Source organism: Crotalus tigris, unplaced genomic scaffold (genome assembly GCF_016545835.1).
Source record: "Crotalus tigris isolate CLP2741 ecotype Arizona unplaced genomic scaffold, ASM1654583v1 scf7180000017764.6130737, whole genome shotgun sequence".
Lineage (NCBI taxonomy): Eukaryota > Metazoa > Chordata > Lepidosauria > Squamata > Viperidae > Crotalus > Crotalus tigris.
Genome location: NW_024096618.1, coordinates 1,570,159 through 1,623,911, shown reverse-complemented (window position 1 = coordinate 1,623,911; position 53,753 = coordinate 1,570,159). Strand labels below are relative to the sequence as shown.

At 40.4% G+C, this 53,753-nt stretch overlaps 1 protein-coding gene across 2 annotated transcripts; it reads left to right on the top strand.

Annotated features, from left to right (window-relative positions):
- Window positions 1-3,108: 3,108 nt before the first annotated feature.
- Window positions 3,109-53,550, top strand: GRK2 (G protein-coupled receptor kinase 2). 2 transcript variants are annotated; one of them, XM_039341053.1, is made up of 21 exons: window positions 3,109-6,518; window positions 15,758-15,834; window positions 21,746-21,819; window positions 22,996-23,202; window positions 26,706-26,780; window positions 27,559-27,620; window positions 31,982-32,033; window positions 32,674-32,765; window positions 34,826-34,925; window positions 35,715-35,793; window positions 35,919-36,049; window positions 36,745-36,839; window positions 37,631-37,738; window positions 37,907-37,973; window positions 42,987-43,087; window positions 45,930-45,996; window positions 46,128-46,223; window positions 49,010-49,172; window positions 49,380-49,516; window positions 49,797-49,910; window positions 51,591-53,550. In XM_039341053.1, the coding sequence occupies exons 1-21, from the start codon at window positions 6,406-6,408 to the stop codon at window positions 51,759-51,761; spliced, it is 2,181 nt and encodes a 726-aa protein (XP_039196987.1). In that variant the 5' UTR covers window positions 3,109-6,405; the 3' UTR covers window positions 51,762-53,550. The 2 variants fall into 2 exon arrangements, with proteins under 2 accessions (XP_039196987.1, XP_039196988.1); XM_039341054.1 differs by having other exon boundaries at window positions 3,113-6,518; window positions 22,996-23,097.
- Window positions 53,551-53,753: the final 203 nt, after the last annotated feature.

Here is a 53,753-nt window from a genome sequence, read left to right as displayed (position 1 = left end):
GGTTTTTATACCCCCTCTAGCCTTGTTTGGAATAGTTTCCTGTTCCTGTGGCATGAACCTTGAGGCTGTTTCTGAGTGTTTGTCTAGGCCTTGATATCTGTGGTTTAATTCTATTATCATATCCTGCTTCCCAGGTGATGGGGCTGATTCCTAGAGTTTGGGTGGGGTATGCAGATCTTCTCTTCTGTCTTCTTGACTGCTCTGGCTCCAACTCTCTGATGGTTCCACATCTGCACCTGCATGGGGCCAAAGTCTTGCCTGGGGCAGAGAGATAGACTTGGAGCCAGGTCCGGTTCCAAAAAGTCCTTTTGAGGAAAAATACACCTTTCTGCCCTTTTTAATATTTCTTCTCTGGGCTAACTTTCATCACAAGTTTTTAAGGAAACCAGCAATTTTCTGAAGTTTTTATTGCCATTTTCTCCCTTGCTGTATTTTACTTGTTTTTTGTTTAAAAAAGCTTGTCTTATATAACTTTTCCTGCATATACATTTAACTTTTCCAAATGGACATTATATCCACATATTTATCTCTTCCTATAAAGTTTAAATAGCTTCCTTATTGTTCACTATATCCTTATTGCTTTTAATTACAAGGAAGTAACACATTTATCTGCCTGCCTATGAAACTCATTTCAGCCAAATGTTTGTATATAATAATATTATAATATACAGATGAGTATAACAACCCAAATAAGAACAAAAATTGAATTACCGTTAGATTAATAATCTATTTCTCGTAAATCAGTGGAAGGCATTCATTAAATAAAACCATAGTCATTGTGGGCTAAAAGCATGGCATTTCTGTTTAATTTTTAGTGCTCTTTATGAATGATAGTAAGAGATAGGGGTAAAGACATATCGTATAATTCATTTCTGAACTCATGTTTAAGGAAATATTTCACAAACAAGTCTTTATAAAATCTTGCATAAAAGACAGGATATACTCATTATTGGTAACATAATTTTTAAAAATATAAATCATAGGATAAAATTAATAGATTGTTCTTGCAATAAAAAAATTGCACTACTCACCCTGGATTAGTATTGTAAGCTAAAATGGAATAATGGCTGAGAAACAACATAGTCAGATTTATAAATTACAGCCGAGCAATGTTCAAAAATTCAAACATTTCTCAAAAATTAGAGCTAAAGCCAAAGTATGACAAATGAAATTCAATAAATGTCAGATACATTGGAGAAAAATTATAATTTCACATTGATAATGATAGGTCTTTATGGATGATAAACAAGAAGTGATCTTGAATTCATGGTAGAAAACCTAATGAAAACCTGAGTTTAACTGAATCTATAAAAATTCATTTATACCGTATATAATTTCTGTTAAAACTTTTAAACAAGAAGATTAAAAATGAACACAAAGTAATTGTAGTAAAACTACCTACTAAATCTAAGGAAGGAAAAAGAACAAAAGAACAACAAAACAAAAAGTGCAAAAGAAGAAAAAAGTTGAAGAAAAAATAGAAAAGAAAAAAGATATAAAGAAGAGGTTTCCAATATTCTTCACAGAAGTTATAAGCATAAATATATTTTAATTTCTCTCTCTAATGTCATATCATATTACTTTTTTCCTATAATCTATTTTGTCTAATTATCAAAACCATAAATCACAAATTCGCTTTTTTTATTTTTCACTTATGATGTAGTGGTTAAGACACCAGGCTAGAAAGAGGGGGACTGTGAGTTCAAGTTCTGCCTTACCCATAAAAGCCAGCTGGGTAAGTTTGGGTCAGGCACTCTCTCTCTCAGCTCAACCTACCTCTCAGGGTTGTTGTGGAGAAAATAGGAGGAGGAAGGTATGTTGGATATATTTGCCACCTTGATTTATTTGTAAAAATAATAAAAAAATAATAAAGACAGAATATAAATAAATAAATAAAAGGCTTCCAGTCACTAATCAATAATGTCTTTTCTCTATTCAAAAAAGTCAATTTATCAAAAAAATAAATAAAATTTGCAACTGCTCATTATTAAAACAAGAGGAGGACACAGAAACTTGACATTGTAATAACCTTGGATTTGGAGTACTGTGATATCAGTTGGAGATGCTACCTAATAATCTATGATAGCAAAAAGCTAGGATTAATCCACTTATATTCACTTTCGATGTAATGGTTAATCCATTTGTATACTCTTCTTATGGTAAAAGAGCCTGATCCCTGTTACTACGGATTGGTTATATCAGGGGTATCAAACTCAATTTCATTGAGGGCCGCATCAGCATTTTGGTTGCCCTTGGGGGGGCTGGGTGGGTGTGGCCAGGATGGGTGCAGCCTACTGGGTGGGTATGGATGGAGTGGATGTGGCCTACTGGGTGGGCATGGTCTGCTCTACATTGTTTGCATCAAGGGTGCCTGTGGGGGCCTGGGCAGGAGTGGGACAGTTCTGAGGGTCTCTGGCAGAAGGGGGTGGGACCAGGGCAAGCACCAAGGCATGGTCCATTTTGTCATTCCTTACAAAGGGTGACACCTCCCCAGCATGCACCCAGGGGACAGGGCCAACGCAGCAGAGGCTGGTTCCTCCCTGTTTCTAGACGGCCTTGTGGAGCTAAGACTGAATGCGTTTCAGCATAGATGGCCACCACAAAATTGTACATTGGCTCCCCGCTGGCCTGGGCCAGGGCCAAAGCAGCGGGGGCTGTTCCCTCACTGTTTCCAGGATGGCTTCATGGGCCACATGAAACCACTTCACGGGCCGCATCCGGTCCCCGGGCCTTGTGTTTGACATGTCTGGGTTATATCCTCAGAGCAAATCAGCCACCGATATGGGAAGAGAGCTTGTAAAAAAGTGGCTGTTATAATGATTATCTCTCCAGCGCTTGAAGACTGAACACTGGAAACAAAGGCATGTTTATTAAACTACAGTGAAAGGCAACTCTTGTTACTACATCTAGTGTTCCAAAATTTAAAAACAATGTAATAAATAAAGTATTATGCTACATATCAAAATCCAAAAAAACTCCACCCCTATTTCCAGATCTGTATAAGTACACTGTATTTCAGCTCACAACAGAAATTCAAACAAAAAATCAAAATTTTATACAAAGTTTATTCTTACAAGGAATAAGAATATAAATGTCATTTTATTATAATCTCTAAGAAAAGTGGAGTTGTGATTTCCTTCCATTCATGTTGACAAGAAGAGATGTCTATTAGATTGGATCTGGACTCATCCATACATAGAACAGATCTATTGCAATTCTGAGCAATAATTATTACAAGCTTACATCTCATTTATTTCACTGGATCTAAGACATAGACAATAAATTTTTGTATGTTTTACACTTTATGTTTAAAAAAAATTATTAGGGAAATTTTATGAACTACTTAGAACTATTATGCATGCCATGTAAAGGTATATTGGTACATTACCAAGAGGAAATATTGGCTGTAGGCTGGGAGTATTTTGGCCGAGGCCTTATAGAATGCAGAATTATTTTTATATTTTTTATTCTTCTGATTGATATTAATGGAAGGCAGTAAAACCAAACCTGAGCTACAATGAATGTAAAACTGGCAACTTCCTCATCAAGTTGCTCTATCCATTGTTATAGTAGTGCTCAGGCCAGATTTTATATTGTTCACATAATTTTAACATGCCATCCAGCTCAATGTGATTTACAATGCAAAAAAAGGCTTAACTTGACCCACTTTCACAGCCAGTTATAGTCAGGTGCCTAACAAGTTATATTTAGAAATGTGCAAAAAAAGAGTCTTGCTGGGTTAGATCAAAGCCCTAGCTAGACTACAGCAATTTTTCCCACTGTGGCTAACCAGATGCCTCTGGAAATATTCCTGTAGATACTATAAAAGCTATTATACAGCAAATGATTTATACTTGTTGTTTACACATACTTAGTTGTTTAATCCGAAGAAAAGGTGAACTGCTATGCTCCACGTATCCTGTTTCATATTGTAGAGCTGTTCCACGTCATCATTTACTCAACTGATGCAGAATCAATTCATCTGAAGCTCATGCAGAGTTGGTTTGCTTTTCCAAAGTCCTAAAAAAGCTTTGAAATATTTAACTAGAAAGTTGTTTAAGAAAAAAATAAACTTTATTTTTCAGATGGAAGAAAATATCAATTGCATTTTCAGTAGTAATATTCCTTGCCCCATACTAAATTTTAGGACACCTAGCCAGTCTTGTCAGCAGGTAGATTCTTGGGCAGGAGACCACCATGGAATTCCAGCCCAAAGTTTTCCAGCTTTCAGAAGGGCATATATTTTATCTCAGCTATATGTGCTGTATCTATAATAATAATGGTGGTCACTCTGGTATGCAAAATGCAAATAAAAAGTAGAGAGGCAGGATTGTTTAAGGAAATTACTTCACAACCTATGTAATAAACTCCTAAAAAAAAATATCCGGTCTGAATTTCATATTAGTCATAGTGAGGACCAGTTCATACTGAAAAACCGGATTAACAACTTTTGGGCATGACTAACTATAGGATTTAAATGACGCAAAGGATCAGTATGATCACAAGCAAAAAAGAAATATGATTGGTACAGTTGATTTGTGCAGTGGTGGGATTCAAATATGTGAACAACTGGTTCTCTGTGTGAATGCCGCTTCCGGAAGCCCATTCTGGGCCCAGGCAACAAAAAGTTAGCTACCGGTTCTGCCAAGCTGGTGTGAACTGGCTGAATCCCGCCACTGGATTTGTGTCTTTATTAGTTGATTCTGTTACACTGGATAGATGTTTCTGTACTGTATGGATTGAGAAAAAATAACTGAATTTCAGGAAACGGATGGTGTACAAAACTCTGTTTGTAACATTACATCTATGATGATACTCCATTTCTACAGGAAGATCAATACGTGCTTTTGCAGTCATTATGACATGTGTTGAAACCAGAGAAACATGCTGAAAATTTATTCTTGGATTACAATCATCCTAATTCTCCCTATCTTGATCTGAAGGCAGATTGTAGGCAGATAAATGTAATAAATTGTTCTTGGCATAATTTCAGGGAGCAGACAATATCAAACTCCTTAAGAAGTCATGAGGTTTTTCAGTTGCTTATTGAAAGAAGAAAAAGTTACTATCTGTCCCTAACCTGGTCCTTCAGATCTTCCACCAATGCACCCAATCACCACTGTAACGGAGTCCATTCAACTTTCTGTTAAGTTATCCTCTTCTTGCAATTCCTTCCCAGAATTAGTCTTCTCCAAAAACCTGGATGTTCACCTAATGTGTTCAAAGTAGGACTATTTGGGCCTGAATACTTGTTCCTCAAATAAGAGGAATGATTTGTTTAATGACTGACCCATTTGTGTCAGCCCTACTTCTCCTGCCTCCATGCGTGAATACAATATAGCTGGTTCCTTTCTTTCTCACACTTGCGTGAATATCTTTATTAATCAACAGTAGAGTGCCTATTTTTCTTGCCACATAACTTTCCCATCTAAAGGAGGATGCTAGGCAAAGGGCGTGTTGCGCATGCCTATGCAGCAACCGAGAGCAGTACGAATTGGCCCGTTAGGCCTCCGAGCGCTTCTCGATTGGAGCGTCCCCCCCCCCACCATTGCAACGAGCTGCCTTGGGCTGTGCTCGTATCGAGATGGAAATTGCTTGGGGCGGGGGGGGGGGGAGAAAGCGAGAGACTAAAAGTGGCGTAGAGCAAGCACGTTGTAAGTCCGCCCGCAGTCTCTGGAGGGCAGCATTGGGCGGTGAACTTCCTTCGGCGTCCAAAGCAACCTCTTCTTATTGCCCGCCAGCAGCGCGGGTGCTGTTGAAGTTGCCCCCAAGGGATCCGGAGCGCTGCGCCGCTGGGCCCAGAGACCTTTGCTCCCGCGGGGCTGGGGGGAGGGGGAGGGAGAAGCCCGCGGGCGAGGAGGAAGCTCGCGAGCTCCAGGTTCGCTCCTAAACTTCAATCCGCGTCCGGGCGTGAACCGATTCTTCCCTCCCTTCCGCCGGGCTGCCTTGGCGGCGCCTTTCCTCCAGGCCGGGCTTGCGCTCCGCCTCGGGAGAGAAACCCCGACCGGACCCAGCGCTCGAGTTCCAAAGCGGCGCCCCGCTCCCTTCCCCGCGTTGACAGGCGGCGAAAGCGCAGCCCTCCCCTCTTATACGTACACACAGACTGCGCGCCTAGTCCCAGAGCAGGCACGGTAGTAGCAGCCAGCAGGCGAAGGAGCCAGCGGCGTCGGTGCAGAAATAAGGTGGACGCGCGGCTTCCCGCACAGGCATCATGTGGGTCTGTTGGTAAGAGGGGTGGGGGGGACCGATCCCCGCTCCTCCGCCCTCTCCCCTCCCTCGGCACGCGTAGCGGCACCCGCTCCGACGAGGCAAGAGGAGACGAGGCAGCCCCGGAGGCCGCGGGGAATAATCGGAGAATTGATTGTGAAAAAAAGGAAAGCAGAAGAAGAAATATTTCCTGGCAAGATGGCCGACTTGGAGGCTGTGCTCGCCGATGTGAGCTACTTAATGGCAATGGAGAAAAGTAAATCTACTCCGGCGGCTCGAGCCAGCAAGAAGATCATCCTACCTGAGCCGAGGTGAGCTGGGGGCAGGTGTGGGAGCCCGGCGTGAGGCGCCGTGGAGTTGGCCCCGGTTGCCTGTCTATCTGTGCGTGTGAGTGCGCGGGCGCGTGTATGAACGTCCATCTGTCTTGAGAGCGCTCTTGAGATTAACCGTGCCAGCTTCGCTCGCCTCTTCTGTCCTCGGAGGAAAAGATGGGAGAAGGAATAGCTCCTTTAAATGTCATCTTTCCTGTTCTGTGTTTTGGGTTACTACCGTGGGCAATAGGAAGGGGTATCACGTGTCCCCATTCTTCATTCGGCCCAATTTGAAGGGCATTATTCCTTACAACAGCAGACATCCTGGTCCACATTCACAGAATAACAAGCCTCTTCCCCATACTGCCGTTTTCCTTATCTGCTTGTCACAGTCCTCTTTTGTTTCTCATGTATGTGTAACAAGCTGTTGTTAATCTCTGCAGAGAGGCAGGCTGTATAAAATATATGATTTTCTGAGCCATCCAGCATCTGCTCCTCTGTGTACTCCAGAGAGCATGCATTAAGGCTGTACCCATGTTCAAATAGCCTAGCCACTTGCATATGTTTATGCTGTATTCTGTTCAGGGAGTGGACCATTGTCACTTGTTCACAAGAATCTCTTCTAATACAAACTTAAATACAAACGCTTACGTCTATATTTCTTTAGCACTGTGGCTTGGAAATGGGATTGCACTTAGGCTTGTTCATGCCCCTTGTTACTCTAAACTTAAATGGGAATTAGAGCTGTTCAAACAACATTGCAATCCTGTGCAAATCCTTTGCAAGGTCACCAAGGTGCAGTTTTTCTCAAAACAAATAAGGAGGAACGCATTTGGTAGAAGATTTGCTTCATGTAAGGATTTTACTGTCGGGTGACACCAAAATGGTCTTGGCGCATAAAATCCAAGGGCCACAATTTAGTTTGGCCAACCCTTAACTCGCTTCCCAGCAGCTGTTACCAAGGACAACTGGGTTGGGCCTGACAGGCATTCTGCACCGACAGCACATAGGGAAGTGCAGGCTGTCTTCTATTCTCCCTCTTACCTCCCTCTTCTTTTGCCAACCTCCATGTGACATCTGGCCTATTCTGCTCTACTCCATCTCATCCAATAACCTTGGGTTTTCTCAGCTGAGGCCGATGGCTACTCAGACACAGCTTCCCTCTGCTCCCCTACCATTGAAGGGTGGATGAATGGATAGTCTCTGAAATAAAGCAAAAAGCACCCTTGGAGGGAAAAAAATGGCAGCTGCTCTTTTAGAAGATGAAGCAGATGTGTAACCATGGCAATGCTTGAAAGACCCAGGAGCCTTTGTGTTTTTCACATGCTGCTGGTTTCAATATGGAAGTAGTTGCCCACATGGGAACTTTAGGTGCTGTTCCACAGTCTTGGAAGGAAAGAATCTTAAAGCAGGGAGAATAAACCAGCAGCCTTTACCCTTCATCCCCAACTTGGATAGTAAAACTTCTCTCGCAACTCTCTTGGCTAAGTCACAGCCATGCAGAATATTTCTTTATTAATCCAATTTATATAGCCACCCATGTCACTGGAAGTGACTCTGGGCGACGTACAATAATTTAACAGGAATTGCAGAATTAAATTATATTTATCATTTAAGTATCAATTCTCCTCGAACTTTGCACTAACGGTATTACTGGTGGCATGTTCCCATTTACCTCTCTCTTCTAAACTCATTAGAAAAGTCTTCAGTTTTGTCAGTCTTGCAATCTCCTTGATGTAGAAGCATGGGAGACAGATGATCTTAAGTGTAGATCTAAATACAGAAGGAGGCACCAACAAGGTTTTCATTTTAGGTTGTCCTAAAAAAGAAAAAATTAAAAGGTCAAACTTCTAATCAGTGAAGCAAGACCCCAAAAGATGATTAGGAGTTGAAGAAGCCTGCAGAATAGTTTTGTCACAGTCAGAACAGGAACTCTACTGGAGAATTCCCATCAGATGGAATAATGAAAGCTAGGGTTTGCAGATTCAGGGATGTAATTTAAATGTCTTCTGAAACCAGATACTGGAAATGCTTCAAAGAGGTAGGCCTTGGACATAATTCAGCCTAAATCACATTGCAGAAGAAAGCTTATTCGTAGAATTGTTTTATGCATATTTTATTTTGCTTTGGGCAATCACGGATAGGACATAACATGTCAGAAACTGTTCTGATATTTAACGAGTCTTTAAATATCTAGATTGTCTTTGTAGATCAGAAGATATGCTAAATAGTTGTCTCCTGTATTGATTTTTGTGATTGCCTTGCTTGATGTGACCTTGGTATGGGAGAGCAATCCCAGTCAAAGCTGACTGTCACATTTCTGAAGGCCACAATGTTAATTATCAAGCACCTAGATACATGTGATTTATGGGAACTGCTGACAGTGAGGACCCTGCACACACTCTTTTCATAAACATTTCTCCATGGATAGTTGACCCATATAGCTTTCTATTGTTTTTTCTTTCTTTGTTTGTTTGATCTGCTTTTTGAAATATGAGAATTACTGTTTTCATTGTGAAAATTGGAAAGCCACAGCACTAAGAATCTTGTGCTTTATTATTTATTTATTTAATTTTTATTGCACCTCAACTCAAGACAGTGTTAGGCAATATACATTTTTTTTAATAAAGAAACTATTGCTTTAAAAACTGCTGGCTTTTGGATCAGCACTATTTTTATTTTAAACAAAGGGATACTTTCAGAAGATATGTGAACAAGTGGACAAGAAAATTACTGAAGTTATACAATTAATGCACAGGATAACATTAATGAAGGTTAACCATACCAAATGAAGTACATTGAAGTTTTTTGATATGAAAAAATATAAATCACTGAGCTTAATGCCAAATCTCCACTGCAGTGTTATCTGTGCATACTAAAAAATAGAAAAACCACTAAAAATAGTATAGATAAATATTTGATTTCTGAATTCCCCCTTCTTTGCAGTTTGAACAGTTTACAGTATTTATAAACATAGATGTAGAAACTATGCTCCTAAGTGTTTGTACTTATTTGCTGTCCGATATATAGCATATATATATATGAAAATCATTTTTCTTATATTTACTACATTTCTATTATGTATATATATGGTTAATTTTGCCATTGCTGTGTATTCTCCAAGTTTGAGTTCCCAAGGAGATATCTTTGGTACTATGTCTTTTTTCCAGTGTTGTACAGAGTTTGTCCTCACAGACCCGAGTGTATATATATATATATCTTAATGAATTACGGTGTTTTTCATTGGTATGTTCTGAAATTATACATAATGAAAAGAATTGTGGTTTATTTTCAAGTTTGATTTCTGAGATATTCTGAATGGTTATGTGCATATTTTCCAATCCTCTTTTTTATGGCAAAGGGAGTGGTTACATGTCCTCAATATGTGATATTGGGGCAGTATTTCTATTCTCCCGATCTGGGGTAAAAATTCTGCCTAAGATTGGAATACAAGTATATCTCGACTTATAACAACAATTGGGATCAGAATATCCATTTCTAAGCAAGATGGTTATTAAGCGAGTTGCACCTTTTACAATCTTCTTTGTCACGGTGGTTAAGCAAATCTGCAGTTAAGTGAATCATAGGGTTGTTAAGCAAATCCAGCTTTGCTTGTCAGAATCTAGCTGGGACAGTTGCAAATGGCAATCATATGACACTGGGATACTGTAGCTATCATAAATACATGTGTCAAGCTTGCTGATTTCCAAGCGCCTAAATTTTGATCATGTGACGGGGGGTTGCTGCAACGGTCATAAGTGCGAGAACTGGTTGTAAGTCAATTTTTTCAGTGCTATTTTAGCTTTGAATAGTTGCTAAATAAATGGTTGTAAGTCGAGGCTAACTGTGATAGATGGAGGACAAAGAACAAAGTAGACAGAAAAGCTGCAGAGTAGAAGATGCTCATTAGTATAGTAGACATTTTATTCTTTTTTGTCTGTATATTCTTTGTTATGCTTGTTCTTGATATTCTTGAAAATATTTGAAGTCTTTCTCGGTTCATGGTACCCTTAATGTCTCAATTTCTTTCATGTCATCCCTACGCTCGTAACTTGTATGGCATTTGACAGATATTGAGTATTGAGTATTACCCGTGTAGCGTCTTGGATCTTTGGGAATTGTGGATCTGTTGAGCTACTTTAGAGCAAGATACAGTGACATGGCCTCAGCCACACTGTGAATTTTGTAACTGATTATTGAATCCAAATTTCTCGCCATCCATTCTCACTATTCTGGCTCATAAATCACACAATATTAATAATTTAGACAAGGAAATTGCTGTCAAAATTGCAAGAGATAATGTTCAAAACTATTCAGAATCATACAGTATTGGTCTCTTGAGAAAGCAAACTCAAAATTTTACCGATTACATTGAATTCTACTTTATGCCAAGAAAATCAAAATTGTGCAAATAGTCCCTCTTGAGCAAATTACCTTGTGTGGTGGGCTTTTCACTACAACTCTTCTTCCAATTGTACATCCTACTAATGTATTTGGCTACAGTTCCCATACTTTATAGCAGCTGTGACTATAGGGCAGGGGTAGGCAACCTTGGCTCTTTTATGACTCGTGGACTGGCTCAGGAGTTCTGGGAGTTGAAGTCCACGAGTCATAAAAGAGCTAAGGTTGCCTACCCCTGCTATAGGGCATGCTTATTAGGAATCATGGAAACTATAGTTCAACATGTACAAAGAGTGGACAAGGTTGGGCTATATCAGAAGGCAGAATTGGCACAGCAGCCTTTCATAATTCTAATTATGGAACAGTTTCATCCGTTTTCAGTAGATCCTGATATTCTGCAGTTCCTGCCTTAGCAACATTGAATCTGTCCCTTCAAGTGTTTTTCTCACATCACTTCCACCTAAAATTGAAGAATCATTGCAGTTTTCAGGAAATGGTATCTCCCCCGTTGGATCTTCTACAACAGAAGCAATTGCAACACAGACCAAGAGTTGTAGCAATCTAGATCTCGTTATTTGCGGCAACCACTTGATCAATGTCTTGCAGGTTGTACACAGATGCTAGAAATTTGTTACTATAACATGGGTATAGCATTTTTGAGAGGGCAGAATTTAGCATTTTATGCAGAAAGAGAAGATTATAAAACAAGTAATAAAACTTTCCTTATCTATTTGTTACTAGTGGAGTGTGTTGGTTTTTTTTCCTGTTAAGGGAAGCAGGCTATTTTCTATGCATTTATTTCCTTTTTCTGTGATTAGTCATGGCAGGGGCCCTCGTCCATTGCTGTGCTTTGACCCCCTAAATGATAAATGAATTTGCATGACCTCCTTGGATAAAATTATCATTTTTACTGTGGTTGGGCAATGAATGCAACATTTTTAAGAAATGCTTTTTCATCTATCAAATAAAGCAAATGATAGCACTTTATAAAATAAAAACACTTCATTGCAAATAACAATTTACAATCTTATTTTTGATAAGAAGGATGATCTTTGTGTAATTCCTGAGGTTTTTATTTTTAATATAGCCACCTTCCTTTGTAATAGCATTTTATTTATTTATTTATTTATTTATGAGACTTATATACCGCTTTAAGTGCAAGCACTCTCTAAGCGGTGTACACCAGTAAGCAATGTATATATATATTTACATTGCCCCCAACAATCTGGGTCCTCATTTTACCTACCCGGAAGGATGGAAGGCTGAGTCAACCTTGAGCCGGTGAGATTTGAACCGCTGACCTGCTGAACACAGTCAGCTAAAGTGGCCTGCAGTACTGCACTCTAACTGCTGCGCCACCTCGGCTCATTCTTGATCAATAATTGATCTTTATTACACCAACTGTAGAAAATTCTGACTGTGTGAAGGCAGAACAAGATTGAGTTCGGTTTTATGTATGCGTGCCGTGAGCCTTGCACACCTAAAATTAGAGACGTGAAAATTATCTCCAGGTTTTGGTAGTGCGATTTTTATAATTTGGGTCAAAACGTGGGAGATCCACGTTCAAGTCTGTTCTTAGCCTTAAAAACCCATTGGGTGAATTTAGGCCAATTATTCTCTCTTAAGGCACTTTTTTTTTTAGAGGGGTGATACAGTATTGTAGGGAAACAATGAAACGGCCGTATAAGCTATTTGGGGGCTCTTAAAGGCAAGATGAGGTATAAATTTAACAAAAGAGTAAGTTCCCTGCCAGTGTCTCCTAGCAGAGCAGGAGCAAATTTTGAGAGTGATCCAGTTTTGAATACACAGAACTGTGAAATGTGCAAAGCTGGAGCTCTTTCAAGGTATGCCTGCACTTTCCTCACTACCTCTTCAGCGAGGGAACCTGCTGGCTTACCCAGGCAGAGCAAGAGCAAGTAACAATGATCCAGATTCAAGTCAAACTGGAGGAAGTACAGAGTTGGCAACTTATCAGAACTTGCTCCAAGTTTCCTTGGAAAATCTGGTTGCCAGTTTATTTAGAGTGAAAGGGAGCATGTTTGATAAGATCCATTTTGGATGTGCAAACAAGTGTACTTGCAAAACTAGAGTTGTTGGCCTGTCCTGACAAAAGAACAGCAAAATTTTATTTATCACATTTAGAAACATCTCATCCTCCTCACTGAGAGATCTGGATGGTATATAAATATATCTGGCAAAAATCCTGGTTTGCCTGCACACAAACCTCAGGGAAGCTGTACACTTTTTCCATAAGATACAACTTACACTTTCAGAGCACTTGAGTTAATGAGTCAGTACTGAAGTTAAATTCAGTGTTTTGTCTTCCAGTCCAAAAAAGTATTTTTGACAGCAGCTCCGATATTCAGGGTTATTTGCAAGTAATTTCCTATTTCCTTCCCAATGGCTTATATGTGAGTAAAAGCATTTTCAACATCTGGCTGATTATTTTTAGTACGGTAGTAACTACCTTCCATTAAGTGCCTGTACTAGAAGAATTCAAGGGAACTAACATTCTCAGTAGCCTTTGCTATGCTCTATATAGCCTTATTTTACTAAGAAAAAATTGAGACAAGAATCAGTACTAGGATCAGATTCCTAAAACTTTTGTAATTACCATTAAACTTTACCAGCAAATGTTCACCTTTTGCATTTCAGCAGTTGTCACTGAAAGAACTATAACTGGTTTCCCCACTAATGTGAACTTACTAGAAACTGGGAGTTTCTCCCCGAGCATGTTTTTTTGTTAACAGTTTGTGGTTCCAACGATCTTTCTTAAAACTTTTCTGCCTGTCTAGAGTCTGGACCAGCTGGCTAGGGAATTCTGGGAGTTGAAGTCCACATATATTAATGTTGTTAAGGTTGAGAAACACTGGTTTACTTTGGTTTACCTCAGGAAGTTAGGCAAGCTTGCTTCTGTGTTCCAGCTCAGCATATTGAGCACAAAGTAGCTGTATAGAAGCTAAAACTTCTGTACATAAATGGAGTAATGATTGTACATTCAGAATCTAACCAGAGAATCATAGGCATAATTACTGTATTAAGGCATGTTAAATTAGATTTAGTTATGAATTATAGGTGTTAGGAACGCTGTCTTGGCATACCGGTATTTGTGATAGACTAAGATATGTTGCACCTTCTAAGATGGATACGTTCTTTTCATAAAAAAACCCATCCATCTAACATAGTTTCAGATTATACATAAATCTCAAAGACAAAAAATCATGACATCACATAGTTTTAGCATAAACATGGGTAGGTGACATTGTTGAAGCTATTGAGGAATCTTTAAATAACTGTATTTAAGACTGAAATAGGAGGATGCTAATGCAGATTTTCTCATTTTGTAAAAATAAAAAAATGAACACTCAGATAGTTCGGAAATCCAGCTGATCTCTATGAGGGGGAAAAATTGTACCATAGAAGCAGATATTTACAGAAGAAATAAGGCCTTGGATCATCTCAAAAAGATTGCAAAAGTTTAAAATTAGAGTTTCAATACTTCGTAATACATTAACTCATCATGTCTAGTTAATGCAGAAACTATTATACAGTAGTATGTTTTCCAGATTGCCACCTAAAAATCTTGCCAACTCATCATTGAGATACCTTTGTAACTTGACATTTCTGGCTCATTTTCAGCCCAAAGATACTCGGTCCCAATATCATGTTTGGCAATTTATATGTTCCTTACAGATACTCTTTGATTTAAGACAACAGCAGAGAGAGGAATTTTGGCCACCAATAGTGCAGTCATTAAACGAGTCATCATATGACTACCCAATTTTATGGTCATTTTTACTGTGGTTGTTTAAGCGGATCACATGGTTGTTAAGCGAATCTGGCTTTCCCAATTAACTTTGCTTGTTGGAAGCCCATTAGGGAGGTTGCAAATTGTGATCATGTTACTGCAAGACACTGCAACCATCATAAAAGCAAGCCAGTTGCCAAACACTTGAATAGCAATCACGCTACTGCAGGGGTGGTGGGGTAATTTCAAGAACAGATTGTAATTCATTTTTTAAGACTGTTATAACTTCAAACTATTGCTAAGCAGTTGTAAGTCAAGGAATCATTTATTTTGATAAACCACTTAGAAAAATGAACATGGCTCCAGTGGAATATGTCCCCAGTTTGCTTTTACACACTTGAAAGAGGTAATCCTAAATATTTTATTTTGTTGAAAATTAATCTCTCAGATCTAGATCCCATTTTAGAAATACCACATTTTCTTTATAGTAAGTATCTACTGACTAAATGTTAAAAGGATGTGACAGAGTACATTGGAGCAGGCATCCGGGTGCCTCCTTACCTGAGACTTATACTGTATTTTCCTGGGATTGCACAGTTACTGTGTACACCCAAGAAAAACAGGTACTTTAAGGAGACATCTATAAATACATTCATGTCCAATGTAGGACAAATTTTCAGCCTCAAAACTGAAATACAGTACATCCCTATTGCAAATGTACAATTTCTTTTTTATGGTTAGAATTAGTGCAAAAGAGGAACAGCATTCTTCTTTAAAACTAAAACGAAGTAGCTAGTACATGAGTGGTCAAATATTTTCTGTTGAAGATGATTAAAAAGTTTTTCTTAATCTAGTGCTCTCTAGATATTTTAGACTCGAGCATATTAGTTGGACGACAATTTGTCAATCACATTTGGAGAAGTCTCTTTAAGAAAACTAGTACCAAGGTAGACATACTTAATCTGTTGTAGAGTCTTCTCAGTATCAGAAATACTACATTTGTTAGTTTCTAAGATGCTTTGGGAAAAGTCTTTGGAGAGCTAGAAAGATGTTTCATAATTAACTTCCCTTGTGTGCTTTCTCTTGGCAGCATCCGCAGTGTTATGCAGAAATACTTGGAGGATCGGGGTGAAGTCACCTTTGACAAGATATTTTCTCAAAAGATCGGTAAGTATTAGAACCTTTGCATGGCTATTGGTTCAGCTAGATACATTACCTAAAACAAGAAAGTTCAATGGAATTGGAAATCTGCAGAGCTGCTTACTCAGTAGCTGCAGCATGACACAATGAACTGTAAGTTACCCAGGCACTTTTTAGCTTAACATATTATGTGAACTGTGCAATTACCTTATGGTTAAATGTAATTGTGTTTGGGTAACAAGTTGAACTACATGTAAAGTCTAAAACTGAATCAACAAATGGCATTGTACGGTAGGATGTTCCATGAAGCAAATCATCACCTTAAGCCAGTGTTTTCCAAACTTGACAATTTTAAGGCATGTGGACTTCAACTCCCAGAATTCCACAGCCAGCAATGCTGACTGTGGAATTCTGGGAGTTGAAGTCCTCATGCCTTAAAATTGTCAAGTTTGGGAAACACTGCCTTAAGCTATAAAGTAATTTTGTTATGGCATAACATATCGTGTGAACACATCCAGTATGGGTTGCTAACCATGATTTCAAGTTTAGAATGATTTGCAAACAGCCTGAATTGTGCAATCACAGCTTAAGTTGCCTTGAATAAACAAGTTAGGCAAACACAACCAATATATGGTTTTGGTTGTTAGAGCTCAAGCTTCTGACCAGAAATCAGTTAATCTAGCTATGCACTTTTTTTGTTCAGTTTTTATTTCAGTTTTCATTCAACAGAATTTTTATGGTAACAAACACATACCCGACCAAAATAAAAAGTGAAAGGGAAACTCATCATACAAACTGAAAAAAGTTTCTATTCTTTGATTCAGGGAGAAGATATAATCTTAGTTTTTTAAGTCACTGCTACAGTTTAGGGCAGCCTTTACCTTCTATGATGGCCACTTTTAACAAGTCTCTTGCCTCTCCTGTCCTGATGATCCTTTCAATGAGGATTACAAGTTCCATTGTCTTAATAGGCATGGTAGGGCTGTCCCAAGATGCCTACTTGCAAAGGAAACTGATGTTTTGTATCTTAAAAGTTGTATGAGAGAAAGGGATTTTGAAAGGTAGTATGTATTACACCATAGAACCGCAAACAGGGACAAATACTGTATCAGGTAAAAAAAAAAAGGATGCCTTACTTAGAGAAAGCCATTCAGCCTGGTAACATTGCCTTCCATATTGATGCACAGCAAGCCGAGTCATTCAAAATGAGCTTAAAGCCTCCGTTAAAAAGGGAAAAAATGGAGAAGAGAATAAATAGCTGAAGTCGGCAAAGAAACTTGCTTCCTCTTGTCCTCATTACAATGGTGTCTGTTTCCTCTTCCATTAGTTTGGGAAAGTGCTTGCTTCACTTGATAAATATTAATGTTGTTTGCATGATATGCTTATCTATGTTAACTATCATTTACTTGATTAAGTCACCTAGTTTTCTGGGTTCTCACAGCAGTCCAGATTTACATGACATACCAGGCTAGTTTGTAGCATGTCAAATCATGCACATTCTGCTGTTGGAAGGGAAAAGCATTTGAAATATCTGGGTTGGAAGTGCATGAAAATGTCTTTCCTCTTGGAATTCCACGTCTGTAGATTATGCTCAGCATAACCTTTATAGGTGCCTCTGCTTTTAAGAGTTGCACAGCAAGCAGAATGTTTCTCCCTGCAGATTTTTCTCTTCACTGCAGTCAACAGAAAATCTGCACTGGAGGAGATTTCTTTTCTGCCGTTCTTAAAGGTGCAAGAACCTTTAGGAATCAAAACTGTCAGCCTTTTCTTTTAGAATGTCTGTACCATCAACAGATGTGGAAGGGGTAAATATCTCATCAGGTGAAATATTTGCCTCTATAGAAAGATCGATGGGGAGAATTTACCCACGAAATTTCCGTTTGTCTTTTGTTGAAGACCCAGGATCCTGCCCAGAATAAAGGGGGGGGGGAGTGTGAAACCATTGCATCCAATAGTTCTGTCCTTCTGGAAAAAGGAAGGATCTGTTTGCTCCAGCTATAAATAACAGAGAAGAGTGTACTTTACATAAAATAAAGTTTCATAAAAGGTACAGGAAACATAAATCTGGGAGTGAGTAGTGGCTGTTGGTGAAGGACTCACTGGGTGATACTGGACTGTCGCCCATGCTTAGCCAGGCAACAGCAAGTACTCTAGCAGTGTTTCCCCTTTCCGTTATTACACCCCGCCCCAACAGGAAATGCTCTTGCTTCCTCCCACACCCACGGCCACTTGTGGTTTCCGCATGATATATCCCAATTTTTGCCTATTCTCTCTCTCTCCTGGTTGTGTTGCTTTCTCAATAATCTTTTAACCTCAGCAATCTCCCCTTGCACTTGGGGGAAGCATAGGCCAATGGGGACACCTGGAACTGTTGAGCCACAAACTGAAATTGAAATTGATCAGCCTGCACTTCAGTGACTGAGCTGAGGAGGGAATAAGAAGCAGAAAGTGGTGCATGCTATGCTTGAGAAATTTATAAGTGGTGCAGGGATTAATAGTTTTTAAATATCCAGTTTCATTTGCTCTCTTTCTAACACTGGCAGGGTGAGACTCCTGGATTAGTATTTTAAGGTTGGTGAGGTTGGCTTTACATAACACATGAGGCAAAACTGTAGCTTGCTGGTGTATGGTTCAGTGGCTATGTTTGCACAACTCATCTTTAATTAATAGAGCCATGAGTTCAGTTCTCAGTGCACTCCGTGGTCTGGTCACACTTGACATACTGAGCCATCAACTAATCGTACGAATTGGGTTTATATAGCAGACTAGGCAACACTCACTAGTTTCTTGTTCAGTATTTTATGTGAACCTAGCCTGTATAAGTAATTTACAGTTTAGAGTAAGGGTGTCAAACTTGCAACGTCACGTGATGTGTCACAACATGTCACGACTATTTTTCCATTGCCGGCAATAGGGTGGGCGTGGTTTTGCCATGACGCATCCGGCCCACAGGCCGGCTGTTTGACACCCCTGCTTTAGAATGATGTTTAAATACAACTAGTTGGGTTAATTCACTGAATATTAATTAAACAATCCATGGATTAGGATTATTCACAGGTTCTAACATTTTCAAAAATGATACAGTTATATAGGTTAGGAAGCTATAGTTAATCACTTATTGTGATTGATAAATAGCTTTCCAATAGCTCTAGGTACGTGCTTTTGATTATTGGAATCTTAGAACATTTGTGACTCATGACCAACAGTTGAAGAGGGACCAACAAGCTTGAGAACTGTCATTGAGATTTTACTGATATTCTGTACATTTAATAAGCATTTGACCTGCAAAAATTAACCACAGGAATCTTTTCCTGGCATACAGATCAAATAATTGAGGAAGAAAAAAAACCAAACAAATCTAATGACATCTTATGATTTTCCACAGTTTTTAACGTAGCCTATAAAACTGAAATTATATGCCTTTTATAGAAATAAAAATATTTAAATGTTTCTTGTTAGAAATCTCAGACTTCTTCTTTCTTAGGACTAGATGTCTGTGGTTTTCGGCTTTGTCTAAACCAGTGGTTCTCAACCTTCCTAATGCCACGACCCTTTAATACAGTTCCTCATATTGTGGTGACCCCCAACCATAAAATTATTTTCGTTGCTACTTCATAACTGTAATTTTGCTACTGTTATGAATCGTAATGTAAATATCTGATACGCAGGGTGTATTTTCATTGTTACAAATTGAACATAACTAAAGCATAGTGATTAATCACAAAAACAATATAGCAATGCTCGCTGGAGAAGCTTACTCTTCCTTGCTCAAAAATGTTGGGAGGGAGGGAAGGGGGGAAGGAAGGAAGATTGAAGGGGAAAGGAAGGAGATGGAGAAGGAAGGAGATTGAAGGGGAAAGGAAGGAAGGAAGGAGAAAGAGATTGAAGGGGAAGGGATGGAGATGGAAGGAAGGAAGGAAGGAAGGAAGGAAGGAAGGAAGGAAGGAAGATTGAAGGGGAAAGGAAGGAGATTGAAGGGGAAGGAAGGAAGGAAGATTGAAGGGGAAAGGAAGGAGATGGAGAAGGAAGGAGATTGAAGGGGGAAGGAAGGAAGGAAGGAAGGAAGGAAGGAAGGAAGGAGAGAGATTGAAGGGGAAGGGATGGAGAAAAAAGGAAGGAAGGAAGGAAGATTGAAGGTGAAAGGAAGGAGATGGAGAAGGAAGGAAGATTGAAGGGGAAAGGAAGGAAGAAAGGAAGGAGAGGGAGATTGAAGGGGAAGGGATGGAGTTGGAGATGGAAGGAAGGAAGGAAGATTGAAGGGAAAATGAAGGAGATGGAGAAGGAAGGAGATTGAAGGGGGGAGGCGCTGCCAAGGACGCACAAGCAGCTGGGGAGGGGGGGAGGCTCTGGCAGAGAGCCTGGTGGAAAGCCAAGTGGCGGCACATCTGGGGCCTCGGAAGCTGCGCGGAGGATGCGCGCACCTTGGAGCCACTGGCTGCCCTCTCACACCCGCCAACCTGGAGCCCCCCATCCTCATCCCAGCACCTCTTGCCCTCTCCCAACCACCCCCCTGGGACCTGCCTGCCCCTCCAGCCTCCTGAGCACCATCGCAGCAGTGGGGTCATGGGAGCCCCTTTCCACGCCGCGCAGCCCATCGCACGCGAGAGGGGCACGGCCGGAGCACCAGCTCCCGCTCGGAAGGTACCGCTTCTCCCCTCCCGGCCTGGCTGGCTGGCCTCCAACACACATGCGGGCATCACTGCAGCCTTGCCCTCTTCCCCGCCCCCTGGCCGCTTCCGAGGCCCGGAGCCCGGCGAGCCGGGAAGGAGCCGCTCCTGCCCGGCAGTCCCACAGCCGCACTGAGCACCAGAGGCCTGAGGCGGCCTCCGACGGTGAGGGAGGCTGGCTGGGCGGCGTGGGGGAGGCTCCCGCACGGCGCGGAGAGTGGCTGGGGTGGAGCGCAGCCAGGCAACCAGGAGGCGTGGAGACCGCCTCGGTGCTGCAGCTCAGCTGGCAGCGGCGGAGCAGCCCAGCGGCAGTGCCAGCAACAGCCCAGACCCAGCTCGGACTGGCTGCTGAGCCAGCCCACGGCGGCATTGGGGGCGCGCGTGATGACACTGTGGCGGCAGGAGCAGGCGCTGTCGGAGGAGAAGGGCGCCCTGGAGGTGGAGGAGGAGGGCGGCGGCAGCAGCCGGATAGAGGAGGGTGTCTCGGTTTCTAAAGACCATCGGAAATATGTGTTTTCCGATGGTCTTAGGCAAACCCCTGTGAAAGCGTCATTCGACCCTCAAAAGGGTCGCGGCAGCAATTATCAGATTTTTTTTTTAAAGCGGGCTGATGCCTGATACATAAACAGTTCCAAATTGGTTAATTTCTTCCTCTTACATTACTGTTAAAAGACTAGTAGTAGACCTGGGTTGCAAAATTCTGGACGACTGTAAAATGACATGCTAGCGATATAATATTAGCCAGATTTTTCCAGTCCTGTTCTGGCAACTGTTAAAAATTGCTGCTGATTTACAGAAAAATTGTACACATTTTCATAAAAGATAAATATATTGGTAGGGATAAGCAGTGGCAGGTAAGATGAAACCTCCTTTATTTTTAGAGGCAGTAGATCAGTACTTTGATAAATACAGTATGTGGATAGTCATCATTATATTCATCTTCTGGGATTGTCCACCCAGAGACATGGAATATCAATCCAAATTCTATCGATAATACAGTTTAGTATGCAAACCGTCGTATATGTTTTGGTTTGTGCAAATCAATTGTAGCTTAGTCAAAAATCAATATGGCAATTGTAGATCATTTTATAACTATTTTCAGCATTATCCTATTCTGTGTTATTCAGTTTCTCCTGGCATATATTAAAGGTAGAAGTAGTCAAGGACCTTGACTACTAGAAATGATAAATGAGACTAGGAGCAGTTTGTTGACTATATAGGCATATTAATGGCATATGAGTTTCATATTGTTGACTTTTTGTGTATTTTAGGGTTCCTCCTATTCCGAGATTTCTGCTTGAATCAAGTAGAGGAGGCCAAACCGCTGGTGGAATTCTATGAAGAGGTGAGGCACTAACTACAGACAAAAAAGTATTCTAGTATTCAAACATTGTTACCTTCTTTAGCCTAGCTCACAAAGAATACATTACATTTTGAAATGGATAGAGATGTTAGAGACTGTTAGCCTGCACTTGCCTTGGGAGGAGGAGGGTATAAGCATTAAGGATGGAACCAAGGTGAAAAGGGTTCCCGAAAAGGGTTAACAACACTGATAGTGGAATAGATTTTCCTATCCTCATGCAGGCCCCTCCCTTCATATTTCCCAAGTCTGCTCCTGAAGCTTGGAAGAACCCAGATTTGGGGCCCTGGGTAGTAGAAACCCATTTGCAAATTACTGAACAGAGCCCTTTGCTTTGATAGTCTTTATAGAACAGAATATTGCTTTATACTTAGGCTTCCTAGAAACAACTAAGAGATTCCAAGTCCCCTTTACATATTGAAGATAATTTGGAGATGATATCCTTCTTGAATAACTGGAGTTTTGTTCATGCAACAGACGAAGGATCCAAAAGAACATTAGATCATAGACCTCCAGCTGCAGTGTAGCTAGAATTTTAAATAAACAAGCAGATTGACAGAGCCTACTAGCTTAGTCAAAATTGTTATCCTCTCAGCAGCAAACTGAGATATAAATCATTGATAATAATAACATTCTGTAAGATGTTGGTTGGAGAATATGATACAGAAAAGTACAAGTATTTATGTATATGTGTCTCATTTAAGGAGTTGGTGATGTGTTACCTGGGACTGTTTGTGGTTATAGTCCAATGCATATAGACTCCAGTTTGGGAAAAGCTGATATGCTTCACCTGTCTTAATTAAAAATAAAAATAATTCATAGGCAAGGAAGAGAAGAAGTGGTAATTATTTTTCAGTGCACTGCTGAATTTCTTAATCACAGTTCTTGTCCCTTTGCCTTTCTATCATTATTATATAATTATTGTTTCCGCACTGTTTTTGTCATCACTACCAACCCTGTTGTGACCTGCTCCTTCCATTCAAACAAAGTAAGTTAAGAAAATGAATCTTGATGGCCTAGTTCTTAAGCTGAACTTTGGAATTTTTCAGGTTTAGACCGTGGTTATCTGTAAATGTGGCCTTATCTACTGAGCCTTGAATTTTTTGTGTGAAAAAGCACATTATCTTACATACACAATATTATCTTGCCTGTTCTCTCCAGATCAAAAAATATGAGAAGTTGGATTCTGATGAGGATCGAGCAATTAAGAGCCGCCAGATCTTTGACATCTACATCATGAAGGAACTGTTATCCTGCTCTCATGTGAGTGCTTCGGACACTTGCTGCCATGTGAGAGAGTCTGAAAAGGCCCTTGGGAATGGGCAGAAAGGCCGCTTCATAATCACCTTGAACGAGATCCTTGAAAATGTAAGGCTCCCCAGATTAAGTAGGAGGAGCTAGACCACTATCATGATACCCTCTCACAGGGAAAATACTTTCTATGGGTCACCGAGTGGCACACATGCAGTCAGGTCCAGAAATATTGGAACATCGACACAATTCAAACATCTTTGGCTCTATACACCACCACAATGGAGTTGGAATGAAACAAACACGATGTGCTTTAACTGCAGACTGTCAGCTTTAATTTGAGGGTATGTACATCCAACTCAGGTGAACGGGGTAGGACTTACAGCAGTTTGCATATGTGCCTCCCACTTGTTAAAGGACCAAAGGTAATGGGACAATTGGCTTCTCAGCTGTTCCATGGCCAGGTATGTGATATTCCCTCATTACCCCAATTACAATGTGCAGATAAAAGGCCCAGAGTTCATTTCAAGTGTGCTATTTGCATTTGGAATCTGTTGCTGTCAACTCTCAAGATGAGATCCAAAGAGCTGTCACTATCAGTGAAGCAAGCCATCATTAGGCTGAGGAAACAAAACAAACCCATCAGAGAGATAGCAAGAACATTAGGCGTGGCCAAAACAACTGTTTGGAACATTCTCAAAAAGAAGGAATGCACCGGTGAGCTCAGCAACACCAAAAGACTCGGAAGACCATGGAAAACAACTGTGGTGGATGACCGAAGAATTCTTTCCCTGGTGAAAAAAATGCCCTTCACAACAGTTGGCCAGATCAAGAACACTCTCCAGGAGGTAGGTGTATGTGTGTCAAAGTCAACAATCAAGAGAAGACTTCACCAGAGTGAATACAGAGAGTTCACCACAAGATGTAAACCATCGGTGAGCCTCAGAAACAGGAAGGCCAGATTAGAGTTTGCCAAACAACATCTAACAAAGCCTTCACAGTTCTGGAACAAGATTCTATGGACAGATGAGACCAAGATCAACTTGTACCAGAGTGATGGGAAGAGAAGAGTATGGAGAAGAAAAGGAACTGCTCATGATCCTAAGCATACCACCTCATCAGTGAAGCATGGTGGTAGTAGTGTCATGGCGTGGGCATGTATGGCTGCCAATGGAACTGGTTCTCTTGTATTTATTGATGATGTGACTGCTGACAAAAGCAGCAGGATGAATTCTGAAGTGTTTCGGGCAATATCTGCTCACATTCAGTCAAATGCTGCAGAACTCATTGGACGGCGCTTCACAGTGCAGATGGACAATGACTCAAAGCATACTGCAAAAGCAACCAAATAATTTTTGAAGGGACAGAAGTGGAATGTTATGCAATGGCCAAGTCAATCACCTGACCTGAATCCCATTGAGCATGCATTTCACTTGCTGAAGACAAAACTGAAGGGAAAATGCCCCAAGAACAAGCAGGAACTGAAGACAGTTGCAGTAGAGGCCTGGCAGAGCATCACCAGGGATGAAACCCAGCGTCTGGTGATGTCTATGCGTTCCAGACTTCAGGCTGTGATTGACTGCAAAGGATTTGCAACCAAGTATTAAGAAGGGAAAGTTTGATTTATGATTATTATTCTGTCTCATTACCTTTGGTCCCTTAACAAGTGGGAGGCACATATGCAAACTGCTGTAAGTTCTACCCCGTTCACCTGAGTTGAATGTACATACCCTCAAATTAAAGCTGACAGTCTGTAGTTAAAGCACATTGTGTTTGTTTCATTCCAACTCCATTGTGGTGGTGTATAGAGCCAAAGATGTTTGAATTGTGTCGATGTCCCAATATTTCTGGACCTGACTGTAGTTCTGTTGGAATGGCCTATCCCAGCTCTTAAGCTTTCTCTATGATCTTTTTTTCCCTCTCCTGCTGACAAGCAGTGGCTCTTTTCCTGTTCAGGGCTGATCTTGTTATGAATGAACTGCAGGCAGCCACCTAAATGGTTCCTTTTGAAACGCAGTGTTCTTGCAGCAGCAGGCTGACAATTCTTTCTCTCTACTTGGGACAGCTAATTCTGCTCTCTCTTCCTGTTTGTATCAGGTATACCATTACAAACAATATGGAATTGTCTGTTTCCTGTCCTCATCGCACCACGTTGACTGTAGAGCAGAGGCCCCCAACCTTTTGGGCATCAGGGACCGGTTCTGTGGAGAAAGATTTTTCTGCAGACCAGAGAGGGTGTGGTTTTGTTGCTGCCTGCGGATGGGGCTTTGCTTGTTTGTGCAGCCCAGTTGCTGGCATGCCGTGCCCAGTGCTGGTCCATGGACCGGGTGTTGGGGACCTCTGCTGTAGAGGGATGCATTGTGTAATGGTATCACATCCCATTGTATCTATATTGGATGTAGGAGGAAGAGGCATAGAAGCGTCATAGAATAGTGGTCTCTTCTAATATCTAACTCAGTTAGATATCAGATTCCTAATGTTGAAATCAAACAAGAATAAATAATTGATGGATGGATGCTAGTGAGAGCAATTTCAAAATTCAGGAAATAAGCATTGCAAGATGCTTTTCTTCCTCCTAAAAAGCCGTAACTCAGACATAGAACACCAACTTTGTATTCAGGAATTCTCAAGATCAGTTTTTGGCAATTATAGTTAAGAGAGTCAAATAGCTGATAATGAGGAAGATCATTATCAACTTTGAAGACTTTGAGAGAGACTTTGAAGAGTGTTGTCCATCACCCAAAGTAAGCAAAATTAGGCTAGATGGATAAATAAACTAATTTGGTATAAGGCACCTTCCCATATAGGTGGGTGGATGAGCATAAATAAGATGTTTTCAAGACTGGAAACAAATGAGAGCTATTAACAGAGGAAAAATTTATCTAAGCAACGGGTGTCAAACACACAACGTCACATGACGTGTCGCAACATATCGCAACTTTTCTCCCATTGCCAGTAATGGGGTGACGCATCCAGCCCATGGGCTGGCAGTTTAACACCCCTGATCTAGGCCAGTGGTTCTCAACCTTTCTAATGCCGCGACCCCATAATACAGTTCCCCATGTTGTGGTGACCCCCAAGAACTTATACATCACCGGGTGCCAGGGGCGTGGCCAAAGAAAAAGGGGAAAAAAATGGCAGACAGCCTTGTTTGGCGACCCCCGTGAAATGGTCGTTCGACCCCAAATGGGGTCCCGACCCACAGGTTGAGAACCAGTGATCTAGGCAGTCTGCAGATAAGATAAGGATCCAGAGAGTAAAATAGAATAGGTAAAAGTGGCTACCAAACTGCAGGACTAAATGTGGGATAAAGGGACAGTACCTGTATATTTGCCTGACTCCAGCTGATTCTTGTTTTGCAGTAGTCTTTCCTATTTCTCTGTAACCAGCTTCTTTGGAAAAATGCTTTGGCCCTTAGTTCCCTTAGCAAAAGGATACTAAGCAAGAAGATTAGAACATAACATTATGAGAGCGAGGGAGGGAGGGAGGGAGAGAGAGAGACAGAGACAGAGAGAGAGAGAGAGAGAGAGAGAGACCTGCCCTACCTGGTTTTTGTTTATCCTACTAAATTAATGAGCACCTATGTATTAGGCTCACTTGTTTTTCTATATCCTTTACAGCCCTTCTCGAAAACAGCCACAGAGTATGTGCAAACCCGTCTGAGCAAAAAGCAAGTGCAGCCTGACCTGTTTCAGGTAAGTCCCTTTCCACAGATGAAGTCTCTGAGCTCACACAAAATATAATTTGCCCTTGGATTGGGATGCTGCCTTTCCTGGGAAAAACTGCTGAGTGAGACAGATCTGTGCAGCATAATCTGATAGTCTGAACCACAGCTTATGACATGCTTTTCCTCATATTGCCACACGTAGAGAAACTTGACTCTGGTAGGGCCCATCTGTTTTACAGGTAGTCCTTGCTTAGTGACTGGTTGTTCAGTGACTATTCAAAGTTTTGCTGGGCCCCTCCCCAAAGGTACTTATCACCCAACTCTGGAGTTGTGACGGCACGTATACACACAGAGAGACACATGTCCGTATTTCAAACACTTGACAACTAGTTTGCCTTTTATAGCCAGTTGCAGTAAGGTCACGTGACAAGTTTTACAATGGGGCTTTTGCCAGAAACGAGCCTTTTTGGCCAATTTTCAACCAAAAACATTAATAGGAATACATTGATTTACTTTACAGCTATTGTGATTGCGTAACAATTGCCACAAAACGGTCCTAAAATTGGGTCTGTCGTATGGGTGTCTCAGTTTACCACCATCACGATTTACGATGAAATTCTAGGCTCCATTACAGCCATAAGTCAAGGGCTACCTGTATATCTTTTGCTGCCAGTGTGCTTGCATTCCCCTGGCCAGGGATGTTAATATCTATAATTGGAACTATTCAGAAGAGAAACGGAACGCCTGTGTGTGACAAAGATAATACATAGGTTGTTGGTATTTAAGTTTGTCTCCTCTTTTGCCAGCCATACATTGAAGAGATTTGCCAACGTCTGTGTGGGTCTGTCTTCCAGAAGTTCATTGAGAGGTGAGTCCTGAGGAATATAAAATCTTTTTAGAGGTTACATTAAAGTGATGCTATGAACCTTCTTTGATTTTCAGCTCTGATTTTTTTTCTTGAAGACTTTTTTTTCCTCCAGCATTTAATTAGCTACCTTTCAAATCCAGCTCAGCGTATTTACATGGCCCTCACTGAACTTTTTTACAGTTTTGTTCTGACAATCCCCCTTTAGAAGCTCTCTATGGAGCTTTTTAAAAGTAATATTTCTGAACATCTTGGAACATCTTGGAAATTCCTCAAGTTAATTGTAGTGCTGTTGGACTACATATTTACTTTGGGTATATAGCAACTTTCCTTTGAGGCTCTTGATATGTCTTGGATTGCTGTCCCATTATCTCCAGGTAGCATGTGTCTGTTGCTTTTTTTTTTTTTTTTGAGGTAATCCTTGTTTGAAGAGAGTTGAGGGAGAGAACCCCCAATTAACACTTGGAGACCTTTTCCCAAAGGAGGTTATTGAGGAATTCCACTAAGATAAGTCTTTAAAAGTAATATGCTGAATATTCTTTTTATTCATTGTTGAGTAACTGGGACAGGGGTGTTTACAAAAACGCAATGATATCTTTTAAAGCCTGCAGATCTATATAGGAGTGAGATCCCTTGAACAAAATGAAAGAGCCTTCAGAATAAATATAGATAAAGCCATTCTGTAAATTTTCTGTGTGTGTGTGTGTGTATCTGTGTACACATGTATACATAATATGTAGAAAGATCTATGTAATACTGTCATATATATTTCTACATTGTATTTCTTTCCTCTAGCTAGCTATCTGTCTAAATCTACCTATCCAGCTATCTATATGAACATCATTTTAGTAAACAGTAAACAAGAACATGGAAAAATCACAAAATGTATAAAACTATAATTACTTTACAATAACTGTTAATACAAATCTTACCATATACGATAGTCCTATAGAAGCCTAATATGGTTATAGATCAAGATAAGTAGTTATATCTTTAGAGCCTATTTATTATGATGGGGTCTCAAAAACATTAGTCATAGTGGGGGCCATCATCCAGAATGCTTTGTGTCATTTAATGTGATGTCAGAATAGGTTCATTGGCATGGATAAAGCTGAGATTTTTCATAGCCTATTCTTAATTCAGAGCTTTATAGCCAATATCAACATTTTAGATATATAATAATACTGGTGTGTTATAGATGTTACTTAACAGTAGAAAAATCACAGTTATAGTGCACTGGTAAAAAGAATTGTTGGCCACCCGCTGTCTAAATTTTCCAGTTAGCATGTAGTCTAAGAACTGCTCCTCAGTATATGTTTTTTGTTTTTGTTTTTGTTTTTAATAGAGAATGTGACCCAGCAGTTTTATTGACAAACACTTTTGGGCCTTCAACACTCAAAGTGTTTGTCCATAAAACAAATTGCCATTAAATAGGTCTCAGAGGACCTTTGAAGATCTCAATCCTTTTAAATTTGGCTCTATGACAAGAACATCCTTTAATGATTAAAAAGACTATTGGACAACATTCTATAAATGCAATAATGGCTGAGATTTCAGTAATAGCACGAAAACCAAATATCCATTTCTTCTATACTGTGTGCACAATTATTAGGCAAGTGAATATTTTGACCATATCATTATTTTCATGCATATTTTCCACCTCCAAGCTGTATAAACTTGAATGCTTACTGGATATAAGCATATCAGGTGATGTGTATTTGTGTAATGAAGGAGGGTGTGGCCTAAGGAGATCAACACCCTATATCAAGGTGTGCATAATTATTAGACAGCTTCTTTTCCTTAGGCAAAATGGGCCAAAAAAGAGATTTAACTGACTCTGAAAAGTCAAACATAGTAAAAAGTCTTTCAGAGGGATATTGCGCTCTTGAAATTGCTAAGATATTGGGGCGTCACAGAACCATCAAAGATTTTGTTGCAAATAGTCAACAGGGTCACAAGAAACGTGTTGAGAAAAAGATGCACATTAACTGCCAAAGATTTGAGAAGAATCAAACATGAAACCATCAGGAACACATTATCCTCCAGTGCTGTCATAATCCTGAACTTCAACATACCTGGAGTATTCAGAAGTACAAGGTGTCCAGATACATGGCCAATGTAAGGAAGGCTGAAACCCGACCACTACTGAACAAGACATATAAGTTGAAACGGCAAGACTGGGCTAAGAAATATCTGAAGATAGGTTTTTCAAAGGTTTTATAGACTGCTGATATCAGAATAACTTTTGACGGACCAGATGGATGGGCCTGTGGCTGGATCAGTAACGGGCACAGAACTCCACTTCGATTCAGACACCAGCAAGGTGGTGAAGTTAGAGTTAGTTGGACCTTTTCGGTTGAAGATGGACTGAAACTCAATTCCCAAACCTACTGCCAGTTTTTAGAAGACACTTTCTTCAAGCAGTGGTACAGGAAAAAGTCTCCATTTTTCAAGAAGACCATGATTTTTATGCAGGACAATGCTCCTTGCATACATCAAAGTACTCCACTGTGTGACTAGCCAGTAAAGACCTTAAAGATGAAAGAATAATGACATGGCCCCCTTCCTCACCTGACCTAAACCCTATTGAGAAATTGTGGGCCCTTCTTAAATAAGAGATTTACTGTGAAGGAAAACAGAACACCTCTCTGAACAGTGTCTGGGAGGCTGTGGTTGCTGCTGCACAAAATGTTGATCGTCAACAGATCAAGAAACTGACAAGACTCCATGAATGGAAGGCTTATGTCTTTATTGAAAAGAAGAGTGGCTATATTGGTCACGGATTTTTTTTTGAATCTCAGAAATGCTTATTTGTACATTTTGAGTTGTTTGTTTATTATTCTCACTTTAACAGATACAAATAAATGAGTGAGATGGGCAATTTTGCATTTTTCATTTAGTTCTATAATAATTGTGCACACCAGTAGTTGCCCAATAATTGTGCACACATAAATATTCTCCTAAGAAAGCCAAAATCTCACTTTTACTTTCTTAGATATTCAGGTTTGAGGTTTATTAACATTTTGGATTGACTGAAAGCACTGTAATTGTTTAGTACAAGAATTAGCCCTCCAAAATACAACTGGCCTAATACTGGTGCACACAGTGTATTTTCTGTTTGGATTTTTTCAAGTCTCCTGATAGTCACATTCTAATTACATGACATTTCATTTATTTTAAATTGTAGTCATTTTTCTTTATTCGTGTCAGAAGCACCTTCAAATGTAGACTTAAAACATTCAATACTGAGCAGGTAAAATAAGTATAAAATAGGTCACAGAGATATAGCACATATAAAAAGTATGTAAACTAGATAGGATTAAAACTAATGACATTCGCCCAGTATCGCGCTACATGGGCAACATTTTCTCTCACCAGCATGAGGCCTTCCTCGGTATAAGTTAAAGAACATTGTATGCATTGTAGCATATTGAGATGGATTGTTTTCCACATTCACCCAATGTGGTGGTGATGGGGGGACATGAAAAGAGCCTTGCCAAAGTTTGCATTGTTTTGGCAATCGGGCGTCCTCTGGGCAACATTGTTGTCACCAGCAAATACTTTCAATTCAGAAGCACTCTACAATCTGAGAATTTTAGCCATAATTTTCTCCCCATAGATCACTTCTTCCTAATCATTACAAAAGTTCAAGATATAAGGTGTTTCTATCACAGATCTTGGGAGAGTTATAATTTGAGACATGAACATGTTTGACATGGTAGTCATGCCATCTTGGGCTGCACTTAACAGCAACAGTGTCTTAGTTTGAATGTTAACCTTTGAGCCCTGTACTCAAAACCACCTCCTTCAGCCAAGACAAGGAGGCAAGTAGGATAGTGCAGGCAGTCAAAATTGACTGAGTGTTAGACTGATCAAAGAGAGAGTCTATAGACCAAGACTATCTCCACCACTTAAGTTGCTATATACAAGATAGTCAGATAGACATATTTGGAAGAGGTAAATTTCTCCACCTTTGTCCAGTTAGATTTTAGTGATGTGAGCCATGTTGGCATGCTATTCCATAATTTGATATAATGATAATTTCCCATTAACCAATCTAGCATATGTTAACTGTACCTATATACTAAAGGTAAGCATCCAAGTTCACTTAGCTGTGGGGAAATGGCATTAGGATGTCTGAATTACTGCCTTTTTAGCTCCCATTGCTACAATGCCCTCTGGTTGTACTGCCTTTATAACGCCTCCTATATTCTTTCATTGCTGGTCTACTGGAATTGGAAATCTTGTAAATAGAGATTTTAGCTAAAGGATCCTCTGACATAAAGATGCACTGATTAGGGACTGAAGTCAACTGCAAGAGAAATTGTGAGTGTTTGTGAGTTCTGTCCTTTATTCTGTTTTAGTGACAAATTCACACGCTTCTGCCAGTGGAAGAATGTGGAGCTGAACATCCATGTAAGTGTCTAGTACTGGGAGGGCATTTTTGAGATTGTGATAAAACTATCATGAGACACTAAGCATAGAGCTGCCAATGGTCACTTTATTATAGCATGCAGAATTTACAGGATTTGCAAAGCAATCATAATGCACTGAGAAAGGAGATCCCATCCCTAAAAAGCTCCTCATTATGGTAGCTAAAAAAAATTATTGATGTCTGTTATTCATTTGGTAAATGAACTAGATAACTGTGAGTGTTAGAGAAATGAATCCAGTGTCATGCTCAATATCTTAAAACAGGAACAGAAAATATTTTGCTTTGGAGATGTTGAACTTGTAACTTCCACTGTTGTTGATAATGCTGGCATCTATCAACATCTCAGAAGTTACAAGCTATCAGTTTCAATTTGAAGATCTGAGTTTAGCACGCACAGTTGACCCCTCTTTTAAATCTAAAGACTCACAAGCAGTGGTGACCAAAATGAGGGGAAGTATGTGTTGAAAGTAATTGAAATCCAGTGACAATTAGCCTACAGTTATGAATGTGCTTGGATAGCGCTGTGAAAACAAGATCATGCACACTTCAGGTTAACATTCTTGGTTTGCTTTCTCTTCTCTTGTTTTTTTTTTTAAAAAAATGCCGTTTCATGGGATCTAGCTGACCATGAATGACTTCAGTGTCCATAGGATCATCGGACGCGGTGGATTTGGAGAGGTCTACGGCTGCCGGAAAGCAGACACGGGCAAAATGTAATATATGGGATTGTCTTGTCATGCTGTGGTGAGAATTGTAGGAGAGCAAGTCAAGAATGAGGTTCAGCTTCAGTAACTGGCAGTTCCCAATTCCTTTTTGATGTAATAATTTAATTGTTGCAAGCTATTTATGCAGAGCATCACTTTGTGTAAAAAAGTATTCCTGTCTGAATCTTACAACTGGGGATAGTTATGAGGTGGGCCCTCAGATAGCTCTGGCCTGCTACTCCCCACAGATTGCCCTGAAGACATGAGCCTTTGCTTGACCCCGAAGGCAAGTAAGTTTCCTAATGCTATTTTCCAGCTTGCTTTTATTTTCGAGATAGACAGAATATTTTCAGCACCAACTCAAGTTTTTCAAGATATAGATGAACTGCTGAAACGAAACAAAAAATCCATATATACAATCGGTATCTCGGATTTTATTATAAAATATTTTATTCAATTCTAGAACAAATCATTGCAATCCCGCAATCATTTTGGAGGAGCAGCAACGAAACCCATTCCGATTTTCAAATGAAGCAAAATATAGAGAAATCCCTGCAGGATTTTTGGGAGCGAGTAGGGCAAGACTGCTACATCTTACTCCTCTCCCCTCAGCAGCTTCCAGTGCAGCTCATTCCATCGGCCTGCTCATTTGCTGCCCCTCTTCCAGCTCCCAGCATCTTCCAACTGTCATTGCCAGTCTCCTTGGCTTAATTCCCCAAACCACTTCTGCTGCCAACAACTGCATTTTGGGCCATATCTAGAACAAAACAGCTTCATTTTGGTCTGTAGAAACAAAACTCCAAAATCCATGTTTCACATTAGAGGGAGACCAGCTGTTCTATGCACATCTCTTATAGTTAAAATGAAGACAAGCAGCAGAACCAGTTGAACAAGATACAAAATAAGAATAACAAAAATATCCAGATAGATTCAGATGGAGATCTTTCAGGCATTTCCTCCCCCCCCCCCCCCCCAGGTTATGCTTCTCATCCATTAGCCACCCAATACTTCCTTTCAAGTTGAATGACCACAAAGAGAATTCTGCAGGATAAGAGAAATGTGCTGGTCCCAAATATAAATATTCATATTGCTAGCTTTAAGGTGAACAATAATTGCCTTTTGTTATATTGGCTTGCAGGACCCGAGGAGGTGTTTTGCCTTCTCACAATAACTTTTGCCTTGTTTATCTCTCAGTCTACTGCAATGCACTCTCTGCGGTACTGTCTTTGAAGATGCCTCAGAAATTACAGTTGATCCAGAATGCAGCAACTTAATTAAAGGCACATCCCAATCTGCCCGTTTTTGGTGAAATCCATATGGCCCCAGCCCTCCAGGGTTTTGCAGCAGGCTTTGGGCAGATACGTCACGATGGCTGTTATTCCTTATAGTTGGATTTTACTAAAATTGATTTCTTTCTATTGTTCCTCAGTGGTAAAAGAGTAAATTGATGATGTAAATTTATGCAATAGCCTATGTAAACTGCTCAGTGTCTAAGGAAGCATAAGTATCACTAATTTAAGAATATTCCAGCTTCCTTTAAAACTTTTACATTTTCTCCACAATGTATCCCTTGTGGACTTGATCATGTGCTTCCTTATTGCTGCCTTGGAAAATGTCCCTCCTCTAAACAAGTTAATTCAGTTATTGTCCTGCCAGGCCAAATATAAGGCAGAAAGAAACTGACTGCTTTCCCTCCCTTCCACATCCTGAGCGTGAGCCAGCAGGAAAATTACCAAAGAGTTTTCCAATTGCTGGCAAGCTGGACAGTTATTGTTTAGGGTTGTTATGGAGATAAAAGGAAAGCTTGGAAAACAGAGGATAATGTAGGGGCATCTGTGATCAGGGAGAATGTGTTTTCATTCTAAATGTCTGAAGTTCCTAAAGGGGAGGACAAGTTTCCCTTCAGAAAGAGGATATTATGAGCTTCATCGGAAGAAGTACCCTCACAGGATTATGTTTGGAGAGACATCTTCAGGGATGATTTCAGGGATAGGCGCATCATCAGATACTTTTGGCAAAAATTTAACACGCTGATCCTTCAGTTTCTCACCTCTTCTGTTTCTTGATAGGTACGCCATGAAGTGTCTAGATAAGAAGCGTATTAAGATGAAGCAGGGGGAGACATTGGCTCTGAATGAACGCATCATGCTGTCTCTTGTCAGCACTGGGGTGAGCTTGGCTACTGTGAGGGATTGGGAGAAGCGGAAAGAATGCCCAAGCTCTGAATCTACAACATACGAGTTTTTGGTGGGCAGAAGGAGAAATCTAAAAACATTCAAGTGACAGTTTGGGGACTTGAAGTCAAAACTGGCATGGGTGAGGTAGATATTTTGCTAAATCCATCTGTCGTGGAGAGGGAAGAAGATGTGTAAAGGAGGTAGTGTTGATTTGTTGATTCTGGGAGTGTAACCTAGCAGCAAAGATGGTATGCAAGTATGCCACAACGTTTATGCCAGAAAGAATAAGAGGTGCCATGCAGCATGTCTGAAAGTTAGAGGAGAGTACGTGTTGTATATGGAGTATGCTGAAGAGAGAAAGAAGAGCAGGAAGGATTCTTTGCTTGTAAGAAAAACAGGAGAATACCTACAACTGTTTACAGGATGGGGTTGTGGGAAAATAAGCAAGGCTACTATGTATTGTGTAGATATTGGTGCAGGCACACTGCAGAAATTGTGACATATAGGGTCAATACAATAGCACTAGTTTGTGAGGCCGGAAACTGAGTGGTTTATTACACAATTTGTTGTCACAAGATTGTAAGAAGCAAGCGTAAGTGTGTGCAGTTGAATGAGTTGGGTAATAAGTGTGAACACAGGATGTATTAGATTATAGAATGTACAGCAAAGATGGCAGAGGCAAACTGTGTGAGCTGAAATGTATCAATATATGGTGTGCGCATGCATGCAGTTTCTTTGTTGTTTTTTTCTGTTGTAACTTTGTTCTTTGGATCCCTGCCAGGATTGCCCCTTCATCGTGTGCATGTCATATGCCTTCCAAACACCCGACAAGCTCAGCTTCATCCTGGACCTCATGAATGGTGAGAGCCAGGATCCTGCCTCTAAGAGCCCCTTCTCTGCCATCCTCATGTGCTTTCCTAAAGGACTCCTCCACCCCCGGCTGTGTCTTGTTCCATCACATAGTTCTTTGCTTTCCTCATTGCAGGGGGTGATCTACATTATCATCTTTCCCAGCATGGGGTCTTCTCGGAGACAGAGATGCGTTTTTATGCAGCAGAGATCATCCTGGGTCTGGAACATATGCACAATCGCTTTGTGGTTTATCGTGACCTCAAGGTGAGAACATCCACCTCTTCTATCCAATCCCATTCCTGTAAAATAGACCAGCAGAGCCACCATCACTGGCTTTATTTCACAAAGGGAGTAGATTGCTGGTATTCAGTGGTGAGGCTTCAATATCTCATTCCTCTCTGCAGATGAAAGGTAGTTTTCTCAGTGCATTCGGATTTCTTCCATCCCCTATCTAGGAGCCAACATGATGTGGCTGAGAGATTTGTGATCAGAGAACACTAAAATCAAGCTCTGATGTCTCCTTTAGAAAATGGATTCTAAAATCTTAATGTTCCCTAGTACCTCACATTCCTTTTCTAAGTATTTTGGAATGATTAAAATATTGACATCCACTCTTTGAATCAGAATCACTGCTTCATATAAAGTAGGATGGGATCGTGTTTTGTTGCTTGTTTTGTATATTATAACTTGATTGTGCTCCTCTGTAAACCTAATCTATCCACTGTGGGAGCTGAATTCATCATTTGGAAAATGCTTCTTCAGTTCTCCTGCAGAGATTTACCTTTATTTGGCTGATTCCAAAGGGCTGGGGCAGAGGCTCAGGTCACAGCATGAGGGGGGAGAGTTTCAATATTCTGGCCTTGCTTGCCCTCTTTCATCACCATTTCCACAGCAGCACTCTGGAATCCAAGAAATCAAAAAAACCACTTATTTTGTTAAATGGTGCTCTGTCCCTACAGCCAGCCAACATCTTGCTAGATGAATTTGGCCATGTCCGCATCTCAGATTTGGGACTCGCCTGTGACTTCTCCAAGAAGAAGCCTCATGCCAGTGTGTGAGTATCTGAAATAAATCTTCTTTTTTGCCCAGAAATACTAGATACAACTAATTTTATAACAGAAATAAATATGGGAGCATGCTTCCATTCCCAATCCCCTTGATTCCTCAACTTCCTTAGTTATTGTGCCCTTCAGATGCCTTAGATTTAAGTTCCCTTCACTCTCATTAGTGGGTTAGTTAGGTTTGTTCGAACTGGAACTATCTGGAAAACCTGAAACATTTTGCCTCACTTCCCCAAAATCAATTTATAGATCATGTTTAATTTGTAATAGGGAATAATATAATTCCAAGATGCTTCTAGCTGAACTTGTCTATCTTTTATACATGAACTGTGCATAATGGCTATGTATATATAAACTAACAACATGGATCAACATATCACAACATTCCAATCTCCTAATTGCATACTTGGAGTCTGCTATTTGCATTTTCTGCTCATAAATGATCAGGTAAAAGGATGTTCTCAGGGCGTTGGTTATTAAACCTACACAAGTAATTATATATTTTGGTATTGGTATATGAGGAGTTTTTGCAGATTATCCAGTTGAAACCACTTCCACTGAGAATGTATTGAAACACACTCCCACATATCATATTTACAATTTTAAAGTGTGATGCAAGGAGGAATTAGTAATTGCTTCCATTTACAAACCGATAAAAAAAAAGTGCAGTGCAAATCTCTGATGGAAAAGAAGAGTAAATTCTCTTTTCTTTTGATACATCCTGCTAAGGATCTTTAGCCTGATGCTCTGCTTCTTTTAATTCTTGGTTTGATCCTCTCTACAGTGGAACACATGGGTACATGGCACCAGAGGTTTTGCAGAAAGGCGTAGCCTATGATAGCAGTGCCGATTGGTTCTCTTTAGGCTGCATGCTCTTCAAGCTTCTGAGGGGGTAAGTGCCGAATAGGCTGAGAAAGTGCAGTATGTGGAAACATAATCACTCGGATGAGCTGTAACTAGCTGGAGAAACTGGGATTAATTGGAGTAATTGGCACTACAAGAGAGTAGGAAAGAGAAATTTCCTGAATTTTTCTTTGACATACTCCTTGTTCTTATACAGGCATAGCCCTTTTCGACAACACAAGACTAAAGACAAACATGAGATTGATCGCATGACACTCACTATGGTAAGTTACTTTTGTTTGTTAAACTTAATAAGGGGAGAGCTTTGATTCCAATCTTCCCATCTTCAAAGAATATGCATTTCTCGCTCCCTTTGTTCTATAAAAATGATCTTTATCCTTACTGAACCAGTCCTCACCTCAAAGGTACTGAACCAGTCCTCACCTCAAACGATATATTTGAATACTTGCAGAGGCCAACCACTGGATTCTCCCACTGCTATGCTGTGTGCCTACTTGATAGCTTTATCTAGTGATAGCTCATCTGAACATCTGTCCAAGCATTTTTTTTTAACATGGTTCCTGGCTAATTCCACTAACGCTCAGTATTTGGTAAAGTATTTAACCTAAGATTCTCTTCCATTACCTCATTATAGTTCATTTTCCAAGTCTGGGAATTTCAGCTTTACACATGGCAGGTATAATTAAGACCAACAAAGCCTGAACAGAAGTTCTCCTTCGCTGTAGCTCTCAAAATTCAGTGGACAATTGCACTGATGCTTACAAAACAGGAAATAGGATGGCCTCATCACACAGAATTATTGAGAATCAAGAAAATAAAATATTCCAGATTTTCAATAATAATCAAAATAGCAAAAATCAAACAATATGTTTTAAGCAAGTAGGGCCCCAATCAAAAATCAGTGTTGTGGAGTGCAGTTGTTCATTGTTAATCAGCCAGCTAAGCTGAGCTCTATAGTTTCCTCTTTGGTTTCCTGATAATCTGGTTTTCTGGCTTTATTCAGTGTTTCATGACTATAGAACTTGTTTTCTCCCCACTGGACTTTTTTTTTTTTTTTTCAGTTTGGCTTCTGTAGACTTTGGTATTCCCCCAAGCCTAGCAATGCCTCCATTTTGTACATAGAAAATACCATTTGGCCAGACAGAAACAGCAGTCAGACCTGAAATATGACATGGGGGGGGGGAAGGAAGTACTTAGAAGGAGAGAGTTGTGGTGCTCAGTGCTACCTCAAAACACTTTACTATTTGAGGCAAAGGACAAGATGACTCAGCCAGATTGATAGTTGAATTCTACTTCCCTTTTATCTTCCACTGTATTTTAGAAAAAATTAAAGGGCTATGGGGCTTTTTTTATAGTGATTTTTTTGTACATGACCATCTGCTTCATGCGGTAATGGAATACTAACTGATAGTTACATGCTGATAAAAACACCAATATAAAATTATCAAAGAGTCTTCAGTGTGTAAAGCAGGCCTTTCTGAAACAATCCAAAGGCACATCTAGTCTAGCATCCAGTTTCTGAGAAGAAAGCTGAAATACTAGGGAAGAAAATCTCCATATTGTTGCCCTGTTCCTCAGGAATTCGCATTCAAACTTATATACCCTTTTCAGATTTAAAGATTCTTTTTATTTCTCTTGATTGAATAGACTTGTTCTTAAATGTGTCCCTTTGAAAGTAATCTAACCCTTGTCAAGGGTCTGTTTCTAGATAGATGAAGTAGAATTGACTTTCAGCATTTCTGAAATTAACTGCTAGTCACTTTAATTGGGTAATCTTTAAGTGCTGATATTGGAAAGACTGTACGTTTGCATATATCATTTTGGCATCAAGTCATGTTATGCAAAACACAGAAAATGAGTAAGAAATAGTACAAGAGAGAAAAAGAAAGAAAAAAGAACATTAAAAAGTACATTATCACCAACTACACCTCTTCAATCAAAATTCTGCCAAACATCTTTCCAGTAGATTAATCCTTCTGTACTTTTTATATTCACTGTTGCTTCCTATCCTTCTGTAGAGGACAATAAAAGCATTTTTCAGCTGTTGGGCACAGATAGAGTCCTCACACATTAAATAAGCTGTACTCCACATCCATATTTTAGTACTTTTCCAATTACATCTGCAGCCTTTTTCAATCTTCTCATAGTATAGTACAAAGGATTTCTTATGCATCAGTTTTGCGTGGATGCTAATATTTATAGAATTTGTAACAATTCCGTTATTCAACATATAATCTTCCATAGAAAATTTTGAATACTATTTCCAGCATTGCTTTGCTTCAGTCATAACCCAAATTGTTTAATTTTTAATTTCAGTCACTACTATAATCACTCAGTACAGTGTATATGTTATAAATTTTATAAGTTATCAATGGCTTCCATAAGTTATTTATGTTATTCCAAATCACTTGAAATAATAAATTACTGTATCAAAAGCACTGCATTTTCTCTGTCTCTTAATTTTAACTATACTCCCTTTAAACACATTATACATATTATATAATCTTCCTAATTTTTATAGCTGTTTTAAATGTATTTTTCTCTCATCTGCTGATACAGACCTCCATTGCCTATCATGGCTTTACCCAATTAAGACTTTCATATAAAATGTTTGAGTGGGATAGGGAATGTGTAAAGTAGGTTACCAGTCTTATGCATGTATCATTTATAGCATTCCCTGATAATAAGGCTGGTACTGGTTAGTTTGGTCATCTTTTGCCACAAGTTGAACCAAAATTAGTTTTAATTTAAGTGTAATCACACTATGCTGGGAAAGTTTGGTCTCTCCAATATAAAGACTTCCTTTAATGCCAACACAGTTGCCTGTATCCCACTAACCAGGAGGTACATGTGGTGTATAAATACACCAGGATATTTGGAAATGATTTATCATCAAGTATGAAACCAGGAAGACAAGTTATATTTGGATTTTAAAGTTGATGGAGCTCCAGTTAAATTGAGCTGTGTAATTAAAGGGATCTATGAAATAAAACAAGGTGACTTAACTGATATGGGCAATTCTGTCATGGTGGTCTGAGGAAGCTCCAGGACTAAAAAGGGGGTCTGGGATCTGTAAACAACCTTGGAGTTTGACCTGTTGAGTAATTTTCCTCAACTTGATGCTATCCAGATGGCACCAGGATCATAGCTGTTGTCCTCCAGGCTTATTATAGTTATGCATTCCCTATCCCACTCAAACAGCCATAAATAACGGAGCCATTGGTAACTTATAACATCTTTATAACATCACATAGCCATTTGACAATTTTAATACTAATTGTATTAGATTTATCAAGATATAAAACACAGAAGAAAGGGAAAAGAGTGGGAAAATGAGGGAGGGAAAAGGGAAGAGAAAGAAGTGTAGGGTGAAGGGGAAAAAAAAATATTAATTTCCAACTCTTTAGCACAGTAGAATAAGATAGTGACATTACAGCCTCAATTTCTTCCTTTAAATACTGATACATACTAGCCATTTCTATAATAGCGAACTTATCTAATTAGCAAACCCCCAAAGTCAAAGTTTCATTTTTTTCCCCATGTCGAGCACAAAATCCAGAAGTGGTTTACAAGTAAGCCATTTGAGAATTTTGTTTGTTATAATCCCAATTTATCTAGAGGTCGTCAGATTGGGAAAAACTTGGATAACGATTTGTAAGATATTTGCAGGAATCTGTTGAATTGTATGAAGTGATTTGAAAAGAAAGATAACTCTAATACGAAGTCAATAAACACTGGTGTCTATTGAATGTTTAGATAAAATGGCAATAGTTTAAAAAACTTTTTACCTCTTCTGATAATATCCAATAACAACTACCGTATATGCCGGCATATTAGGCGACTCAGCGTATAAGACGACCCCCGTCTTTATCGCCGAGCCGCATTCCTAGAACGTCGTCTTATACGCTGGAAACTACCAGTATTTCTGGCGTATAAGACGACTCGGCGTATAAGACGACCCCCGTCTTTGGCGCTGAGTTTAGCGCTTCCGGAAGTTGTCTTATACGCCGGCATATACGGTAATAGTCACTCACAGCCATTGAAAGTCAGGCAGCATGCAAGTTTAATATATTATTATTATTATTATTATTATTATTATTATTATTATTATTATTATTATACCTAAATGTCTATGGAGATTCTCAGTCATCCAGGTCATAGTTATCCCAAAGGTGCTTTTTTTGTGTGTGGTTTTGGTAGAAAGTGTTTTTCTTCCAACAGAGCTGAAAAAGCTTCTTGGATGAGAAACGAAACGTCTTCAAAGAAAAACAAGAAAGTCCAGTTGCCTCGTGAAAAAGCACCTTTGGGATATTATTATTATGGTTGTATGGACATTTAGCCAAATGTTTAAATTGGATTTGGCATTTTTATCTAGTTATTGAGTCCTTCCCAAGGACTTGAGATAGGCCGATGTTATTGTTTAATAATAAAAGTATTGTCCCATGGTGTAAGCTGTTCCAAGTAAAACTTTTGAAATTGACTAATGCTGATTTTGTCAATGCCGATGGTGTTCTGGTGCTCCAGATCTGAAATTACACCCAAGGCACCTATCACTATTGGTACTATCTTTGCTTTCTTTTGCCACAGTTATTCTACTGCTATTTGGAAGTCTTTGTGTTTTGTGATTTTTCTCCAGTTCCTTCTCTATTTTGTTGTCTCCAGGTTTTGCAATGTCCACTATTTATGTATTTTATTATTATCTTCATCATAATCATACAAGGATTATACACAAGATGGGGAACCTTGTTCCTCTGAAAATTTCTTGACACAGAAACAACCCTCTGTGGCCATTGTTGATAGAGGGCAAAACCACAGTTATAAATAGGCAGAGCTGCAAAATTATTCAGCTCTCCTTCCTCTTTGCTATTCCATTGCATTTGAACCCATTTATCTCTTGCAGAAACATATGCAAGCACAGGATAGAAGTGAAAGTAATTCCCAATGGGTCTGTACTTTTCAAGCAGCAGAATAATGCTAAGGGCTATGGGAAATGAAATAAGAATGACTGCATGTGATTTTTGGGTTGCATATTAGCATTCTTCCTTTCTACTAGGATTATGATGGCATTGCTGTCAGACTCAAGTTATTCACTATTTCTGTGGGATCTCCTACGGCTTCTGGAAGGGGGAATATTGTCTTTTCCAATAGCCTGAGTGAATAACAAATGATAGTTTCAGAGTTGAAGGAATTAAAATATAGAACCCTGGTGGATTTTGCTTGGTTTCCTCTGACCAATCTCTCACATTTTAGTTAAATCTGTCCTCTTTTTTTGATAGGCTGTGGAGCTGCCAGACTCCTTTTCACCTGAGTTACGTTCTTTGCTGGAGGGACTGTTACAGAGAGATGTCAACCGTCGGCTGGGCTGTATGGGTCGTGGGTGAGTGTCCTGCCAAGGTGCCGAAGGACTTATGGGAGATGTAGAGGAATATCAGAATGGGCCGGAGTTTTAAGGTTACTCATTCATGTTCAGTTATTGAAAAAGTTCTATTTAGAATAGAGTTGGGTTTGGACCTCAAGTGAGAACAATTCATTCACTTTTTATTTAAGAAAAAAAACCTGCAAAGAATGTATTCTTTTCATACCCTTGGCTTATCAAAACATATTTCCTGAATCTATTACTGAAGAGACAATATGAGCAAAACTTCAAAACTTGGAAGTTAATGTTAATAGAACTAGCTTCATTAAAAAAACATTCCTCAGTATCTGACTGCTGCCTTGGTTTTCAAGGCTGCCAATTTTCTCCATTCCTCAGTTACAAATTCAAGCCACGATCTGATAAATCAGTGTAGATGACCTTGTGGCATGGGTGTACCAGGAAAATGCATCAGTGTTATGTAAACACCAGAAAAATTGTTTTCGTATAAGTAAGGCTTTTATTTTCATGATTTTCTGATTAGCATTGAATATACATCAGGTTGAAATCTAAAAATTTTCAGAACAATAGCTAATTTGAAAACATTAAGTGCTATTGCTTTTAAAAACATTTTTCCCGAGGAAGAAAAATCAGCCAGCAAATTTGTTTTTTGCATTTTACCGCATTATGGTTCATTTACCATTTCATAAAATAATGCATTATTCAATTTATTTCTTTTCTTCTCTAACCACTATAAGATACAATGTAATCTCTGGATAAATGCATCTAGCCCTATATATATACATATACATGTGTGTGTGTGTGTATGTATATGTATATGTATATAATGTCCTTAATAACATTAAAAATGCGAATCCTGGGCAAACACATATCAATAAAATATAGAAAAAACGAATACCAGGATAAAAATAAAACAAACCTGTTTAATACAAACAAGTTTGTAAGTAAAAGAGTTACCAAGCTTTCATTGGCCCGACTGCCAACATCATTTATTTATTTATTTTATTTATGAGACTTATATACTGCTTTAAGTGCAAGCACTCTCTAAGTGGTGTACACCAGTAAACAATGTATATATATATTTACATTGCCCCCAACAATCTGGGTCCTCATTTTACCTACCCCGGAAGGATGGAAGGCTGAGTCAACCTTGAGCCGGTGAGATTTGAACTGCTGACCTGCTGAACACAGTCAGCTAAAGTGGCCTGCAGTACTGCACTCTAACTGCTGCGCCACCTAAGCTCTAACTAACTAACTCATCAGGGTTAGAATGCTAGGTGATTAGGAAGCTTACCTATATAACTACCTGTCTCTGCGCCTGGCTTCTCGAGCATGTAATCGCCCCATTAGTTGTATTAATCTGCAATGCAATCGCTCCAAAATGAGACGGGGGGAGAGATAGGGGGCAGAGACAGCTTGACAGCTGTCCCCCAGGCGCTCACATATGCGCTAGAAAAGTAATGGAGGATCTGGGCATAACCACCGGGTCCACCAACAGGCTGCCGGATGTGAATCAATTTAGCACGTTGCAGATTAATACAACTAATGGGCCGATTACGTGCTCGAGAAGCCGGGCGCAGAGACAGGTAGCTATATAGGCAAGCTTCCTAATCATCTAGCATTCCAACCCTGATGACGTCGGCAGTCGGGCTGATGAAAGCTTGGTAACTCTTTTATTTACAAACTTGTTTGTATTAAACAGGTTTGTTTTATTTTTATCCAGGTGTTCGTTTTTTGTATATTTTATTGATATATATATATATATATATATATATATGTATGTATGTATGTATATGTATATATTCGTAGATTTTCACGGGTATGGGTATGCAGGTCTTGGTGTATTCAGGTCTTTTCCCGTGTACGATTGAGAGTATCTTGGCGATGTTTCGACGAGGTCCCACTCGTCATCTTCAGGCTGGGGTCTTCGGCTTTGTGCTTTGTGAGCTCCGATCACACTTTGCTCGTAGAAGCAAAGTGTGGACTAGAAGACCTCCAAGGTCCCTTCCAGTTCTATTCTGTTCTGTTCTATTCTATGCTATCCTATGCTATCCTATCCTACCCTACCCTACCCTACCCTACCCTACCCTACCCTACCCTACCCTACCCTACCCTACCCTATCCTATCCTATCTATTGTTGCTTAAATGTATACCCTGCTAATAATTTCTGTGGTCTGATCGTTCAGATTTTGGAACAATAAATGTTGCCATATACTATGCAAAGTTAGAATTGTATAATTTGTAATTTATCTTGGAGTTTTAGTTGGGGGGGGGCTTCCTTTGCATTTGCTATTCATTGGAAAGAAAAAGGGCCCACAGAATAATAGTTTCACTTCCCTTCCTTTAACCTCCAAAACCATTCAAAGTCTTATTCAAATACTTCTCTAGTTTCTGAGATTTTAAGCAGTATTTTTTTTAAGTTTCAAACTGGAGGAGAAGCATATTTTTAATAGAAAAATAACAGCACTAGATTTAAAGTTCATGGAATAGGTTTTGCACAATGATTTGTGCTGTTTCTGCACATGTGAAGAATTTTTAGTTTTGTAACTGCAGCAATAGACACATGTATTTTTCTGAGCAAACTGGGTATTCCAGTAGAAGATAATAGTCCAGAGATGTTGATGTAGTTAGGTTTATCTGAATTCACTGAAGGTTTAAATTAAAAATTGAAATTCCACAATAATGGCATTCCACACTGATTATAAAAATACATGAACATGATAAATTATATTTGCTGTTCATAAAGATCATCATAGCTCCAATTTTTTATCCCCTGCCTTCTAGTTCCAGCTATTGCAAAATCAAAGATGAAGTCACTATTATCTCTTCTATATTTTCATTTAGGTCACTTGAAATAAAGGAAAATCCATTTTTCCAGGGTGTGGACTGGCAGATGGTTTTTCTCCAGAAGGTGAGGAGAGCCCTAGTTGAAAGGCCAATGGGAAAGAAAATAACACATATTTGGGCATTATGATGGGGGGGGGGAATAAATAAATACGGCATTTTGCTCTTTGCTAACTTTATTTCATCATATCTTTGTAGTATCCTCCACCCTTGATTCCACCACGTGGGGAGGTAAATGCAGCAGATGCTTTTGACATTGGCTCATTTGATGAAGAAGACACCAAAGGAATTAAGGTACACAAGGAGAATCTCCCAGAATTATAGTGTCCTCTGCTGAGTAGCTGCAGTTTTCTTTTATGTTATGGGAATTTCTATTTTAAAATTGATATCCCATTTTTCTTCAAAAAAAAAACCAACAACACTTCAAATAGGTTGAACTTACATATAGTGGAAAGAGCCAGGCAGTAGAAGATGAAATTGCACAAGAGACAGAAATTCTGTGTTTTGTCACCAGGAAATAACAGTGCAGACCAGCCTTCTCCTTCTAGTGATTACATAGGAATTCTGATTAGGTTGAAGGCTGGTGCTGAGAAAGGGCTAGCACAGAGTAACTTGTGGAATCAGGTCATTTTGCTTCAACCTCTGTGTCTAGTATTAACCAGAGTTCCCTGGAAGCTTAGAAGCAGAACACAATATTTATAGTTCTCCTTTTGTTTGCTTCCACCACTTGCAATTGCAACTGTCATGCATCCATGATAAGTTGAAGAACTGTTCGTCATATTTGTTTAATACCTTGTTGCATCAATGCCTTGTTGATTCAGCCGGTATCTCATTTTTGAAAATTAAAAAGGCTCTGAGAAAGGATACAGTAGAATTAAGACAGGGGAGGAAAACAAGGTAGCTGCTCTTCCAGATTGTCAATGGACACAAATTATATTACTTGCATAACAAAATCATCACACGAGTTATATTTTGTCCATTGCCTACAAAGTCCATACCATAGGTCAGCAACCAGTGGCTCCAGAGCCATATGCGGCTCTTTGAGCCATCACCTGCGGCTCCGGAGCCTCCTCCACCATTTGCAGAGAGAGACAGAGAGGCACTTTTGCTTCCCTTCTCTCTCTCTCAGGTGGAGTTATCTCCTGCAGGGCTCTGCGCCGGTTGCTCCACCCCCTGGGAGAAGCGTGGCCAGGGCCTCGTGGCCTTGGAGCCGCCCAGGGAAGACCTGGGATCCCTGCTGGGAGCAGCCCGCTAGAGGCTCTGCTGAGCGGGCCAGCCCTCCCGCAAGCCATGGCCCAAGGGAGACCAGCCCCTGTGATCCCCAGCCAGCCCGACCATTGGACCCGCTGGCTGGGAAGGTGTGCTGGAGTCCAGGCTGCCGGGAAGGAAGAAGGAGATGCAGCAAAGGTAGGAAAGGAGAGCTGCCTCCTGGTGCCCGGTGGGGGCGGCTGCTTCCTCGCCCTCCTCTCCTTCCTCCTGCTGCCCCCCAGGGGCTCAGGCAGGCGCTGCCTCCACCGTGGCTCCATCGATGGGTGGAGGGTAAGGCCGGGCAGTGCAGAGTCCCGGCGGGGGCGGCGACCGGGCTGGGGGCAGTAGGGACCCCCGACAATGCTGCTGTGCCGCCGCCGGAGCAACTGCCTCCTGTCCTGCTCCCCATCCCCACCCGCTCAGCTGAGGATGCAGCAGGGACGGCGGCTGGGCTGGGGGTTGTGGCAGGGAACCCCGACGATGCTGCCGTGCTGCCGCCGGAGCCACTGCCTCCTGTCTTGTTCCCCCTCCCTGCCTGAGAAAGAGGAAAGAGAGAAAGACAGAGAAAGAGAGAGGAGAGGAGGAGAGAGAGTTAGAGGAAAGAGAGAAAAAAAAGGAAATTGAGAAAGAGATAAGAGAGAGAGAGAAGAGAGAGAGGAAAGAGAAAGAGGAAAGAGAGGAAAGAGAAAGAAAGGGAGAGAAAGAGGGAGAGGAAAGAGAAGAAGAGGAAAGAGGGAAAAAGAGAGGAAAGAGAAAGAAAGAGAGGGAGAGGAAAGAGAAAAAGAGGAAAGAAAAAAGAGGAAAGGGAGAGGAAAGAGAGAGAGGAAAGAGAAAGGAAAGAGAGAGACAGAGAGACCCTTTTGACATCTAAAATAAAGATAACACTGCATATATCCTTTTTTAACCTTTATTTTATATATACACACACAAACACATATACATACATACATACATACATACATACATATTTTAAAGGTAAAAAAGAATACATGCAGTGTTATCTTCATTTTAGATATCAAAAGGGTTTTGTGGCTCCCACTGTTTTTTTTTCCTGTGGGAAACGAGTCCAAGTGGCTCTTTGAGTGTTTTGGGTTGCCTACCCCTGATCCATACTATCAAGACCCAGTAAATCAAGGTTTTACTCTATTACTCAGTGTGGTTTCTTACTTATGGAAGACATATCTTAGAAGAAAACTACATAGTTTTTTTTCTTCAATTCAGGGTCTTCCAATTAAGAGCGATGTGTGACTAATTTTTGTCTGTTATTAGACAACGATTATCAGATAATCAAAGCAGTGAAGTTCAGGAATTAATACATACTTTCTGAATCTTCTGGCTTGGAATGATGCACACATAGGGTAATGTTAAGAATTGTCATGCTGGCAAATAGCCAGTGAGTTTAGCATTTCATAGCCGGACAGATGCCTTAGGAAATAGTGCTAGTCAACCTCTGAATAGATGACATGGTAATTAATTGAAATTTGTGCAGAGATTTGTGAAGGAATACATTCCTAGTTGGGAAAAGATCTGAGGAAATTAAAATGTAGTAGAAAGGATGATATCTGAAATATCTACAAGGAACTGTGCAAGCTGTGAATGCTAATAGAAGGGACAGAGCTGGAGCAAATAATACTGTCAAGGAGAAAACAATAAGCCTTATTCCAGAAGTGCAAACAGAACATAAGCAGAATGCTGTTGAAACTGACTGAAAACTGTTGTGGGAAATCCAGAAGTAGGTAGCCTCTTGTGCTGCCGTTTCAGCAGCTGATACCCAGAGGAATGCTTTCCTCTGATCCTGGAGACATAGTGACATAACTTGCTTCTCCTCCCAGCTATTGGATAGTGACCAGGAGCTGTATCGCAACTTTCCGCTCACCATCTCAGAGCGCTGGCAGCAGGAGGTGACGGAGACTGTATTTGATACTGTCAATGCTGAGACTGACAAGCTGGAGGCCCGCAAAAGAGCAAAGAACAAGCAGTTGGGCCATGAGGAAGGTGAGCCTCATTGCTGTTCTATACAAGAAACCCTTTTGCCAAAACTCAGCTTTAATCTGCAAGAATTTGCTTTTGGAAACTTGGGTGTTTCTTTCCTGTTTTAGTGTGGGAAGGCTGTCTGGATTTATTGGTACTAGTCCTATTCTGCTCCCTATAACACCCCACCTTTTCGTTAGCCTTCATATTATCTTCACTTATTCTGTACAGATTATGCCTTGGGCAAAGACTGCATCATGCATGGCTATATGTCAAAACTGGGGAACCCTTTCCTTACTCAGTGGCAGAGGCGATACTTCTACCTCTTCCCAAATCGTTTGGAATGGCGTGGAGAGGGAGAATCTCCGGTAAGGAATAAGCTTTTCTTCAGTGGGTGGGAAAGATAGAATATCAGATTTAAGGTTGTATGAAGACTTGCCATACATGATTGGAAGAATTCATTTGTGTGGGTTTAGGGAAATATAGCACACAGAGGTAACGTTTGTGTGTGTTTAAGGCCATAGCACAGTACTAGGAGAAGAAGGGCACTCTGTAGATGTAGATAAAAGATGCAGCCTGAATATTTAAGATATATGTTGGAAATTGCATTCATTAATCAAATATTTGTTGGGGGGGGGGACATTATAGCAGTCCCTGCTCACTATGGAAGAGATCCAGTCAGTGGAGGAGACACAGATAAAAGATCGAAAATGCATTCTGCTTAAGATCCGGGGAGGCAAGCAATTTGTTTTGCAGTGTGATGTAAGTTGTTTTGTTTTGATTTTCCCCTCTCATACAGTCTCTCCTAAGAACCTTTCTTGGTGGTCTATTTAATCTTTTCTGAAGTTAAACTTTGGTATCTGTCTAAGCCAGATGTTAATTTTCTATTCCTTGCAAAATAGAAAAAGAGCAAAACTAAGCAATTTGAAATTCTCTTGCATCCTGCTCTTCCTACTCCACTCTAGGCTAATCTTTGTTCCTTCTTAAAAATTGTGGTTCTTTAAAATTCCCATTATTTGCTGCCTTAGAGACTTAAGGCAGGAACTCTTCTTAACTTATGGAAAAAGTTATTTGAGCAGTGAATCCTTTTAGTGGTCACGTATGCCTGGCAAATGTTTTCAGAATAATCTGTGCCTATTAAAATTTTCAAGTAGAGCTTTAAATGCATTTGCACAATTGTTGTCTAGTTCATAAATCCAGAGATCAGAAGCAGCTTCTATTTCAATTTTGGGAGGCAATAAGTTGTACCGTAGCTATTCCCCAGTCATTGAAAGCCACATTTACATTCCCTCTAAAGAAACACAAGCTAGGGAAACAAAGCTAAGCAATTCTATTTTGTTGCTTTCTGTGGATATCTAGAGGGAGTTTATCTTGCTAAATAATGTTCCAGATGTTTGTAACTAAAATGATTTTGCAATTTGCAGATTCCATACATTGCAGTGTGTGTAGGCATTAAAAAGCATTCAGGGCAAATAATAAGTGGATCGTCAGGGGCCAGAGCTATGCTGATAGGGTCAGATGAAGATTCTCTCTCTCCGGTTGCTCTCGTCTGCTGGGAGAAAACACTGGTGCTAATAGCTGGCATAGAAACATGGTGCTAAGCACTAAGGGAATCCCTGGAAACTTTAATCGTTTATACCTAAATTTTAAAAGGATAGATGAATTTTCTGATTTGGGTCAGCAGCTCAAGAATCTTAATGCATGTTAAAGTGTAATTTTTTTTGTGAGTTCAGCTTAAATGGATTATAAGTGGTATTGGAGTATAACTCCTAAGCACTGTTTATGTTTGATGGAAGTTGTGGTCTAAAATATCTAGTGAACATATTGTCGACTTCTTTACAAGCAAAGATTCTTTAAGGAGACCAACCTATTTGTAATAAGGGCTCTGGATCAGAGTGTCACCATAGGGCAGTGGTGGTGAACCTATGGCACACGTGCCAGAGGCGGCACTCAGAACCCTCTCTGTGAGCACGTGCGCCGTTGCCCCAGCAGAGTTCGCCAGAGTAGCGAGCACATGGCGTTTGGAAGTGACAGGGCAGGAAGTGAGCGAGCAAGCGGAGTTGGCCCCCCGGGGATGCCCCAGAGATGGCGAGGGACTGGCCCCCGCTACCCTGGCCCTGGCCACGCTCGCCCAGTCTGCCATGACCACTGCAGCCATGCTACCCAGTGGGCCATGCCCCCATGTCCCCCCTGAGGGCACCACAATGCTGATGTAGCCCTGGCAATTTGCGATAAATAAGTGGGTTTTGGGTTGCAGTTTGGGCACTCGGTCTCTAAAAGATTCGCCATCACTGCCATAGGGACAAAGTCTTGCTTACAGGGTGAAGAATAAGACTGATGATGAAATGTAATTTCTCTCTCCCTCCCTTAGTGAAATAATTGCTATTGTTTTGGAATATCTTTCTTGTGCTTCTCTGTTAATACGTCTTCTTTTTCTCTCAGAGTGATCCTGAGTTGGTGCAATGGAAGAAGGAGCTGCGTGATGCCTATCAAGAAGCTCAACAGCTGCTGCAGAGGGTACCCAAAATGAAACATAAGCCACGCTCTCCAGTGGTAGAGCTAAGCAAGGTCCCACTGATTCAGCGCAGCAGCAGTAGTACCAATGGCCTCTGACCTTCCTTGACATCGTTTCCCATCCTTAATTTATTCAGCTGGATTTGCCCACCATTCCTACCCATTCTCCCGTCTCTTCTTGCTGATCATTGTGACGTCCACCCAGCCCCCCAGGGATATAATGAGGGGGTGGGGTATTCAGAAATCGTGGGACAGGTTCCCTCCTCCCCTATCCCCTCTGCACATGGGGATCAATAACCATTCCAGGGGTAGGAGTCTGATAAGGTGGATAAGAGTCTACTCATTCCTTAATGAACAAGGCTGAAATTAAGGCCCTGCCCCTAAATAGGACCAACAGAAAGAAATGTGAAGTGTGCCAGGCATCTTGAGCAGTTCCTTCCTACTTTCTCACTGTGGTGCCAGATGTGTATCAAAGTATACATGAGGAATACCACAGATCCTGCTAGTTTGGGCCTTGTTGACATGGCATTTTGGGAATGTACATTGTCTTAAAATAAGTCCTCTTACGCTAGCAGAGATGAGAAATTCCGCAAGACAATCTGAAATTCAGACCCATTACCTTCCCATACCGAGCTCTGACAAGGGTTCATTGGCAGATCCTAAAGAAATCTATTCTAGATCTTGCCAGAGAGATTTGAAGAATGTGTTTTCAACGCATTTCCGAAAAGTGTTGGGTAGGTGGCCATTGCTAAGCATAAGCATCTCTTTCAGGATTGGCTGGGGTTCCACTCCAGGCTGGGAATGAGGTCTGGCCTTTAAACAATTACACAGTAATAGAAATTCCTAATAAAATCTAGTCCTGTTCTTTCCCAATGTTCTGTCCAGGTCCTTAACCCTTATTATTATCTTCTTCTATTGTTCACCATTCCAAATCTGATATTTCCAACCCAGGACAGCAGCTGCTTCTTCAGCAGCAGCCTTGGGAACCGAAATCCTTTGCTATTCCAGGCCTGAACAGGCATTCTCAATCAACAGTGCCAAATTTCAAGTGGTCTTGTGCCTGTTTCTGTTAGCCTAGCAAAAATGAAGTTGTGCTCCCTGAGACCCCACGACAGATCTCTTGCCCAGAATATATTAATGCCTCCAACTACTTTTCTCTGAAGTCAGGTGAGAATTGCCCCCGTTTCTGCTGTCTCCACTGTCAAAGGCTAGGCTGCTTTGCTGTGGGCAGAGGCAGGGGCAGCAGGTTTCATGCCAAAAGTGATTTGGAGCTGCCTGAGCCTCATTTCAGGGCCTCTTGAGGCTGGAGCTGGACTGCAGTAGCTGAAACAGCCTGATCAAGGCTTTGTGCCAACTCCCAAGTGTCTGAAGGATTCTGTAAATAAATTTGTGCCAAGGGGCCAGGTTGGGTTTGAAAAGCTAAGCCTGCTCGTCTCCTCCCTCCCAGTATGCCTTGTATAAAACAGTGTTCCCTTTCAAGCCCCCACCCACCCACCCACCCAAGCGTTATGATTTCTCCCACAGGATGGTGAGAAATCTCAGGTTGAATCTTCCCTGTATCCTTCCTCCTCTTTTCATTTGCAATTAATGGGGGTTGGGGTGGACGGCTTTCAGTTGGGGGTCAGGTCTCATGCCCCAAGCGCATGCAATTGCCTCTGCTGCATGCCCCCTCCCCCCATGTGATGAATTTTGCCTGTTCTGCCATCTGATTTCCCCCCTTCCTTCCAAGAAGAGGTGGAATAAAACCCCTGTCCCTGCAGTGTCTGTAAATATTGATCTCTGGTTTGTTTCTCTGGGTTATTATTATGGATTTTTTGCCGATTTTTGAATGTGATTTTAATGAGTGGGATAAATACTGTTTTTATAATAAAAAATCCAAAACCCACAAGTGCATACTTACGAATTCTTCTGTGGCTTCTACTGCCGGAATGATAAAACAGATCACCAGCACTGACCACATGGATACACATGTTTGGGGTTTGCAGTACCGGAAGAAAGCAAACCTCTCTTCAGAGGACAATTTGCTGGTAGGGACAGCAATAACCGTTCCATGTTTTTATCTTGAGCTTGTCTAAAGAATATGTTTTATCT

Coding starts and splice junctions, on each gene's coding strand:
- GRK2 (XM_039341053.1), top strand. CDS start 6,406: ATGGCCGACTTGGAGGCTGTGCTCGCCGATGTGAGCTACTTAATGGCA. Junction 6,519..15,757: donor ATCATCCTACCTGAGCCGAG/GTGAGCTGGGGG, acceptor TTCTCTTGGCAG/CATCCGCAGTGTTATGCAGA. Junction 36,050..36,744: donor TGGTTTATCGTGACCTCAAG/GTGAGAACATCC, acceptor CTGTCCCTACAG/CCAGCCAACATCTTGCTAGA.